This window comes from Myotis lucifugus, unplaced genomic scaffold, assembly GCF_000147115.1.
Source record: "Myotis lucifugus unplaced genomic scaffold, Myoluc2.0 scaffold_4, whole genome shotgun sequence".
Classification (NCBI taxonomy): domain Eukaryota; kingdom Metazoa; phylum Chordata; class Mammalia; order Chiroptera; family Vespertilionidae; genus Myotis; species Myotis lucifugus.
Genome location: NW_005871052.1, coordinates 1583933 through 1656021, shown reverse-complemented (window position 1 = coordinate 1656021; position 72089 = coordinate 1583933). Strand labels below are relative to the sequence as shown.

Here is a 72089-nt window from a genome sequence, read left to right as displayed (position 1 = left end):
AGTTAAAATATAATTTAGTTTAAACTCCTTTTTCCCCTCTGTCAATTATGAATTGACAAAGTGATTATGTATATATTCTGGGAGATTCCTTAGTATAGTGGAAAAAGTATGATAATGGAGCTAGACAAACTGGGGCTCAAGTCTCTGCCCTATAAGTCAATGACTGTGTCACTTTGGGGAATTTCTTTAAAATTTTTCAGCCTTAGGTTTTTTCATCTCCAAAAATGGAGTTAACAATACCTATTTTGCAGGGTTTTTCCTAAATATTCAAATAAGATAATATAATTTTTGTGAAATAAACTGATATTTAAAATGTACTTTTAATTGCATCAAAAAACTAAGATGGATTAATGGAGGGATACAGGGATGGATGGATGGACACATGTATGTTAAAGCAAGTATAGTAAAATACTAGTGATAAAATTGAAGTGGTAGATTCATTCATGGGTATTCACTGTAAAACTTAATTTTGCTATATGTTTGAAAATTTTCATAATAAATTGTTTGGGATAAATTAGGGAAAACACTTTGAGCATGGAAATCATTCAAAAATGGTAGCCTTTATTATTGCTTTGTCTCAGGTACATATAATAACAGAGTCTTACGATGGGAGAACTCATTCTGTATGGTCAAAAATGAGTTTATAAAAAAATGCAGTGAAGGCCTGGGGGTGGGCATTGTGGGAGCAGGATAGAGGGAGTCAATGGGGAACAAAGGGAGGACATCTGTAATACTTTCAACAATAAAGATATACATTTACAAAAGTGATTTATGACTAATTAAACAAGTGTTTTATACTAACTATGTGTTTTTACTTATTTAACTTGCCAGAGAACAAAGGACTTCATCAGGATTCGAACCTCAGCATAATTATGCGTTTGCTTTTGATACGCCTATGAAACTTTCTCAACCTAATCAAGGCCAGGTAAACACAAAACTCACTTGTCAGGTAAACAAAATTTACAAAAGACACCAAAAAGAGAATTGCATTGCAGAAACAAAAAGAAGCTTGGGAGATTGAAGAAGTATTCAGAAATAATAAAATGAAGTGTTATCAGAAGATTGAATTGCACAAATAAGGGATAGTTGATGACGGGTTATTTATCAGTAGAATGCAGGCAAGGTCTGGAGCAAATTACAATGGGAGTGCTCTCTACTTCTTCTTTCCATCATTTGTTTCCAGGTAAAACCAAGTAAAACACATATCAGTGGCGATCTTAGGGAAATTTAAAACATATAACAAAGGGGAAAGGAAATAACTAAAAAGGGGCAGCAAGCCAGAAAGATATGGATAAAAGGACAAGAATCTGAGCTGTGTGGCTTCTTTTTATACTAGGAGAAAATCTCTTTTTTATCTAAAATGTTATTAGTAGCACAGATACTCTAAAACAGATTTGTGGGGGCTTTTTTCAAATCATTGTACTTCAGGAACAGCTCTACATACAAAGAAAGTTCTGGATGTCATAATTGACCACAAGTATCAGAAGCAGCAGTAAAGCTTTTATTGTTTTAAATCAAACAAATCACTAATAAGATACCACAAAATCATTGTTATGGTATATTAACCCTAAAATATACCCAATTATGATCTTTATATTTTAAGGAAGATATACATTGAATTTAAACAATTTGAGTCTCAGTATAATTCTACATATGTTCCTGTATGATACCTTCTCAATAATATTAAGGCCAATTAAAACTGAAACTTGTGAAAAGGTTAAGAAAAAAAGTTGATAAAGGGTTGATGAATTAAGGCTAGTGATGAGATATTTTCTACTCAATGTCAGAACAGTTAAATATTGGTACTTAATTACACTATGAAAGGAAAATTTATATGTATGTGTATTATATATAACATTTTTTAAACAGATGATTAAGATCTTGTGGATAAATATACTATTGTAAATAACAATAGTTGTGCAGTGCACGAATTCATACACATTGAAAGGGAATTAATTAGAAGAAATATTTTAATATTGCTATTTGCCTTTTCTCTATAATAGAAGTGTCAACCAAATTCACAATTGACAATGACAGATGGAAACACACACGTGTGATTGGCGCCAAAGAGAGCTTTATATGTATTGCGCATGTGCAAGTCATCTTAACCTTTTATATATATAGAATAAACTTGCTTAATTAGACTTGCTTTCTGACTTAGCTAAACTTTTTGCAGCCCAGTGAAGCACCCCAACTTCTCTATCAGGTAATTGTCAGCAACACAGCAGTAAATATCAACACAAAGCACATTATTATTTTAGATCATGCAGGGAGAACAAAGGTTAAGATATTTAACTGCAGCAATGTTTGACTATATTCTGCACAGGGAGAAAACCTGAAGTCATTTTCAAGGTGCACCATTTCTTACTTTTCAGTTGGGTCAAGTTTCTAAGCTTTCTAAATCTCCATTTTCTGGCTAATGAAAAGAAAATAGGATTCCACCAAGTCTCCTATCTACCTACTCTAGGACTTCTGTGAGGATCAAATGACATGGGGCATGGGAAAACACTTCACAGACATTTGGGTACAGTGTAAAGTGTTTCCACCTGTGTTCTTGGGCTGCAGAAACTCAAAGGAGGCTAGTTGCTAGGGAGAGGAAGCGGGCAATGCTACGTGATGTCATTACCCGGATGGACACTTAGCATATTAGCCATGGATATTGCATTAAGACTCAGAGATGACAGTGTAAAAAAATATACTATATATATTTAGTATATTTTTTTACACTGTCATCTCTGAGTCTTAATGAAATATCCATTCCCCAGCCTTTTCCACAATGTGGAAAAAGAATAGGATACGTCATTGCATCTAATGTAGGAAACAGCATACTGATTTTTTTCATTTTAGTGGCATTCGAATTATTGGGATCTGGTTTACAATGAATCAGCAGGTCCTTTCAAAAGCAGGTTCTCTATCTTTGTTTCTGAGTATGATGGCAACTTCGATTACATGGGGATAATTATATCTGCCCAGATCACTATTACGATCATATTTAATTGCCATCTTTACTTCTGTGGGAGCAATAACTTTTGTTGCTGCTTCAGATTGGGCTTCCTTTTCTTTTTTTAAAATTTTATTGTATTTATTGATTAAGGTATTACATATGTGTCCTTATCCTCCCATTGCCCCCCCACTCATGCCCTCACTCCCCTGGTATCTGTGTCCACTGGTTAGGCTTATATGCATGCAAAAGAGACCTTTGGTTGATCTCTCCCTCTTACTCCCACCCTCCCCTACCTTCCCTCTGAGGTTTGATGGTTGGATCAATACTTCTCTGTCTGGATCAGTTTTTGCTCATCAGTTTATGTAGTTCATTATATTCCACAAATGAGTGAGATCATGTGATATTTATTTCTCTGACTGGCTTATTTTGCTTAGCATAATGCTTTCCATTCTGTTGCAAATGGTAAGAATTCCTTCTTTTTTACAACAGTGTAGTATTCCATTGTGTAGATGTTCCACAGTTTATTTGTTTGTTTATTCATTTATTTATTTAAATATTTTTAAAATATATTTTTATTTATTTCAAAGAGGAAAAGAGAGGGAGAGAAAGAGAGAAACATCAGTGATGAGAGAGAATCATTGACCAGCTGCTTTCTGCACACCCCACATTGGGGATTGAGCCCACCCGGGCATGTGACCTGACAGAAAATAGAACTGTGATCTCCTGGTTCATAGGTTGACACGAAACCACTGAGCAACACAGCTGGGTGCAAGATTTTTTTTTCCTTTATTGATTAAGGTATTACATATGTGGCCTTATCCCCCCATTGCCTCCCACCCCCAACTCATGTCCACACCCTCCTGATGTCTGTGTCCATTGGTTAGGCTTATATGCATGCATTCAAGTCCTTTGGTTGATCTCTCCCCCTTACCCCCACCCTCCCCTACCTTCCTTCTGAGGTTTGACGGTCTGATCAATGATTCTCTGTCTCTGCATCTGTTTTTGTTCATCAGTTTATGTTGTTCATTATATTCCATAAATGAGTGAGATCATGTGATATTTATCTTTCTCTGACTGGCTTATTTCACTTAGCATAATGCTCTCCAGTTCCATCCATGCTGTTGCAAATGGTAATAATTCCTTCATTTTTACAGCAGTGCAGTATTCCATTGTGTAGATGTATCACAGTTTTTTTTAATCCACTCATCTGCTGATGGGCACTTAGGCTGTTTTCAAATTTTAGCTATGGTGAATTGTGCTGCTATGAACATAGGGATGCATATAATCTTTGTGATTTCTGTTTCTGGTTTCTTGGGATATATTCCTAGAAGTGGGATCACTGGGTCAAATGAGAGTTACATTCTCAACTTTTTGAAGAAAGTTCATACTGTTCTCCACAGTGGCTGGACCAGTCTGCATTCCCACCAGCAGTGCATGACGGTTCCTTTTTCTCCGCATCCTCACCAGCACTTGTCATTTGTTGATTTCTTAATGATAGCCATTCTGACTGGTGTGACATGGTACCGCATTTTCATTTTGATTTGCACCTCTTAGATGATTAGTGACTTTGAGCATGTTTTCATATGTCTCTTGGCCTTCTTTATGTCCTCTTTTGAAAAGTGTCTATTTAGGTCCTTTGCCCATTTTTTTGATTGGATTATCTTCCTTTTGTTAAGTTGTATGAGTACCCTGTAAATGTGGGAGATTAAACCCTTAAAAGAGATAACATTGGCAAATATGTTCTCCCATGCAGTGGGCTTTCTTGTTGTTTTTGTTGATTTTTTTTTCTGTGCAGAAGCTTTTTATTTTGATGTAGTCCCATTTGTTTATTTTCTCTTTAGTTTTCATTGCCCTAGGACAGGGGTGGGCAACCTTTTTGTGAGTGCATGCCAAAACCAGCAAAATCTCTGACTCAAAATTTTTTTGTGTGCCAACCCTAATCTTTTGAGAACATGTTACGCCTACTTGATATCTCTTAAGGTGTACGTATGTGAAGAACCTTGAAGAAATAAGAAAATTCATTCGAGCAACAAAAACACAGTATATAATGATGAAAAATACATTTATTTTTTTAATGTATACATGTACACTGATAGTCTGACAGAAAACTATGACTCCGTTTGATATTATCAGTAGGACTTTTGCTGCTGCATCACTGATGACAGATTTTACATCAGGTTTATATTTCATGACCTTCAGAGATATGGACGAGCTACTACTTTCATCCATCAGGCTACTCCTATTACGAGACTTAACAAAATTCATCACTGAGAACAAAGATCCACAAGCATATGTGGATGAAAACATGAAGAGTAACGCTGTTGCAAAGTTTTTTAAACAGAAAAAATTTTCTGGAATGGCATTCCAAGTCCTCAATAGTTTGTTTTCGACACTTCTCTCTGGTACTCCTGTCTCTAATCACTTTTTCTCAATGTTTTCCAAGTCAACTCTAAAGTCAATAAATTTCTGCTACCAAATTGAGCTACTCTGAAATTCAATCAACTGCATTTCAAAGTCAGCCATGTCTATCCATGAAAACATTTGTAAGTTTAGTTCCTCCAGTTTCATGCTGTCTGGAAACCTCATGAATTTTACTGTCTCTTCCAGTTCTCTGAATTTCACAAATCTTGAGAACTGCTCAATAGTCGACTCGATGATGTTTAAAAACAGCTTTTGAAGGCTTTGACAGTCTTTTCTGTTATCTTTTGGGAGGTCTTTGATGTGCCTCTTGAGGTTTGGGAAATATCTAAATCTCTCACCATCCACATCCCTCTTAAAGACTTCCAATTTCTTTTCAAAAGCCTTTATGTAACCAAACATAACATCAAGTGTCTTGCCAGTTCCTTGTAATTTAACATTTAGGTCATTCAAATGTTCACAAAAATTGTAAATGGAAGATTGTAAGAGAGGGTTTCACGTGCCAGGAAAAGTTACTGGCATGCCATGTTTGGCACACATGCCAGGGGTTGCCCACCCCTGCCCTAGGAGCTGTAGTGGTAAAGATATTGCTATGGCATATGTCTGAGAATTTGCTGCCTATGGCTTCTTCTGAGATTTTTATGGTTTCCCATCTTATGTTTAAGTCCTTTATCCATTTTTAGTTTATTTTTGTGTATGGTGTAAGTTTGTGGTCTAGTTTCATTTTTTTGCAAGTGTCTGTCCAGTTTTACCAACACCATTTATTGAAGAGACTTGTCTTCATTGCATGCTCTTGCCTCCTTTGTCAAATATTAATTGAGCATAATGGCTTCGGTCGATTTCTGGGATCTCTGTTCTGTTACACTGGTCTATATGTCTATAATTGTGCCAGTACCATGAAGTTTTGAGGAGAGTGGCTTTGTAGTATAGCTTGATATCTGGTATTGTGATCCCTCCAACATTATCGTTCTTTCTCAAGATTGCTGCAGCTATCTGGGGTCTTTTTTTCCATATGAGTATTTGGAGAGTTTGTTCTAGGTCTGTGAAATATGCCGTTGGTATTTTAAGGGGGATTGCATTGAATTTATAGATTGCTTTGGGTTGTATGGACATTTTAATGAGGTTGATTATACCAATCCATGAACATGGTATATTCTTCCATTTCTTCATGTCTTCCTCTATCTCTTTTTTCAGCATCCTGAAATTTTCTGAGTACAGGTCCTTTGTCTCCTTGGTTAAGTTTATTCCTAGATATCTTAATTTTTTGTTGCAATGGTAAATGGGATTGCTTTTTAAATTTCTCTTTCTGTGAGTTCTTTATTGGTGTATAGAAAAGCCATAGACTTCTGGGTGTTAATTTTCTATCCTGCTACATTGCCTAATTCATTTTATTACGTCTAGTAGTTTTTGATGGAGTCTTTGGGGTTTTCTATGTACAGTATCATGTCATTTGCAAATAAGGACAGTTTTACTTCTTCATTTCCAATTTGGATGCCTTTTCTTTCTTCTTCTTGACTGATCACAATGTTTTGTACTTCCAGTACTATGTCAAACAGGAGTGGTGAGAGGGGGCATCCCTGTCTTGTTCCTGTTCTTAGTGGAAATGATTTTAGTCTTTGCCCATTGAGTATGATCTTGGCTGTGGGTTTGTCATATATGGCTTTTATTATATTCAGTTATGATTCTTCTATCCCCACTTTGCTGAGAGATTTTTATCAAGAAAAAACTTGTTGGATTTTATCAAATGCTTTTTCTGCATTAATGGATATGATTATACTAGAGGCCCGGTGCATGGAATTCATGCACTGGGGGGAGGGTGTCTCTCAGCCCAGCCTGCACCCTCTCCAATCTGGGATCCCTGTCACAATATGGGACTGCTGGCTCCCAAATGTTTGCCTGCCTGCCTGGTTGCCCCAACCGCTTCTGCCTGCCAGCCTGATCACCCCCAAACTGCCTTACCCTGCTGGCCCCTCCCCTGCAGGCCTGGTCGCCCCCAACTGCCCTCCCCTGCAGGCCCAGTCACCCCCAAGTGCCCTCCCCTGCTGGACTGGTTGCCCCTAACTGTCCTCCCCTGCCGGCCTGTTCACCCGTAATTGCGCTCCTCTGCAGGCCGGGTCCCACCCCCTCAACTTCCCTCCCCTGTCGGCCTGGTCTCCCCTAACTACACTCTCCTCCCAGCCTGGTTGCCCCTAACTCAGCGGTTCTCAACCTATGAGTCACAACCCCTTTGGCGGTCGAACGACCCTTTCACAGGGGTCGCCTAAGACCATCCTGCATATCAGATATTTACATTACGATTCATAACAGTAGCAACATTACAGTTATGAAGTAGCAACGAAAATACTTTTATGGTTGGGTCACAACATGAGGAACTGTATTTAAAGGGCCAGAAGGTTGAGAACCACTGCCCTAACTGCTCTCCCCTAACTGGTCACCCCTAACTGCCCTCCTCTGCTGGACTGGTTGTTCCTAACTGCCTCTCCTGCTGGCCTGGACATCCCTAACTGCCCTCTCCTGCTGACCTGATGCTCACAACTTCCCTCCCCTGCCGACCATCTTGTGGTGGCCATCTTTTGACAACATAGGGGCGGTCATCTTGTGCGAGGGTGTGATGGTCAATTTGCATATTACCTCTTTTTTATATAGGACAGTTTTATCTCTCAGTTTGTTTATGTGGTGTATCATATTTATTGATTTGCAAATATTTTACCAACCTTGCATCCCCGAATAAAATCCATTTGGTCATGGTGTATGATCTTTCTAACGTAATGCTGGATTTGATTTGCTAAAATTTTGTTGAGGATTTTGGTGTCTATGTTCATGAGGAATATTGACCTGTAATTTTCTTTCTTTGTATTGTCTTTATCTGGTTTTGTGATTAGGATAATACTGGTTTCATAGAATAAACTTGGAAGTGATTCTTCCTCTTGAATATTTTGGAATAGTCTGAGAATAGATTTTATTTCTTCTTTGAATGTTTGATAAAACTCCCCTGTGAAGCCGTCTGGTCCAGGGCTTTTGTTTGTTATTTCCTCCATAGCTATCGGCCTATTCAGATTTTTAAGTTCCTTCTGGTTGAGTTTTGGAAGGTTGTATTTTTCTAGGAATATGTCCATTTCTTCTAAGTTGACCACATTTTGGAGTAGAGTTGCTCATAGTATTTTTTAACGATGCTTCGTATTTCTGTGGGGTCTGTTGTTATTTCACCTCTTTCACTTCTTATTTTGTTTATTTGCATCTTCTCTCTTCACTTTATGGTGAGCCTGGCTAAAGGTTCATCAATCTTGTTTATCCTTTCAAAGAACCAGTTCTTGGTTTCATTGATCTTTTTTATTGTTGTTTTGGTCTCTATGTCATTTATTTCTGCTCTGATCTTTATTATTTCCTTCCTTCTGCTCAAACTGGGCTTTTCTTGTTGCTCTCTTTCCACTTCTTCAAGTTGAAGAGTTAGATGGTTTATTACCAGTTTTTTTGTGTTGTTTTTTTTTTTGAGGTAGGCCTGTAATGCTATGAACTTCCCTCTCAGGATTGCTTCCATTGTGTCCAAAGATTTTGGATTATTTTGTTTTCATTGTCGTTTGTTTCCAGGATGTTTTTAATTTCTTCTTTGATCTCTTTGGTAACCCACTCATTGTTTAATAGTATGCTATTCAGCCTTGAAGTGTTTAAATTTTTGTGATTGTATTTACTGTAATTGATTTCTAATTTTATGGCATTGTGATCTGAGAAGATGCTTGATATGATTTCAATCTTCTTGAATTAGGAAAGACTTTGCCTGTGTCCCAATATGTGGTTTATCTTTGAAAATTTCCCATGTGTGCTTAAGAATGTATATTCTGTAGTTTTGGGGTGGAATGTTCTAAAGATGTCAATTAAGTCCATCTGATCTAGTGAGTCATTTAAGATTGATGTTTATTTTCTATATTTTTGTCTAGAGGATTTATCCAGTGATGTTAATGGGGTATTAAAGTCTCCTACTATGATTGTGTTGCTGTCAATATCTCTCCTGATATCATCCATAAGTTTTTTTATGTATTTGGGTGCTCCTGCATTGGGTGCATAAATGTTTACCAGGTTATATACTCTTGTTGTATTGATTCTTTTAGAATTATTAAGTGGCCTTTCTTGTCTCTTGTTATGGTCTTCACTTTGAGGTCTATTTTGTCAGATATAAGTATTGATACCCCAGCTTTTTTTAATTTCCATTTGCCTGGTAGATATTTTTCCATCCCTTCACTTTCAGTCTGTGTGAGTCTCTTGTTCTGAGGTGGATCTCCTGTAGACAGCATATATATGGGTCATGTTTTCTTATCCATTCAGTCCCTCTATATCTTTTGATTGGAGCATTTAATCCATTTACATTTAATGTTATTATTGATAGGTATTTGGTTGTAGCCATTTCTGTACTTTATGCCTGTGTTCCTTCCTCCTTTTATATTTCTTCTTTTTACAGCATTCCCTTTAGCATTTCTTGCATTGCTGGCTTGGTAGTGATAAATTCCATTAACCTTTTTTTGTCTGTGAAGCTCCTGATTTCCCCTTCAATTTTTATTGATAGTGTTGTGGATAGAGTATTCATGGGCTCAGTCCTTTGCTTTGCATCACTTTCTATACTTCCTTCCATTTTTTAGCTTGATGTGTTTCTGTTGAGAAATCATTTGATAATATGATGGGGGATCCTTTGTAGGTAACTCCCTGTATCTCTCTTGCAGCCTTTAATATTTTCTCTTTGTCATTAACATTTGCTGTTGTAATTATGACGTGTGTTGGTGTGGGTCTTTTGGGATTCCTCTTGCTTGGGATTCTCTGTACTTGTGTAACTTTTTTCTTCCCCATATCAGGGAAGTTTTCTGTCATTATTTCTTCATATAGATTTTCTAATCCTTGCCACTCTTCGTGTCCTTCTGGCAGCCTTATTATACATATGTTACTTCATTTTGTGTTGTGCCAAAGCTCCCTTAGGCTCTCTTCCTGCTTTTTAATTTTTTTCTCCAGCTGCTGTTCAGATTGGGCTTGTTTCTCTACCTTATCTTCTAACTCACTTATTTGGTCCGCTGCTTCTTCTATTCTACTGTTGTATCTTTCCATTGTGTTTTTTATTGTAGCTATATCACTTTTGATTTCTTCCTGATTTTTGCATAGGTTGTTGATTTTCTCATCCATCTGATGTATGAACTGTACGACCATTACTCTGAATTCTTGTTCTGTATTGCATGCCTCCATTTCACTTATTTCCTTTCTTGGTGAAAGATAAAGAGGTTTTTCTTTCCTCTGGGGATTATTTCATTGTCTCCCCATTCTATCACATGAAGGTTCAAACGCTGAGTTGCGGGGGCCTGGGCCGTGTGCAGTGGGAGCTTTACACCACCTGAGTGTCACTGCAGAGCTCTGTAACCAAGACATGTGGCTGCCGTGGGTTGTTGAGAGCCACGCTCACTCAGGATCAGAGTCACCAGCGCTCAGTGCAGCCTTGTGCACGCACCTAGAATCAGGAACCCCACCTGCACCACTCTGATAAAGAGACCCCGCTGGCATGTCCCGAAAATCAGAGCCCCCTAGCACTTGCCAGGATTCAGAGTCCCCCTGTGCCTGCACTAAGAATTGAGTATCAGAGTCTCTGTGCTTGGTGTGGCCTCATGCTGAGAATCCTGGTCCCTGTGTGTGCATGCGCCAAGAGTTGGAGTCACTGGCTCTTAGTGTGCGTGCACTGGAATCAGGGATCCCAGGCACGCATGGTGAGAAACAGAGTCAAATCACAGGTGCTCAGTGCTGCCTCTCACGGAGAGAATCAGGGTCTCTGGTCTGCTTGGGGGGCCAGGTTGCACGGCTGCCCTGTGTTGGCAGGAGGTCCACTCCTGTGCTGCAAAAAACAGACATCCATGTGCGCTTGCCCACAATCAAAGTCAGGTGGCACTGCCAACCTGTGTGGGTGTGGGATCTAGTCACAAGATTGCGTGCTGTGGGAATCAGCCTCCCAGTGTGCACTTGCCCAGGCTCAGATTCAGGTAGCGCAGCTGCCCTGTGTGGGTGTGGGGTCTGATCACGAGAGTGCACTCTGCGGGAATCAGATTCCCAGTGTCTAGGCTCAAATTCAGGCAGTGGAGCCAGAGCTGCCCTGTGTGGGCAGGAGGCCTGCTTGTGTGGAGTGGGACCAGCAGTTCCTATGGCGCTGCAGCGAGCTTGTGGGAAGGGGGGTGGGATCTGTGACTCACAGAAACCTGCGGCCAGGATGTCTGGATTCTTGGTGTCTGTGGATCTGAAGCTGTGGTCTCAGGTCTTTGTCCACAGTGGTTGTAGGGTCCCGGTTTGCGTCTGAGATCAGATTGAGTGGTGGTGAGGCTAGGATCCTACTCTCTAGCAGTTCTGTTTTTTAAGATGGCATGGTTTCTGTGCCCGCACTGGTTGCCCCTGGATTGTCCACAGTGGCTGTGGGGTTTTGCCATCTAAGACTGCCCGTTTGGCAGGCCCTTGGAAGACCTGCAGGATCTAACTGTCCGTAGCTCTCACACACACACACACACACACACACACACACACACACACACACCACACACGTCCACACACTCCTCTATCGCTCCCTCACTTTCTCACACACTCTCCCTTTCTACCTTCTTGCCGGTCGCCATCTTTCTCCATTCCTGACTGTCTTATTTAGAGCTTCTATAGTCATGTATTAAGCAAAATAAATATGTGAATCAATAATAAAAAACTAAGTAGTTACAATTAAAATTTCAATCTCTGCCTTATGTTAAACCACCATTATTATATTGCTCACACCATATAGTACCTTAGAAAATGTTAAACATAAAAACATGGTTTTACAGAATTATTAGCTGGTTTGGGGGCAGTAAGATTAGATTAGTTTTATACATCTATAAGATGAACATTTATATTGAAAATAAAAGCCCAGAGAAAGAACACTATGTTTTGACTAAACTTCTAAGCTTCCTTAATTTTTACTCCTATTTTATTGCAATTTTATTAAATATTATCATGTCCCCCAATTTTTAAATTTATTTTGTTGAAAGTATTACAGATGTCCCCCATTTACCCCCACTTTGGCCCCCTGCCCCCAACCTTAAGTCTTCACCACACTATTGTCTGTGTCCATGGACTATGTATATCCTATATAATAAAGAGGCAATATGCAAATTGACCAGCACTCCAAAACACAAGATGGCCACCTCCATGTGGTCAAAGATGGCTGCCCCCATGTGGACACAAGATGGCCAGAAGGGGAGGGCAGTTTGGGGTGATCAGGCCTGCAGGGGAGGGCATTTAGGGGTGACCGGGCTGGCAGGGGAGGGCAGTTGGGGTAACCAGGCCTGCAGAGGAGGGCAGTTGGGGGCGACCAGGCCTGCAGGGAATGGCTGTTGGGGGCAACTAGGCCTGCTGGGGAGGGCAGTTAGGGGTGATCAGGCTGGCAGGGGAGGGCAGTTAGTGGTGACTGGGCCAGCAGGAGAGCAATTAGGCGTCGATCAGGCTGGCAGGGGAGTTGTTAGGGGGGTGATCAGGCTGGCAGGCAGAAGCAGTTAAGGGCAATCAGGCAGGCAGGCAGGCGAGTGGTTGGGAGCCAACAGTCCTGGATTGTGAGAGGGATCGGGCCTAAACTGGCAGTCAGACATCCTCCAAGGGGTCCCAGATTGGAGAGGGTGCAGGCTGGGCTGAGGGACACCCCCCCTCCATGCACAAATTTCGTGTACCGGGACTCTAGTATGCGTGTGTTATTTGGTTTCCCCAAATTTCTGGAATTATTTAAAAAATGTTTTCCTATACAATAAAATATCCATGCCTTAAGAAGTCACTGGATGACATATTCCATTTTTATCAGTAGATGGCAGTGATTAGCCTTTACATTGTTCATGATCCAGATATGGAGTGGGAGAGCCTCCTCTGTATAAATTCAAACACGGGAAAAAAATATAGCAATATACTGTAATAAAAGTTATTTAAATGTGGGGAAAAAACACAGAAACCCTGTAGTTAAGGACTCAGTTAATTTTTTCAGAAGACTGTACCACCACTATAAATTTATGATGATTCTGATAAAATTTTAACTGGTTTGTGTCACTGTAATGACATTTAAAAGAAGAACCAATCACATAAATAATAAGAAAATAGAAAACTGGAGATGCTGAAGGATCAAACTATCGTTTTCTAAAATATACATAAGTTATTGAAATGCATTTTCCAAAATATTAATTACACTTTTCATCAGTTTGGAGACTACAGGTGCTTTTTTCTCTCTTCCTTCAATTTTTTCATGTTTTTCAAAATTCCAGATTAAAAATTATTTGCTTTTTTTCAAATATACAAAATAAATGATAAAGTGGGAAATAACTTCAAAACCAGAAGAAATTAAAAGAATCGTAAGAGACAACTTTGCTCAACTCTATAAGATATATTTTAAAAGATGAATTAAATCATTTTCAGGGAATATATAACTATTTACAGAAAATATAGTGAATTTAAACAGACTGATTTCCATGGAACTCATAGAGAAAGCCCCCCAGCCACAAAAACACACACACAAAGCCCTAGGCCCATCAGTTTCACTGAGTAATTCCAATGATATTTAAACTATTTCAGAACATTAAAAAAAACTACCAAAATTTTAATGGATATCAAAATCTGAAAAAGATAGCATTTAAAAATAAAATCACAAGAGAGTGGTGTAAAAATGCTGAAGGAGAGTAAGAGGTACAAACTTTCAGCTATAAAATAAATAACTCATGGGATGTAATCTATAGCATAGGGCATATAGTCAATAATATCATAATAACTTTGTACAGTGACAAATGGTTACTAGACTTATCACTATAATTGCTTCCGAAGGAATATAAATTTTAATTAACTATGCTGTACACTTAAAACTCATATACTATTGTATGTCAAGTATGCTTTAAATAAAAAACATTCTTTTTTTAAAATATATTTTATTGATTTTTTTACAGAGAGGAAGGGAGAGGGATAGAGAGTTAGAGACATCGATGAGAGAGAAACATCTATAAGCTGCCTCCTGCACACCCCCTACTGGGGATGTGCCTGCAACCAAGGTACATGCCCTTGACTGGAATCGAACCTGGGACCCTTCAGTCCACAGGCCAACGCTCTTTCCACTGAGCCAAACCAGCCAGGGAAAAACATCAATTCTTTATGCAAAAGAAAAATACAAAGCCATAGACAAATTACTTTTATGAATATATATATATATACTAAAATCCTTGAAAAAAATCATAACAAACAGTGTCTAGTGACACATTAAAATATAACCCTTCATGATAGGAATTATTCCAGGAATGCAAGGGTATCTATCTATATTAATAATAGACAAATATATAAATTGACTATCCCTCTGTGATGCCCACAGCCAATCAGGAGTGAGTATGCAAATTAACCCGACAAAGATGGCAAGCCTGTGGGCAGCGCACACGTGCGCAGGTGCCAAGTGGCCAGGGGCAGGGCGGGACGCTTGCATTGTCACCATGGTGACGATGCAGGCATTTTGCCCCACCCCGGTAGCTCTGGGGCTCTCTATGCAGTGCAGGAAGGCAAAAGGCAGCTCTGGGCCAGAGCAAAGGTGGAAAGGCGGCTCTGGCCAAAGCAAAGGCAGTGCTGGCAGCCGGGGGACAGAAGGCCTATTCTTGCACAAATCTTCGTGCATCGGGCCTCTAGTATATATGTAAAAGGCTAAGTGACCGTCCAACTGTCCGACTGGTAGCTATGATGTGCACTGACCACCAGGGGGCAGACACTCAATGCAGGAGCTGCCAAGCTGTGGTGATGTGGCAGCATTGGTTCTCAGGTGACGCACCCTGGAACCAGTGAGGAGGGAACTCAGTTCCAGGGTGTGTCACCCAAGAACCACCCTCTCACAATCCAGGACCCCTCGGGGGATGTAGGAGAGCCAGTTTTGGCCTGATCCCTGCAGGCCAGTCCAAGGGACCCCACCTGCCGGAGGGACCCCACTCACTCCACAGATGCCCTTTGAGACACAGTGCCACCCCAGGTGTAGCAGACCATGGGAGGTTCGCTCCAGGGAGTGTCTGTCCCATCTTGCCCAGTCCTGCCCCTTCTAATTAATTTTCTTTCAATGTGCACGAATCCATGCACTTGGACACTAGTACAATATAATTAATCATATTAATATATATTAAGGAAAAGTGTGATCATCTCCATACATTTTTAAAAGGAAATTGACAAAAATTACTAACCATTTATGGAAAAAACACTCAATAAAAATAGAAATAGATGGATAATTCCTTGACATAATAAAATATATCTCTCCCAAACCAAAAGTCATCATTAGTAATAAGAAACATAGAATTAATCCCTCTGAAATAAGGAACAAGACAAGGATGCCTACTATATCCTTTATTATTTAACAGTATTTGAGGTACCAGCCAACATAATTAGAAAGAAAGAAATTAGACTTATAAAAATTAAAAAGGAGTTAAAACTGTTATTATTTATGTATAGTAAAATCATGTATACAGAAAAAAAGAATTTTGCAGAGATTCAGTAGCTTCCATTTGTACAAATAAAAAGTTTAGAGGAAATCAATCTATTTACAATAGCAATAAAAGTATAAAATATATATAAATAATTAAACCATATAACTACTAGGAGAAAATATTAGATAAAGTCACTAATCATCCCAGAGATGCAAATCAAAACAACAATGAAGTATCATCTCACACCTGTCAGAATGGCTCTCATCAACAAATCAACAAATGACAAGTACTGGAGAGGATGCAGAGAAAAGGGAACACTCCTGCACTGCTGGTGGGAATTCAGACTGGTGCAGCATTGTGGAAAATAGTATGGCGTTTCCTCAAAAATTTAAAAATGGAACTCCCATTTGACCCAGTAATATGACTTCTAGGAATATATCCCAAGAAAAGAGAAACACCAATCAGAAAGGATATATGCACCCCTATGTTCATAGCAGCACAATTCACCATAGCTAAGATCTGGAAACAGCCTAAGTGCCCATCAGTAGATGAATGGATTAGAAAACTGTGGTACATCTACACGATGGAATATTATGCTGCTGTAAAAAAGAAGGAACTCTTACCATTTGCAACAGCATGGATGGAACTGGAGAGCATTATGCTAAGTGAAATAAGCCAGTCAATGAAAAAAAATACCACATGATCTCACTCATTCATGGATAATAAAGACCATTATAAACTGATGAACAAAAATAGATACAGAGGCAGAGCAGCATCGAACAGACTGTCAAACTACAGCGGGAAGGCTGGGGAGGGTTGGGGGGCAAAAGGGGGGGCGGTAAGAGATCAACCGAAGGACTTGTATGCATGCATATAAGCATAACCAATGGACATAAGACACTGGGGGGTAGGGGAGGCCAGGGGAATGTCAAGGGGGGTGGGGAAAGGAGACATATGTAATACTCTTTGTAATACTTTAAGCAATAAAACAAAATTAAAAAAAAGAATATCATAAATAGTAGAAAAACTTAAAAAGGTGTATGGAATATTTCAAATAAGATACTCAGACATTTTCTATATTATCAGATAATGCTTTAGACAATTTTAGCTTTGTATATAGGTTTTATAAAACTTATTTCTGGTAATCACAATTTGACATTAATCTTACAAATATACATGTACCACTTTATAATGGAAATTTCAAATGAGCACCAAGATAAATGAGGCTATGTACAAATTGCAACTTTTAATATGCTATTTAAGAGCAAACTAACCAATTTTTAAACTGTTTCTTTTTTAAAATAAATTTTTTATTCCATAAAAAAAGAAAAGAAAATATTAGAGAAATCCTTTATAACACTGGAATGAGGAAGTTCTAACTATAACTGAAAATACTGGAGACATAAAAAGTGACTAACAAAATTTTGCTACATTAAAAACAATACCAAACCAAAACTTGTACATAGTCAAATCACCATGAGCAAAGACAATGAGAAAGCTAGGTAAAAAATATTTGCAACTCATATTGTACTAATCAGAGTCTGAGTATGAAACAGATGGTTTATTCAAAGAGAGTTTAATAAAGGGACTGTTTAGAAATGTGTGGACAGGGTAAATAAGGGAACCACATAGATAATGTGATAGCTCAGAGCTAGTAAAATCAGGGTTCTTATAAACCCTACACTTGAAGGAGTGAGCAGAAGGAGTGGTTACTGAAACCTGAAAGGAAAGTGTTGCTTGGAGAAGACTACATTGGACAAGGAATGTAGTCATCCCAAGGCAATGTGGTAGGGAGGGGTTGGGAGGAATAAATGCTTCAATTTCACCCCCGCCCCCACCCTTTATCTTCTAATGAATCTTCCAATTGATCAAACACCTTATAGGCCAACAAAGCCCATTGATATGATCTGGATAAGCAATCTGGGGCAGAAAAAAGGGAAAGGAAAGATGGGGAGTAGATCTAAAAAAGCAAACAAAAGCTATCCAGCATAAATATAACAAAAGGTTAATTTTCCTTAGTATGTGAATACCTCATAATCATGAAGTAATTGACAACTTAAAAAAAATGGACAAATTAGATAAACGGACAGTTCACTGGAAAGAAAATTCAAATGGCTCTTAAACATATGAAAAGGTGTTTACCATCCCTCAACATTATGAGGGAAATGTGACTATAATTACTGAAATACCATTTTTGACTATCATTTTAGTAAATATCCAAAAGCTTGATAATGTATTCTATTAGAAAAGCTGTGAGTAAAATGGCTGGTGGAAAGGCATTTTGGTAATTACGAATGCATACATCATTTGACCCAACAATATCACTCTGAGAGTATATCCCAGAGATAAATTCCTAGAGGTACAAACTAGTATACTTACAATTTTATTACTGCAGGATCAATTGCAATGGGATAGAATGGGGAACAATAAAAATGCTTATCAAGAGAGGCTTGTTAAATAATCTATAGTACATCCATACAATGAAATACTATGGAACTTTACAAAAAAAATAAGTTATTTCTGTATTGATATAAAAAGCTCTCCAAGATATGTTCAGAAAAAAAAGAGTGTGCATAACATATTTCCTTTTGTGTAAGAAAGGGGAGGAGGTGAGAATACATGTACAGACAGTCCTCGGCTTACGTCAGACTCGATGTATGTCCTTTCGTGGTTACATTGCCATTTCCCATTTACACTTTATATATAAAAAAAAGTTCCGTCATTTTGATGTATGTACATATGTTTTTTTATTATTTTATGTTTTTTATTACTTATTTACCACAAATAAAGGTCAGGAATTGTTATCTATCTTTTTATTTATTTATCTATTTATTTTATTTTATTGTTTAAAGTATTACAAATAGTAGTACATATGTCTCCTTTTTTCCCCATTGACCTTCCCCCGGCCTCCACTATCCCCCGGCACATGCCCTCACCCCACTCCCCCAGTGCCTTGTGTCCATTGCTTATGCTTATAGGCTTGCATACAAGTCCTTCGGTTGATCTCTTACCCTCTCCCATAACATTCCACAGCCTTCCCACTGTAATCTGACAGTATTTTCGATGTTTCTTTACCTCTGTGTCTCTTTTTGTTCATCAGGTTATAATGTTCTCTATTATCCATAAATGAGTGATATCATGTGGTATTTTTCTTTCACTGCCTGCCTTATTTAACTTAGCATAATGCTCTCTAGTTCCATCCATGCTGCTACAAATGGTAAGAATTCCTTCCTTTTTGCCGCAGCATAGTATTCCATTGTGTAGATGTACCATAGTTTTCTAATCCACTCATCTGCTGATGGGCACTTAGGCTGTTTCCAAATCATACCTATTGTAAATTATGCTGCTATGAACATAGGAGTGCATATATCCTTTCTGATTGGTGTTTCTCTTTTCTTGGGATATATTCCTAGAAGTCATATTACTGGGTCAAATGGCAGTTCCATTTTTAAATTTTTGAGGAAACGCCATAATGTTTTCCACAGTGGCTGCACCAGTCTGCATTCCCACCAGCAATACACAAGAGTTCCTTTTTCTCTGCATCCTCTCCATTACTTGTCATTTGTTGATTTGTTGATGATAGCCATTCTGATAGGAGTGAGGTGGTACCTCATTGTTGTTTTGATTTGCATCTCTCAGATGATTAGTGACTTTGAGTATGTTTTCATGTGTCTCTTGTTTTTCTGAATGTACTCTTTCGAAAAGTGTCTATTTAGGTCCTTTGCCCATTTTTTTATTGGATTGTTTATCTTCCTTTTGTTAAGTTGTATGAGTTCCCTGTAAATGTTGAAAATTAAACCGTTATCGGTGATAACATAGGCAAATATGTTCTCCCATGCAGTTGGCTTTCTTGTTGTTTTTTTAATGGTTTCTTTTGCTGTGAAGAAGCTTTTTATTTTGATGTAGTCCGATTTTTTTTATTTTCTCCCCAGTCTCTCTTGCCCTAGGATCTGTGTCTGTAAAGATATTTCTATGACATATGTCTGCAATTTTGTTGCCTATGGAGTCTTGTAGGATTTTTATGGTTTCCCGTCTTACATTCAAGTCCCTTATCCATTTTGAGTTTGTTTTTGTGTATGGTGTAAGTTGGTAATTTGTTTCATTTTTTTTGTATCTATGTCACCAAATTTCCCAGCACCATTTATTAAAGAGGCTGTTTTGACTCCATTGTATGCTCTTGCCTCCTTTGTCAAATATTAATTGAGTATAATAGCTTGTATCAATTTCTGGGTCCTCTATACTGTTCCATTGGTCTTGGTCTATATGTCTGTTCTGTGCCAGTACCAGGTAGTTTTTAGAACCATGGCTTGTTAATATAGTTTGATGTCTGGTATTGTAATCCCTCTAACTTTGTTCCTCTTTCTCAGAATTGCTGTGGCTATTCGGGGTCTTTTTTTATTCCAGATGAATATTTGGAGAGTTTGTTCTAGATCTTTGAAATATGCCATTGGTATTTTAATAGGTATTGCATTGAATCTACTTCAGGTAGTATGGACATTTTAATGATGTTGAGTCTACCAATCCATGAACATGGTATGTTCTCTCATTTGTTTATGCCTTCCTCTATCTCTTTTTTCAATATCCTGTAGTTTTCTGAATACAGGTCTTTTACGTCTTTGGTTAAGTTTATTCCTAGGTATCTTAATTTTTTGGTGCAATGGTAAATGAGATTGTTTTTTTCATTTCTCTTTCTGTGAGTTCATTATCCTATATAATAAAAGAGAACCATGCAAATTAGCCGTCCCTCTGCTACGCTCAATCCATGCCCACCAGCCAGTTGGCGTGATATGCAAATTAACCTGACAAATATGGTGGTCTTGTGGGTAGCACGCATGTGCAGAGGCACCGAGCTTCTGGGGGCAGGCATCCCGCACCACCCGCCCCGGTCGATCTGGGCCGGTGGGCAGCAAGCACAGGGGCAGAGCGGCCAGGGTTGGGCGGGGAAGGATGCCTCGTTTCTGCCCAGCCCTGGCCACTCCAGGCCGGTGCACAGCGTGTGGAGGCAAGGAGCAGCCGGGGCAGGGTGGGACGCCTGGCTTCTGCCCTGCCCCAGTCACTCCGGGCAGGTGAGCAATGCATGCTGGCGTCCAGCCCCGCCCAGGCCACTCTGGACCTGTCGCCAGCCTGTGGAGAGCCTCTAGGCGAGGGCCGCCTATACTCCCCACATGGCTGCAGTGGCAGCCATGAGTGCACCAAGCAGAGCCTGCGGGCTGAGCTGAAGTAGTGCCTGCAGGCCATCAGCACAGAGGAGTGGCTGCACAAGTCCCGCCTCCTGGCCCAGAAGGTGTGGGATCGCAGGGACAGCCACCATGGTGGGCCAGATTGAGGTCCTCCTGGCCATGCCACAGGGGTTTGCGGATCTGCGAAGCCACAGGCCTCTGGTGCGCATATCCTCTCCTCCCTCCCTTGCATGCAACATCCCCCAGCACGCTGTCACCCTCGTGCGCCTGCAAAAGTCACAGACCAAGGTGCGCACAAGTCCCCCCGACCCCTCAGCAGCACTTCCATCAACCCCAGCATGCCTAAGTCCCCTACAGGATGTGCACATGTCCCCTCCGACATGCTCACATCCTTTAGACAGTGTCTGAATGTTCTGTGTGCTTAGGGTGGGCGCCTGTGAGATGACAGTGAGAGGGCGGAGTGGTGACGCCCTGTTCCCACAGAGGCCAGTGCAGCGACGAGATCACCTCTGTGGGGCTAATGCAGGTGCTGAGGTGGGAGCAGGTGCAGACAAACATACCTGGTGGGGGTGGGTGGCCCTCACTAAGGTGTCTTTGGTCAGCATTCAAGATCAATAACCCAGAGGTGGCAAGGAGTTCTGTCCTCTCAGTAAAACAGTGGGATAGTCAGGGTGACTGCAGAGGAGGAATGTGCACTTTGGTTCTGGCACCCATGAGTAAAGGCTGCCCTGACTGAGCCTCGCTTGCGTGGGGCCTAGCGCACTCCTGCCGGGCAGCAGGTGACAGGATGTGCTTTTCCAAGTTAATGAGAGAAAACATTGATTCTCCCGCTACCCACGAAGGTGGAAAATGAATTGAGGTGACATGCAGGGAATGAGCGAGCTTCCCTGTCTGGGGGTTCCAAATCCACTGTTAGTTCCTTTCACCACTGACTAGAGATATACAGGGTGTCTCCCCAAAATGTATACACACTTTGAATACCTACTTATTCCAATGGTTTTAAACATGAGAAGAAAGAAACAACAATGGAGCTGTCATTTCTTAAAAGTGTGGGCACAAACAGGCAGTCGGACATTCCCCAAGGGGTCCCGGATTGGAGAAGGTGCAGGCCACACTGAGGGGCCCCTTTTCCCCCGCCACCCCAGTGCACGAATTTCATGCACCGGGCTACTAGTTGGTGTATAAAAAGTCATAGATTTCTGGGTGTTAATTTTGTATCCTGCTACATTGCCAAATTCATTTATTAGGTCTGGTAATTTTTTCATGGAGTCTTTAGGGTTTTCTAGGTATAGTAACGTCATCTGCAAATAAGGACAATTTTACTTCTTTTCCAATTTAGATGCCTTTTATTTCTTCTTCTTGTCTGATCACTATGGCTAGTACTTCTAGTACTATGTTAAACGGGAGTGGTGAAAGTGGGCATCCCTTTCTTGTTCCGTTTTAGGGGAAATGGTTTTAGTTTTTGACCACTCAGTATGATGTTGGCTGTAGGTTTGTCATATAGGGCTTTTATTATGTTGAGGTATGATCCCTCTATTCCACTTTGCTGAGAGTTTTTATGAAGAAAGGGTGTTGGATTTTGTCAAATGCTTTTTCTGCATCAATTGATATGACTATGTGATTTTTGTCTCTCAGTTTGTTTATGTGATGTATCACATTAATTGATTTGTGGATATTGTACCATCCTTGAATCTCTGGAATAAATCCCACTTCGTAATGGTGTGTGATCTTTCTAATTGCTGAAGAGATTTGCTGAATCCGATTTGCGAGAATTGTGTTGAGGTTTTTAGCATCTGTGTTCATCAAGGATATTGGCCTGTAGTTCTCTTTTTTTGTGGTGTCTTCATCTGGGATTAGGGTAATGCTGGCTTCATAGAAAGAGCTTGGAAGTGTGCCTTCCTCCTGAATTTTCAGGAATACTCTGAGGAGGATAGGTTTTAGTTCTTCTTTGAATGCTTGGTAGAACTCCCCTGTAAAGTCGTCCGGACCAGGGCTTTTGTTTCCTGGAAGATTTTTGATCGCTGTTTCAATTTCTTCAGTAATGATCGGCCTATTCAGGTTTTTTTATTCTTCTTGGTTGAGTTTTTGGGGCTGTTATTTTTCTAAGAATATGTCCATTTTGTCTAGGTTGTTCTTTTTGTTGGAATAGAGTTGTTCATACTGTTTCTTCATAATCATTTGTATTTCTGAGGGATTGGTTGTTATTTCACCTCTTTCATTTCTGATTTTGTTTATTTGGGTCCTCTCTCTTTGCTTCATGGTGAGCCTGGCTAGAAGTTCATCAATCTTGTTTATCCTTTCAAAGAACCAGCTCTTGGTTTCATTAATCTTTTGTATTGTGTTTTTGGTCTCTATGTCATTTATCTCTACCCTGATCTTTATTATTTCCTTACTTCTGCTTACCCTGGGCTTTTCTTGTTGCTCTCTTTCTAACTCTTTGAGTTGTAGGGTTAGGTAATTTATTACCATTGTTTCTTATTGTTTTTTTGTGGTAGATTGTAGAGCTATGAACTTCCCTCTCAAGACTGCTTTCACTGTGTTCCATAGATTTTGGATTGTTGCATTTCATTGTCATTTGTTGCCAGGATGCTTTTTATTTCTTCTTTGATCTCCCGGGTAACTCACTCATTGTTTAATAGCATGCTATTTAGCCTCCAGGTGTTTGATTTTTGTATTGTTTTTATTGTAGTTGATTTCTAGTTTTATGCCATTGTGATTTGAGAAGATGATTGATATGATTTCTATCTTCTTGAATTTGAAGAAACTTTGCCTGTGACCCAATATATGGTCTATCTTTGCAAATGACCTATGTGCACTTTAGAAGAATGTATATACTCTGCTTTTGGGGTGAAATGTTGTGAAGATGTCAATTAAGTCCATCTGATCTGGTGAGTCATTTAGGATTGCTGTTTCTTTGCTGATTTTTTGTTTAGAGGATTTGTCCAATGGTGATAGTGGGGTATTAAAGTCCCCTACTATGATTGCATTGCTATCAATCTCTCCCTTGATATCCTCCAGAAGTTTTTTTATGTATTTGGATGTTCCTGTATTGGGTGTGTATATGTTTACCAGAGCTATTTCTTCTTGTTGGATTGCTCCCTTAATATTATGAAGTGGCCTTCCTTATCTCTTGTTATGTCTTTCACTTTGAGATCTAATTTGTCTGATATAAGTATTGCTACCCCAGCTTTTTTTTAATTTCCATTCACATGAAAAACCTTTTTCCATCCCTTCACCATCAGTCTGTGTGAGTCCTTTGTTCTGAGGTGGGTCTCATGCAGACAGTAGATATATGGGTCATGTTTTCTTATTCACTCAGCTACCCCATGTCTTGTGATTGGAGCATTTAATCCAGTTAAATTTAAAGTTATTATTGATATGTATGTGTTTGTCGCCATTTTTATTCTTTATGCCTGTGTTCCTTCTTCGCTTCCTACTTCTTCTTTTTACAGCAGACCCTTTAGCATTTCTTGCATTGCTGGTTTGGTGGTAATAAACTCCCTTAGTCCTTTTTTGTCTGTGAAACTCCTGATTTCACCTTCAATTTTGATTGATAGCCTTGCTGGGTAAAGTATTCTTAGATTCAGACCCTTCCTTTTCATGACTCTATATATTTCATTCCATTCCCTTCCAGCCCGATGTGTTTCTGTTGGGAAATAAGTCGCTAGTCTTATGGAGGATCCTTTGTAGGTAACTTTCTGTCTCTCTGGCCGCTTTTAAGATTCTTACTTTGTTGTTGGTGTTTGCCAGTTTAATTATAATGTGCCTTGGCATCAGTCTTTTGGGGTTCATTTTGTTTGGGACTCTGTGAGCTTCTTGGATTTGTGTGAGTTTTCTCTTCCCAATATCAGGGAAGTTTTCTGTCATTATCTCTTCAAACAGGTTTTCTATTCCTTGCTCAATTTTTTCTCCTTCTAGAACCCCTATTATGCGGATGTGGTTTCATTTTGTGTTGTCCCAAAGTTCCCTTAGGCTCTCCTCCCTTTTTTTAAAGTTTTTTTGTAGATGCTGCTCTACTTGGGTATTTTTTCCTACCTTGTCTTCTAGCTCACTGATGTGGTCCTCTGCTTCTTCTAGTCTACTTTTGATGCTTTCTATTGAGTTCTTTTTAGCAGTGATGTCATTTTTCAATTTTTCTTGGTTCTCCTTCATTTCCTCTTGGTTCTTATACATATTGTTGAATTTGTCTTCCCTTCTTTACAGCGATCTTATGACCATTTCTCTGAATTATTTCTCTGACATATTGCTTGCCTCCATTTCGTTTAGTTCCTTTTCCGGTGATGCCTTCTTTTCTTTCCTATGTGGGCTGTTTCTTTGTCTCCTCATGATCTCTTTTCCGGTTTTCTGGTTATGTAGCTCTCTCTCTCTCGTGTTGATTTAAAGGCACAAAATACCACACAACAAGGCACAATGCACAAGGCACTGAACACAATTAGTATTCACAATACTAATAACCCCAAATAAAGGTGACCACTGGAGAAAAGAGAATTAGGCAATAAGAAAAGGGGGGGGAGTAGTGCAAAAGTGATATTGAGAAAAGAAAAAAAGTAAGAGAGAAAAGAAAAAGAATAAAAAGACAGGGGGAACTATTTATATGGGAAGAAAACTCCAATAGAACAACCACCAATCCCCAAAAATGCAAATAACAAACACCCAGAGATAGATGCAAGCTATAAACAACTAATAACAAGTAAGAGGAAAAACAGAAGCAAAAAACAAACAAAAACAAAACAAAAAAGAGAAACAATCTCACAAACAAGCAAAAAGAGAAACAATCTCACAAACAAGCACAAAAAACCCCAATCTAACCAACAATCAAGCAAGCAACAAAAATAAGACAGAGAGAAAGCAAGGCAAAACAAAACAAATTAAAACAAAAAAACACAAAAAAATGGAAAGAGAGAAAAAATTTTGGATAGTAAAGAAAGAGAAGAGAGAGGTGTGTATGGACTTAGAGCAAAGGATTGGAAATTAGATATATAAGTAGGATGAATTCTTAACAGGGGTTAAAAAGAAGGAATAGGAAAAATCTAAAGCAGGAATATGGTAAGAGAAACAGGACAACAAAAGGGGAAAAGTGAGGAAGAGAGTGTTGGCATAAAGGTAAAGTTGAGATAGAGTAAAATGATGCTAAAGGAAAAATGAAAATAGAATGTAGAACACTAATCCCAAAATAAAATAAAATAAAATAAAATAAAATAAAATAAAGAGGAAATAAAATGACACTTTTTTTAAAAAGTAAAATAGTAGTAGTAATAATACTGATTAAAAATAAAAATATAATAATTAAAAAGGTAAAATCATGTGAGGAAAAAAGAAAAAAATAGTTTCTTAAGTAAAAGATGAAAAAATAAAAATGTGCAGTAGTGAAGGTCATTCACTTCCTCTACTGTTCTGTTTGTCATGCCTGTTTTCTGTCAGGTAGTCAGGACAGTATTGAAGTTCCCTGTGTTCCACTGCTCTTCTGTAAGCCACAGTCCTGATTTTCATGCAGGCATTATTTCTTTGTTTCTTAGACTCCTTTATTTGTTTACATAAGTGTCATTTTGTGATTCATCCCCTGGGTGGCAGTGTTTCTGGATTGACCTCTGGGGCTATAAGTCCTCTCTAGCCAATATTTATATTTTGTTTTCCATGTTGCACTTAATACTGGTTTGGGAGAAGAGACTGCCCCAAGGCTGGTTCTCTGATTGTCATTCCCCGCTCTGATCCCCAGGTTCCACAAAAACAACTTTCCCCTGCAGTCTCTTAGTGTCCCCAAATGGGTGATCCTATATACTGGGCTTAGTAATCAAAAGCAAGGATTTAAAGAGAAAAAATGAGCCAAAGTGCACAAACTCACGACTTTTACCCTCCAGCACTGTGTACAACTCTGTGAACATCTCTGTGCACGTCTTTTTTCCCCTGACACTAAGCAGCTGGCACACTGGTAAAATTCTGGCTGCTTTTTAGTGCCCAGTCCAGCTATGGGTTGATTTTTAGAGTTCCCTTCTGCCAGCAGTCCTGTGGACCCCCTTCCACATTCACGGATCATGCTAGCCCCAACGGCCACGGATTTTGTGGGGCACAGACTTCCCCCAAACCTCTAGATCCCATTCTGTGCATTTGTCTCTCCAGCCTGGATCGCAGACCTCACCTTTCCCTAGGCGAAATCTGACCTTTCCGTGAAAAGGTGCAGAGGTCATCCAAGTCTACATATTCATGCTGCTTGATTTCAGGTGTTCCTGGGTTTGAAGCTGGTCCCTGGGTGTTGTGGTTTTAGAGTCCTGGGATTTTATAGGCTTCCGATAACAGCCACTCTCCCCTTCAAGATGGCGCGGTCTCCACGGCAGAGCCGGTCGTTCCAGGAGAGATTCTAGCAGCAGTGGAGGCTGCCCGGTCAGGGGAGCTTGGTCCAGCAGTCCCCAATAGTCCCTTGGAGTTTAGCTGTCCCTCACCCACAAATATACACTCTCCATATGTCCACACACTCTCCTTTCATTCTCTCACTCACACACTATCTTGCAGTCTGCCTTCCTGTCAGCAGTCATCTTCCTTTCCCCCTGTTATCTTTCTTTTAATTTTTTTTTTTACTGTTTCACTTCATTACTGCTGTGTATGTGCTCCATGTGAGTGACGTAGGTGCTTATGTAGGTGGGTTCCGACTTATGGCAAAAATCGTTGTGCCGTAGGAACGGATCTCTGATGTAACCCGAGGACCTCCTATGTATTCATATATATAAATGCCTAAGTGACTGTTATGATGTGCACTGACCACCAGGGGACAGACACTCAATGCAGGAGCTGCCCCCTGGTGGTCAGTGCACTCCCACAGCCAACCTTCTGTGGCCGACCAACCTCCCGGTTTCCTCCCCCCTCTCCCCTCTCCCCCTGTCAGCCAACCTCCTGCAGTCCCACCCCCTGGCCGGCCGGGTGGTCAGTGCGCTCCCACAGCCAACCTCCTGTGGCCATCCAACCTCCCAGGGTCCCTCCCCCTGGCCAGCCAGCCCTGATTGGCTCCAATCCCCATCCCCAATCAGCCCAATTGGGACTGCACAAGACAAGCCCCAATTGGCCCGATAGCAGGCCAGGACAAGGGACCCCACCCATGCACGAATTCGTGAACTGGGCCTCTAGTTTGATTATATTTATAGAAACTCTGGATGAATACACAAGCAACTATAAAACTGATTACTGCTTAGAGGGTTAGGGGGTTGGAACTGAGTGGTTGGGGGCAGAAGTGTGAAGAAATTATTTGTTTAAAGTATTACTCAAATATTCTTAAAGAGTACTTTGTTTTAAAATGCAATAAATAAAACCATGCTTTAAAAAGACAATCTGGCAGACACCACCTTAACCATGTGATCAATGTTAACATTATGGGTAATAAGACATATCGACATTATTTACCCTTTGATATGATGCACTAGAAGGGCATATCACTTCTATGGTTTTCTTGCCAAAAATAAGTAGCCTCAATCTAATCATGAGAAAACATGAGACACAATTATTTAAAGGGACATTCTACGTAATAACTGAACAGAATTCTTCGTAAGTATTAACATCAAGAAAAACAAAGAAAGAATGAGGGTCTATCACAGATTGAAAGACATTGAGAGATGAAATGTAATTGTATTGTGGGATTCTGGATTGGATCCTAGACTAGAAAAATGTCATTAGTGGCAAAACTATTGAAAATGTGCCATTGTTATTTTCCTGCTTTTGATAATGTACCACAATTATGTAAGATGTAAACATTAGAGGCAGCTGAGTTAAGGCGATGTGGGAACTCACTGTAGGATTTTTGCAACTTGTCTGTAAGTTAAAATTATTTCAAAATAAATAGTTAATTTAAAATAATTACTGGTCAAAAACCTCTTTGGTTTCTAGTTCTGCTGTGACATGTCAGAATATATGATATCCAAGGATATGAGAAATATCCATGAAACAATGGCCATGTCAAGTTTAAGTTCCTTTGCTATATATTTGTAGGGAGATGTTTCTTCTTTCATAACACATCTGACATTGCAACTATATACTCATTTGAGTGGTTATTTTAATTTTTTTTACTGTTTACACTATTGCAGATATCCTCTACTTTCCCACCTTTGCCTACCTCCATCCAGCCCCTGTCACCCCTCCCTTGGCCCTTACCACACTATTTTCTGTATCCATGGGCTATGCGTTCTTTAGCTAATCCCTTTACTTTCCTTTATCCAGTCCCATGTAAACCCTCCTCTCTGACATTTGTCAGTCTGTTCCATGTACCCATGCCTTTGGTTCTGTTTCATGTGTAAGTTTATTTTGTACATTAAATTCCACATATTAGTGAGATCATATGGTATTTGCTATATCTGACTGGCTTATTTCACTTAACATAATCTCCAGGTCCATTCATGCTGTCCCAAAGGGTAAGATCTTCATTTTTACAGCCGCTTAGTATTCCATTGTGTAGATGTACCACAGCTTCTTTATCCACTCATCTACTGATGGGCACTTGTGCTGTTTCCAGATCTTGGCTATTGTAAATTGTGCTGCTATGAACATAGGGGTACATATATTCTTTCTGATTGGTGTTTTGGGATTCTCATAATACATACCTAGAAGTGGGAATCACTGGGTCAAAAAGCAGTTTCATTTTTAAACTTTTGAGGAAACTCAATAATGTTTTCCATAGTGGCTGCACCAGTCTGTATTCTCACCAGCAGTGTACTAGGGTTCCCTTTTCTCCACATCCTCACCAGCACTTGTTGTTTGTTGATTTATTGATAGTAGCCATTTTGACAGGTGTGAAGTGATACTTCGTTGTAGTTTTAGTTTGCATCTCCCTGATGATTAGTAACGTTGGGCATTTTTCATATGTCTATTGGTCATCTATATGTCTTCTTTAGAGTAATGTCTATTTCAGGTCCTTTGCCCATTTTTTAAGTGGATTGTGTGTCTTCCTGGCATTGAGTTTTGCAAGCCAAAATCAGTTGATGTTCCTGCCTGGTCCTAACAACCCGACTGAAGCACAGCAGGGTGGAACCCAAGTAGTTCTTGGGTGGGGTCTCCATAGCCCATAAGCTGCACCTGCCCTAGGTCTCAAAGTATGAATGTCCCTGCTTGCAGCTGCTCTCCCTTCCCCCAAAGAACTGGGTTCTGCTTGGTTATCTAGGATTTTTCCAGGGTAGTTTAAACATACATTGGGGATGTTTCCCATAGCTTGTTCTCCTTCCCAGAGCTGTGCTGGCTGAGCTCATTGGGAAGCTTAGTTCTAGATCCCCATAATGCAGCTCAAGGGCTAAGGACACGCCTGTTTCTGGGTCCAAAGCCCATCCTGGAGAAATGGTCTCAGTGCCTCAGCTCTACCTGGCTCCCTGGCACCACCTTGCTTTCATGGCAAGTAGGATGGGGTAAAAATACATACATACATACATACATACATACATACATACATACATACATAAAATCAAAATCAGCCCTGCTTGTCACTCCAATCTTTCAGTGTGTCTGGCCACTGTTGGATGAGACCTCTGCCCAGGTTCTGACATGGCAAATATCTGAGTCCTACACTCCACCAGACCTGGCCATACAGGTGCAGATTTTAACTCCAGAGCTGATCCCCTTTGCCTCAGGTCACAATAGGATGGGGAAGACCCAGCTGTTCTTCAGATGGGGAGAGGGTTGATGCCCATTCACTCAAGTTGCGCAAGCCTGATACTCTTTACCTAGTCACACTGTCCATCTCCCTTCTGGCTCTCTGCCCAAAGTTCTTCCAGAGAATAAAGAGCTCCTCAGATTCACTGCTAGGTGTACCAATCAGACACCTCTGCTGGCCCCAATCTATGGCGCATGGTCCCTCCCATAGGTACAGACCTTCCCAGGCTGGTGTTTTAACAAGGATGCTGTCCTTTGCCTAGGCTGGTTCTGTCTGAGACTCCCAGTTGGACCGAATCCACACTGATTGCCACTGCCTGTTGTTATGCAGGCTCCCCTTCCCTTCTCTGTTGCTCTGGATTGGGGATCCCTGTGTGAGGCCAAGACCCCATGGTTCCAGGGGGTGGGCCACACTTTACATCCACCTCCCCCATGCCTGCCTTGGAGGTACAGAAGGTACAGAAGCTCGCTCACCCTCTCTGCATCTCCTCCTGTCTTTTCTCCCCCTTTCCTGCCTACAATACTTCAGATCAGCTACACTTAAACTGCTTTTTCAAGCTGAATGCTCCACAGTTTAGCTGCAAATCTGGCGCGGTTTTGGGAGTAAACAGACAGAGCCTCCAGGTACTCTGCAGCCATCTTGGAGCCATTGAGGTCTTTCCACTATCAGGTTCACCTTAGAAATGATTAATGGTTCTCCATGCTCCAGGCCACCTTTCAAATTAAAACCCCAGGGAGCTCCTCCCTGCAAGAATGCTTTCAGATAAATGCCTTTCCTGTGTATTCTTTTATTGTTGTTGTTAACTCTCACCCAAGGATATGTTTTCTATTCATTTTTTTTTTCAGAGAGAGTGGAAGGGAGGGTGGAAAACACAGAAAGAGAAACATTGATGTGAGAGAGACACATCAATTTGTTGCCTCCTGAAAGTGCCCCTGACTGGGGCCAAGGATCAAGCCTGCAACTGCAGTATGCACCCTTGAGTAGGATCAAACCTGCAGCCCTTAGTCCATTTGGCTCTAACCACTCAGCAAAATTGGCCAGGGCCTTCCTGTGCATTCTTTTAAAAAAAATATATTTGTATTGATTTCAGTGAGGAAAGGAGAGGGAGAGAGAGATAGAAACATCAATGAGAGAGAATCATTGATTGACTGCCTCTTGCACACCCCCTATTGGGGATTGAGCCCACAACCCAGGCATGTGCCTTTGACTGGAATCGAACCTGGGAACCTTCAGTTTGCAGGCCAACGCTCTATCCACTGAGCAAACCAGCTAGGGCTTCCTGTGTATTCTTGATGTCAGAATGGTATTCTTAATTTCTGACTGGTTATTATTCAGGGATTCTATGTCTTTTTTCATGCTGATGTTGTTACCACTATGTTCCTTGTAGTTCTCATTAAGTTATTTGTAGTTCTCACTAATTTCCTTGAGCATTATTATAACCATTACTTTGATTTCTATATCTGGTAAATTGTTTGCCTTCATTTCATTTAGCTATTTTTTCTGGAAATTCCTCCTTTTCTTTCATTTGGGGGTTGTTCTTTGTCTCCCCATTTTAGCTGTCTCTTTGTGCTTGTTTACATAAATTATAGATCTGCTATGATTCCCAGTATCCATGGGGTGGCCTTATGTAGAAGGTGTCTTATGTGTCCCAGCATTTCAGTCTTCTTCATCTCCCAATCTGGGTGTGTCCCTTGTGTGGGTTATGTGGCTATCCTGTTATAACTGAGTCTTCATTGTTGTTGTTCCATTCATGGGTGGGCTCTCCCCTCAGGCTAGGAGGCTCAACCCCTACCACAGCATGTGAGCTGTTGTACAGGTGTTGACAGAACAAAACAAAATAAAAAACATAAAAAAGAACCCAACAATAGCAACTAAAACAACCACAAAAAAGAAAAAAAGGATTAGGAAAGAGAAAAAAGAACAAGAATAAGAAAAGAAAAAGAATATGAGAAGAAAAAAAGGGGGAAGAAAAAATAATATAAAAGAAAAACAGGGAGAGGAAAAATAAGAATAAAGAATAGAAAAAGGAAAATGCTATAAAAGAAAAGAAGAAAGAAAAATTATTAAAAGGAAAAAATAAGAGAAAGAAGAAAATATAAGGGAAAAGAAGCAAAAATTTAAAATAGAGTAAGAAAAGGAAAAAGAAAAATCAGAAACATAAAAAAGAGAAAAAATAATAAAATGATAACAAATTTTTTAAAATGATGGAAAAGAAAAAAACACACAAAATCAAAGTGGAGAAAAAACACAAAATTGAGATCTCCTGGCAGAGTTTAGTGCCTGCTGAGAGCTCCCTTTGGATCCTGCTCATACATTGACTGATGCTGACTTTTGTATGCCGGTTCCAGGCCTCCTGGGAGGTACTTTGGTGTTAGCTAATGTCAGAATCTGTCTATGTTTGGCTCTTGGCAACCTTTTTGAATCTTCAAGTGATCTATAGTTTGTGGCTGCCACAACTGGGCTTGGCTTGGCTGGGCATGGGAGGGGCCACGTTGTGCTCCAAGACTGGCTTGTTAGCAACATGAGGCCCAGGGGCAGATTAGTAAATGTTCCAAAGCACCTTGGGGTCAGCTTCCACCTGCCTCCACTTGCCAACCAGATGTCAGACTTAGTCACTGAAAAGGTTGTTTGTTAAAAGGCTTTTGGTGGAATAGGGAGGATGGAACCTGTGAGTCTCCCATGAAGAGGTGGTGCTGTTCAGACTTCAGGAAAGATGGTGGTTGTTCCACTGTCCCAGAGCCATCTATCAAGGTCTATCCCAGAATATTTTACTGTCCTCAGCATGGTGGAGCCCTTCACAGGCAGTCCAGTGGGGTATGCGGGAAGCCAGGAGTTTCTATCAGCTGTCCTATTAGGGGAAAGCACCAGTCAGATTCCTAGTAAAGCAGGGGGAATGGCCCCATCCCAAGATGCTGTGGTATTGGGTAGGGGGATGACTGAATATAGGTATCCTAGCAGCCACTCCCCCAAGTCTTTCTCCAATGCCTCCCATCCCAGAATCTCCTCAGGCTATCCTAGTCTGCACTGCCATACCTCCACCGAAGCCCAGGGTGAGTGGCTGCAAATGAAAATCCTATGATCTGGTCCTTTAAAAAAAGTGGCTTTGTCTCTCTCTGGCAGATAGAAACCCCACTGCCTTTCATCACTGGATACCATATAGCAGTTCTTCCTAGCTCTGGCATTCTGGTCTGGGGAGCTCAGCCTGGGTTCCAGGGCTTACTTCTCTCAGGGGGAATACCCCCTCCTCCAACTGAGAAATCTGTCTGCACCCTCAACCTGCCTGCCATGGGAGCAGTCCCTCTTGGGACTGAATTCTTTCTACCAGTCTCACGGTGATTTCTGCCCTTCCTTGTTTAAAAGGCTCGTTTTCAGCTAGTCTTCAGTTAGTAGTTCAGGGTGAATGTTCCCCAATTTAGTTTTATTTCCAGGTTAGTTCTGGGAGGAGGTATAAGAAAGGCCCACCTACTCCGCCACCATCTTAAAAAAACCTGGGTGGTTATTTTTTTAATGTCTGCTTCCCCACTAGATTCTACATTTAACAGGAGCAGGGAAATGTATGCATATATTGTACATGACAGGTGACTTAAAGCATGTGTAGGGAATTTAAGTGGAAGAAGGGCTATGTTTATTTTGCATGGTTTAAAAAGGAAGAACCAAAAAAAGTTGATGATTATCAGAGGCAAATTTCAGCTCAGTGTAATACATTTATTTTCTAACAGTTGGAGCAAATAATGAAATAGTGAGGGGATACACTCCTTAAAACTGGAAGTATTCCACAAGTGGCTAGGATGAGATGGGAGTGACATTTTTAGGTGGGAGAGCAGACTAGATAACAGCTAAGATTCTATGATAATGAACTTTAAGATTCTGTATCCTTTTTGGCATATTCTACTTTATATTTGCTTCATCTTCCTTCATATTTGAAGAAACAAAGGAGCTCTTGTTTTTTGATATCTTTCCACTCTGTGTCATATATTAAATGCCAAGGTTATTCTTTGAAGCCGGTTTCTAACAAATAACAGCTCATTGAAACTTATCTGCTGAGTTCTACCCACTCATCCAGCCTTGGGAGATCTCCATGCAGATTGTCCTTGTAAGAGTGGCAGTTCATTTTCAGAAAGACCAATATCAAATGTTAGACTGAAAGAAATTTTAGAGATATCTGTTCAGTAACAGACACTTTCTCTAACTGCACAGTGATCTAAATTGTAAAAGGTCTTTAGTGTGGAAACTTGTCAAAGTTTTTTTGAAAGTCTAAATAAGTTATAACCATTTCAACTCCCTTACTCCAAATGGTCAAAAACCCCACTTTATTTCATCAGTCATAATTGTCCTTCCCACAAAGTATGATAGCTTTTGCCTAGTAGGTTATGTTTTTTTCTTAAGCATTTGTTGATACTGCTCTTTGTTAATCAGCCACTGCAGTCACAATGGAGGAATGAGAATTATCGGCCTATAGTTCTCAGGATTCTATCTTTATGGCTTGGAGTTAGCATTGTGGTCATTGATAACAAAATGTAACATAGTCATCTATTCCACAATTTCAACTTCAAACAGTCCAGGGGATGCTCTCCAGTACTTGTGATTCTTCTACAAGGTACTCTGGGATATGAGTAAGAAAATGGAGTAGAAAAGAACTAACACATATTGAATACTTACCATATACCAAGCATTTTCTTAATCATAGCAAGATATCTACCCCTGGCTGGTGTGGCTCAGTTGGTTTAGCATCATCCCACAGGCCAAGAGGTTGCCGATTTGCCCTGACCAGTTTGGCTCAGTGGATAGAGTGTCGGCCTGTGGACTGAAGAGTCCCAGGTTCGATTCCAGTCAAGGGCATGTACCTTGGTTGCGGGCACATCCCCAGTATGGGGTGTGCAGGAGGCAGCTGATTGATGTTTCTCTCTCATCGATGTTTCTAACTCTCTATCCCTCTCCCTTCCTCTCTGTAAAAAATCAATAAAATATATATATTTTTTTATATATAATATTAATTATTTTTAAAAAAAGAGGTTGCTGATTCAATTCCCAGTCATGGCACATGCCCAGGTTGCAGGCTCAATCCCCAGTCGGGGAGGGGGTGCCTGTGGGAGCCAATCAATGTTCTGCTCTCACATTGATGTTTCTCCCTCTCCCTTTCTCTCTCCTATAAAAAATCAATAAAATATTTTTTTAACTTTAAAAATGATATCTATAACACAGGATATCTATTTTAATTTTCATGACTTCCCTGCATGTCTTATTACTCCATTTTCTAAAATGAGAAAATCAAGGATAAGATAGGTTTAGTGGCCACAGAACTAAGCGACAGAACCAGGATTCAAAGCCAGGTCTATGAAGTCTAAGTTCAATCTTCTTTTCACTAAACCACAGTTGCCTCCTGACTAATTTTTAAAAATAGTAATTATAACTAACATAGGTTAGCATTTATGTTCCAGGAAGTATACTAAATATTTACATACAGTACTATTTAATCTTCACAACAACCCTATGAATTTTACAGAAAAGAAACTATAAAACACAGGTTCAATAACTTTAAGTTACCATGGTCAAATGTTTTAGGGAGGTCAAGGATGATTTGACAAGTCAGCACTTCTACCACCCTCGTTTTTCTTTAAGCATGATAATTGACTGGCTTGAGGCTTCTTCACATTTCAATTTCAAAATATATCTTGAGTATTCATAAAACACTATACTAGGTTTGGGGAAAGTTGGCACATTGCAAAGATCCATAAAACCAGATATTTTCTGTCTTAATGAACAGAAAATGATTGCCTCAAAATTTTGGAGGCTACAAGTCCAAGAGTAAAGTATTGACAGGGTTGGTTTCTTCTGAGGCCTCTCTCCTTGGCTTATAGATGGTCTTCTTCCAGTATCTTCACGGGGTATTTCCTGTGTGTGTGTGTGTGTGTGTGTGTGTGTGTGTGTGTGTGTATCTGTGTAAAACTTTCCTTTTCTTTTAAAAATGTATTTTGTGTTTTTCAATTACAGTTTACATTCAATATTATTTTGTATTAGTTTCAGGTGTACAGCATAGTAAAACCAGATTTTTGTCTTCAAACATTTTTGCTAAACTAGAAACACCAATCAGAAAGGATATATGCACCCCTATGTTCATAGCAGCACAATTTTACCATAGCTAAGATTTGGAAACAGCCTAAGTGCCCATCAGAAGATGAGTGGATTAAAAAACTGTGGTACATTGGCACAAGAACAGACATATAGACCAGTGGAATAGAATAGAGAGTCCAGAAATTAGCCCGAACCAATATGCATGGAGCTGGAGAGCAATATGCTAAGTGAAATAAGCCAGTCAGAGAAAGATAAATATCACATGATCTCACGCATTTGTGGATTATAATGAACAACATAAACTGATGAACAAAAACAGATCCAGAGACAGAGAAGCATCAATCAGATGCTCAAACCTCAGAGAGAAGGTAGGGGATGGTGGGGGGAGGGGGAGAGATCAACCAAATGACTTGTATGCATGCATATAAGCATAACATTTGTCAACTATTAACTTACTATAAAGGCATGGGTTTATTTCTGGGCTCTCTATTCTGTTCCATTAATCCATATGTCTGTTTTTATGCCAGTAAAAACAAGAATGCTGTTTTTTTGTTTTGTTTTATTTGTTTGGCAGAACTATATTAGAAACTTTATTGTGTCTTGTGTTTAGGCTTCTAATTACCAATAATACTAGCTGCTATTCTGAACATTTATTTTAAACAGCTTAATTTAATTTATTTATGCAAAATACTGTGGGATATTATACTAAAATATCAACATTAATATCTTTTTTGGAGGTTGTGTAGGCAGCCTGCTGGAGGGCACTTCTACAGGTCTGATACCTCTAGGAAAAAGACTTGGGGGTTTAGAAGGTTTTATTTCCCATATTTTTTCTTTCTGAGTAGACTAACAACATGAAATCTTGCATATAAGATCTTAAATACAGAAACAGAAAAACCACACAGTAAATGAAATACTCATAAAAGGGTGGACTGGGACATGAGCCTTAGAATCTTATCTCACACTGACCCAGCACAGCAAATGGGTTCTGAGTGTCACAAAGCCCAAACATCAGAGACAGAGGATTACCTGTGGGTTTTTTTCTATGTATTAGGTAGAGCTGCTATGTATCCTGGAATTGGTAGAGTGGCCTTGTGTAGTAGGTGTCCTGTAGGGCCCAGTGGCTCAGCCTGAACCGGGCATTCTATGTGTGCCCCTGTGTGGGCTGTGTGCACTGTCTTGTTGTAGTTGAGCCTTGATTGCTGTTGGTGTCACTGGGTGGAATTGACCTCCAGGCCAATTGGCTATGGGGACCTGCTGTGACTACAGCAGAAGAGCTGCTGTGCAGGGGACACCCCTGTGGAGCAGGACTTGCTTCAGTGGGGTTTTGGTGCTGAGTCTGTCCCTTGAATATGTCTCTCATGGATGAGTAGGGTTGTAATCTGGCGTGGTCTAAACCTGTCCACCGGGTGCACTGGCTTTGTGGCCTCCTGGAAGGTGAAAAGTCAGCCACTGCCTGTGCCCTGCCTGGGGCCATCCGGCAGAAGCTACAGAGTGATCTGCAGATGGCTTCTATTTGTATTGGACTCAGAGATGCCCAGGAGAGGCTAAGCTGTGAACCTTGGCAAGCTTCAGCTAGTGCTGGGCCTGGTGCCACTTATCAAGAGATACGGGGCACACTAAGTCCAGCTGCTGTTTGCTTGAATGATTTTAGGAAAGTCTGAATCTTGAGCCAGAAAAGGCCATTCATATGAAAAAGCCTCTGCAAATAGCTTGGGTGGGGCTGTAAATTGGGGTCACAGGGAATCACCAGGTTGGAAGGAACAGTGTGAACCAGGTTGATGGAGACTCAGACACGGAGCCTGCCAGCCAGCTCTGTGGTAGGGGGTCTTAGCATAGGAACAATGACCCCTGTGAGAATCCCTGTCTGGGATAAAGCTGCCCTAGGGTTCTTTCCCCAATGTCAGGCAATCCAGTTCCTTCCCATATGTCACTGGTTACCCCCCACCGCCACTAAGCCTTTTCCCCAGTGCTAGCGCTCAGAAGGGGTGAATCCTAGTAAGACCGTGTGCCAGCCCTTTGAGAGGAACTGTCTGGGTCTCCAGCAGCCTCCATGTCACTTAGCCACTAACCCCATCGGCTTTTATAGCCCGGAGTTATGGGGCTTCTCTTCCCATCGCTAGAACCCTGGACTGAGGGGTCTGGTCTGGGGCTTGGACCCTTTGTTCCTCACGGGAAGCCTCCTCAGCCAAGATATCCCTCCCAATTAAAAACACGCCACACTTGGGTGTCAGACCAGACCATTCTGCACCTCCACCCCTCCTATAAGTCTCAATGTGCTTTCATCTTTAAATCTGTGGTTGTAGGACTTCCATTCAGCCAGATTTCAGGCAGTTCTGAATGATGTTTTTTCTGTATTTTAGTTTTGATGTGGTTATTGGAGGATGTGAATACTTGTGTTTGCCTATGCCACCATCTCATCTTGGTTCCTCCTCCCAAATAGTCTTTTTGTTGTTGTTGTTCACTTGCACCCACAACGTCTCTTACACATTGTTTCTATAGTGTATACTACATTGAATCATTAGGATATACACCTATATTCTTTACACCTAGTGCTAAGCAGAATGCCTAGGACCTAGTAAGCCTTCAACAATTACAGTACATGTTAGATGATTTGTGTATATTTGAAGATGTTATTTGGTAAATTAATTATAAACCAAATACCACAAATAAAACACATATGCATGTGTTTTTAAGTCATGGGCAACAGTTTTAATATTAATTATTTGACCTCCACTCTACTCTTAATACTTTTACTCTTTAAAAAGTGGGAAAATCAAACTAAAGATAATAAAAAAATTTTAGTTAAAGACAAGCAATGGTGTAGCTTTAGTGGGACTTGTGTATTTTTGAAAGATATGCAAGCATCAGGAGACTCATAGTACTCAAACTCACAGTTGGGTGGGGAGAAAAAAAGAGACAAAACAATGTTATCAATGTGTAATCAAGAAGTATTCACAAGATGCTATATGATATCATATGTGCCTAACCCAGACATTGTTAAGGAAGGCTTCCCAGAAATGAGTAGGATTTATTGAGGCAAAGAAACAGAATAGATAATCCAGGTGCAAGAGTCTATGAAAAGGCATGGAAGTGAGTGAAAATATGGCTTATTTTAATAACTGCATATGATATATGCAAGTTTCAATATATTTAGAACACAGAGGACACTGGGGTAAAAAAGCATGGTCCAGTTCAAAGATTATCTAACTCATGGTAAGGAATTTCATCCTGAAGATTTTGACAGTGGATGAGGAATTGGGGAGAATAATTGAAGAATTTTAAGTAGAAGAGTGTCATGACCAGATTTGCATTTTAGAAATATCACTGGCTATTGTGTGCACAATGGATGTGAGTGAAAGAAATAGTTGAAAGGATTGCAGACAGAGACAACAATCATAATCAAGGCAAAAGCTGATCATGGTCTGAAATGATTTAGTACTAATGGAGGTGAAAAGTATTTTGTAAACAAAATCAATAGGTCTGATAAGATGTGAGTTAAGGGAGAGTCTAGAATACAGTCTTAGATTTCTGATTTGGGTAACTGGGTGTTTAGGTTAATGTTTGGGTACTGGGTATATCATTCACTAAGACAAGGCAATAAAAGAGAACATATTTGGAGACAAAAGTTTTGCCCCTGTTAACTATCACAAACTTGTGGGTCATGAGGGTGGAGACATACAGTATAGAGTTTAATATATAGGTCTGCAGCTTAGGAGAAAGGCCTTGGATGTAAATATTTATTTGGGACACATCACCATGGAGATGCTAGTTAAAACCATCAGAATAAATGACTTCCAAATTTTTTATTTTAACGGAAGTTATTTTTCTGAGCTCTAGACATTTTAAGTAGACTAGTGGAAGACAGAGGCAGATAGTAGGATATTGAGAAGAGAGTGAGTAGTAAAGAAGTGGAGGCAGTGTGGTCCACACTTTTAAAAAGATCCAGTGTGAAGAACTCAAGAAATAATGTTATTCCTGAGAAAATTTAGGGTCAGATAACTGAAGGTAGGATGTGGGACTTAGAAGGAAGGACATATTTCTCATTGAAACTGGAGGAAAGTAGGTAAGATTGCGTCCAAAAATAATTTTGTCTGTGGGGCCTCAGAAAATTAAGGGCATCTTCAGAATCGCATTTTACAAAGATCACTATGACCGCATATGAATATTGGATGAGAAGTAAATTATTTTATAAATATGTGAATTCCTCAATACTGGAGAAAGAAACTATAGGGGTTGAGCTCTTAAAGGGGGGAGCATAGCATACCCAACACATTCCTACAAGCCCACACTAGCCAAAAGATTGGATATAGCCTCAAGTTACATTGAGCCTGTGGTTGAAATTGAGTGGGATACAATAATAATATACACAAATCAATTGTATATCTCTACATGGATATAAAAAATCCCAGTATTAAATTATGAAAATAATTACAATTATAATATCATCAAAGTGAATATAATACTTAACAATAAATTTAATAAAAGAAGTGTACAAAATTACAAATTACAAAACATTGCTGAAACAAAGTAAATAAGACCTTAATAAATAGAAAGCCATCCCATGTTCATGAATTGAAAGACTAATATTATTAAGATGGCAATACTCCTCAAATTGATATATAAGTTCAATGTAAGCGCTATCAAATGTCCAACTGCCTTTCTGGAAGAAAGGGACATTGTGACTCTAAAATATGACATAAAACATGAAGATGCAAGGGAATGAGAATAGTCAAAACAATCTTGAAAAAGAAGAATAAAGAATACTCACATTGCTCAATAATCCTACCATAATCACAATGATGAGGTGCTGACATAGGATAGACATATACATCAATGGAATAGAATTAAGTATTTTGAAATAAACCATCACATTACAGTCAATTGATTTTCAATAGGGCACCAATACAATTCAATGAGGGAAATAATAGTCTTCTAAAAAAAACTGTGCTGGGACAACGGTATGTTCATGTGCAAAAGAATGAAATTGGACACCTATCTGACACCATCTATAATAATAAAAGCATAATATGCTAATTAGACCAGATGTCCTTCTGGAAGACCTTCGGGATGAAGCTGTGGCAGCTGAGGCAGAGGCGGCCCCTGAGGCGGGCGGGGGCTAAGGCAGCCACTGCGGCGGTGGGGCCAAGCCCCTTGCACAGAGTTTGTGCATCCGGCCTCTAGTATACAATAATTATCTCAGAATGGATCAAAGGCTTAAATGTAAGAGCTAAAACCATACAACTTTTCAAAGAAGAAAACAGATATAGATCTTCATGACTTTGGTTTAAGCAATAGTTTATTAGATATGACACCAAAAGCACAAATGATGAAAGAAAAAATAGTTAAATTGGAAATCATCAAAATATATGCTTTGTGCTTCAAAGGACACAATCAGGAAAGTACAAAGCCAGCCCTAAATTTTTTGGTAAGTTATATCTATACTAATAAAACCATAATATGCTAATTATACCAGACAGCTGGACGGCCTTCTGGACGTCCTTCTAGATCAGGGGTGGGCAAACTTTTTGACTCGAGGGCCACAATGGGTTCTTAAACTGGACCGGAGGGCCGGAACAAAAGCATGGATGGAGTGTTTGTGTGAACTAATATAAATTCAAAGTAAACATCATTACATAAAAGGGTACAGTTTTTTTTTTTTGTTTTGTTTTGTTTTTTTAGTTTTATTCATTTCAAACGTGACGGATCTGGCCCGCGGGCCGTAGTTTGCCCACAGCTGTTCTAGATGCAGCTGCAGTGGCAGAGGCAGAGGCAGAGATGGTTAGGGGCGATCAGGCAGGCAGGTAAACAGTTAGGGGCGATCAGGCAGGTAGGCAGGCAGTTGGGGCGATCAGACAAGCAGGCAAGTGGTTAGGGGCATCAGCCAGGCATGCAGAGTGGTTAGGGGCAATCAGGCAGGCAGGCAAAGGCAGTTAGGGGCAATCAGGCAGGTAGGTAAGCAGTTAGGGGCGATCAGGCAGGCAGGTGAGTGGTTAGGGGTGATCAGGCAGGCAGAGGGGTTAGGGGTGATCAGGCAGGCAGGCAGGTGAACAGTCCTGGATTGTGAGAGGGTGCAGGCCGGGCTTAGGGACACCCTCCGTGCACAAATTTCGTGCACTGGGCCTCTACTGTCTAATAAAGGACTTGTATCTAGAATAAATAAAGAGCTCCTACAACTAAAAAATAAAACATAAATAAATTACAATTTTGTCAAATAGATTTCTCTAAAAAAATATATAAATGGGAGAGTTGGGTGGAGCCTGAGAGACGCCCAAGGGGGAGCAATCCCAGTGCCCCACGCATGGCCTACCTTGAATGGCCCTGAGTGAGGCTCAGCCTGGAGCCCAGGGACTCTCTAGGCTTCCAGGTGCAGTTGGTCAGCACCAGAGCTGGACTGAGGCGCTGGTATTTAAGAGATATGGCATCTGAAACTCACAATGTTAAAAAACAGAAATTTTATAATAATATTGAGAATCATTCCATTGATCATCCCAGAAAAAGGATCTCTAATTTCACTAATAAGAACAGGAAGGAGGTTAAGAAATTTCCAAAACAGTTGGCTGCTTACATAAATAGAACAGTTGGACACGTTGTGAAAAGCCCAGATAAACTACGTAAGCTGATCTACCACAGAAAGAAAGTCCATTACCTTTTCCAAATTCTTGTTTTAAAAGGAAACAGCCCCCTAGAAGTGGGGGCTGTGACATGGCAAATAAAGAAAATGAACTGGCTTGTGCAGGCCACCCGCCTGAAAAATTGCACCATGATAGTCAAATATATTTGCATAACTCCAGTGATTCTGGTTCTTCACAGACAGAAAGTGGGTTTGGTTGATCTCTCTAGCCAATGGACACAGACATCAGGGGGGTGAGGGCATGAGTGGGGGTTTGGGGGGCAATGGGATGATAAGGACACATATGAAATACCTTAATCAATAAATTAAAAAACAAAAAAAAGTGGTGTTTTTTTTTCTGAGGTTTCTTTGGATCATGAAACATGGCGCAAATTTTGTTCAGCAGGAATTTGAGATTGAATGTAGCTTTAACTTTCTGGAAAAAGAGAAGTATAAGTGAACTTATAACTTATTTGGTGAAGATAGAAGACCTTGGAGTGGTGGTGGATTGCCTTCCTGTGCTTACCAATAGTTTATAGGGAGAAAAACAATACATCTCACTAGGCTGCTGCGTACACTTGTTGCCTCTTGTAAAGTCACTACTTAAAAGCAAATTTGAAGAATATATAATAGTTGTTTTAAACTGGCTTCAAGCAGTCACCAAAAGGTTGAAGTTAGAACTATCATCCAAAACAGAAATTATAAATGATGAAAATATTCAGATTTTAAGTGGATTGTGGGAACAAGAAAACCATCTCACTTTGGTTCCAGGATATATTGATAATATAGCTAAGGATGTAGATGCTTATTTATTACAGTTGCATTGAAATACTTCATCTACCAAAGAGCATTTGGTTATTCAAAACATCCCTGGATTATATGATTTCCAAACATGCCTCATTGGAGAACTGTGAACTGTGAAAGAAATCAAAACCTTTTTCTTTTAAAGCCACATATGAAACCACTAACGAAACCCTAACAATCTACTTCACATTGAAGTGGAAAAATATCCAAAAGGAGCAGCTTCAACTTTAATAAGGTGAAAGTGCACTATGAAGATTGTTCACCTTTGCTGCATTTGGGATTCATATGGTTAGTTGCAACATTGTTGAAGAACTACTGGATCTTAATGCAACCCTTCATAAGAATATACTTTATACTATGTGAAAAAATAAGACAAAATTTATTACAAGGATAAGCAAAGACCAATCATCATTACTTTTTTAAGATTGTGCTTTATAAGAAAACACTCAAATGTGTGCAGCTATTTTCTTATGTTGAAAGGCTTTGAAAGTTTAAAACATTGGCAAAAAGTCAATACTAAAAGTTTTTTCCACACTGAGATACTGTGTAAACAAAATGCCTTAATTATTAATAAGCCAATGTATATGATACCAAGATCTGTTCTTAGAAAGAAGTAAAACCAACCATGCTTCTGGCATGAAAATTATGGAATTAAATCAGGGTTTTCCATTCATGTAGAATGTTGTTGCCAAAACTTATTCCACACCATCTTTGAAACTTGAGAATATAGCCGAAACTGATTTGGCTCAGTGGATAGAGGGTCGGCCTGTGGACTGAAGGGTCCCAGGTTCGATTCTGGTCAAGGGCATGTACCTGGGTTGCGGGCACATCCCCAGTAGGAGATATGCAGGAGGCAACTGATCGATGTTTCTGACTATCTCTCTCCCTTCCTCTCTGTAAAAAATCAATAAAATATATTTTAAAAACAAACAACAACAAAAAAACAAACTTGAGAATATTTTTACTATCTCTGATTTTTTTTTGCCAGAATCATCATATCATGTATGTATGTGTTATTTCTATATAAAAGAAAGAGGTGAATATGTATTTGTATGAGTGTTTAGCCAGAAATGTTCATATAGTTGGCTAATGTATATTCATTTTATATATATATATATCTAATATTTTCAGTTCTATATCTTTTAAGCTTCATTTGAGTAAATTTACTATATATTCCCATTTTTTTGATTTTTAAAAATCTGGTTTTGTAAGAATTCTAATTTTTTTCACTACAGTATGATTTAAATAATTACATACAATGCTTTAGGATTTTTAAAAAAGATATATAAATGGCAATAAGCACATGAAAAGATGCTCAAAATCATTAGCCATCAGAGAAATGCAAAATAAGATTCTGTTTCACACCCACTAGGATTGCTACATCAAAAGACAGACAATAATAAGTGTAATCAAAGATGCTGAAAAATTGGAACCCACTTAACACAGATGGCAGGAATGTAAAAAGGTCAAATATTATTTGAAATTCTACTTTTAGCTATTTATCCAAGTAAATTGAAAACATTTGTCCAATCAAATCTTGTACATGAATGTTTATAGCAGCATTATTCAAAATAGCTAAAAAGTAGAAATAACTCAAAAATGTCCATCAATGAATAAATGGGCCAATAAAACATGATTTATCCATAGAATGGAATATTAGTTATAAAAAAATAATTAAAGACTGATACATGCTACAACATGGATTGTCCGTTAAAACAATGTGCTAAGTGATAAAAGCCAGTCACAACAGATTACATATTGTATGATTTCATTTATATGAAATATTTAGAATAGGCAAAACCATTCAGTCAGAAAGTAGATTAATGGTGCTCTAGGGCAGGTATAGGAGGGAGAGCATTTGGGGGAAATGATGAATAAGTGTTAGTGGGTACAGAGCTTCTTTTGAGGGTGGTGAAAATGTTCTAAAATTATAGTGATTGTGGCACAATGCTGTGAATATACTAAAAAGCATTCAGTTGTACACTTTAAGTGAATGGATTTTATGGTATGTAAATTATAATTCAATTAAACATTTTAAAAAGAAAGTGAATAAGTGTAAGTGACCAAGAGTCTTTTACTATAGTGTTGCACTTTTAAATTATTAAAATATTTAATGCATGTATGCCAACTTAAGCCTTTCATTGTTCTTTGGATATGGAGATTAAACTATTTGCTTATCTGTTGTGCCTTCCCCCAAACTATAATATCAGCACTTACCTCTATGCTCAAATGTATGACATATAAAATGTGCTTGATAAAAAGATATGGTATAACTAATTGAAGAAGCTATATTGCTATATTAAATATTTTCTTTAAAATAGACCCAATGAAAAAAATATGCCTTGCAAAGCACTGGGCTCAGCACTTCATATCCATTATCCCATTTAATGCTCATAGCAGAAACCTCTAAGGCAAATATTATTATTATTATCCCCATTTTTATTTTTTTTATTTTTTTTTATTTTTTTCAATTAGCAATAATCGTGCCTCGGATAAACCTCATTGGCTACGATACTGCCACTGCGCAAAGCTGTTTTTTTATTATCCCCATTTTTAAATGAGGAAAGTGAGTCTCCAATAATACAGAGCTCATGATCAAACTGTGCGAGTAGCTGTATCTACCCAATAAGAGCACATGGATAATAAAAAGAAATAATGATAGAAACTTGCCCTAGATCCTCAGGCTCAACGCACTAAGTTTTGTGCTCACTTTCTTATCAGTGCTTCATGTAGGAAATTATTTAAAACTAGAGGCCCGATGCACAAAATTCATGCAAGAGTAGGCCTTTGCAGCACCGGCTGCCTCAGCCCTCACAGCCGTGGCTTCATCTGGAAGGTTGTCCAGAAGGTCATCCAGATGGTAGTTCCTCTGTTTGGCCATTTGGTAAATTTGCATATTATACTTTTATTATTATAGATAAAAGTTGATACACAAATAGTAATTATATTTACTACCTAAAAGTGAGGACATGTGATTTGAAAAAGTTTTTAATCTATGAATTTATCTTATTTATTTTTAATCTGTGTATTACTTGCATAGGCATAGCATTCTATATAGGTAATATATTTAGCAAATTTCCATTTTTGAAAAAATTTCCCTTTTTATTGAATTTATTTGAGTGACATTAGTTAATAAAATTATATAGGTTTCAGGCGTACAATAATATAATACATTCATCTGTATATTGTATTGTGTATTCACCACCTCAAGTCAAATCTCTTATCATCACCATTTGTTCCCCCTATACCCTCTACTACCTCCCCCACCCCCCTTTCCCTCTGGTAGTCACCATACTGTTGTCTGTGTCTATGAGGGTGGTTTTTTTCATAGTCCCTTCACCTTTTGGGGGGCTTACTTTTATTTTATTTTATTTTATTTTATTTTATTTTATTTTATTTTATTATCATTGACAGAATTGCAGATGTCCCTATTTCCCCCTCTCTTTGTCCCCTCCATCCAGCTGCTGCCCCACCCAAGCCCTCCCCACCATATTGCCTGTGTCCATGGGTTATACATATATGCATATATGTTCTTTGGTTAATCTCTTCCCACCCCCACCCCCTTCTTCCTTTGAGATCTGTCAGTCTATTCCATGCATCCATGCCTCTGGATCTATTTTGTTCATCAGTTTATTTTGTTCATTATATATCACATATAAGTGAGATCATGTGATATTTGTTTTTCTCCAACTGGCTTATTTTGCTTAGCATACTAGTAATAATCTCCAGGTCCATTTATGCTGTCACAAAGGGTAAGATCTCCTTCATTTTTACAGCCACATAGTATTCCATTGTGTAGATGTACCACAACTTTTTTATACACTCATCTACTGATGGGTACTTGGGCTGTTTCTAGATCTTCACTATTGTAAATAACGCTGCTAAGAACATAGGGGTACCTATATTCTTTCTGATTGGTATTTAGGGATTCTTGGGATATATTCTCAGAAGCGGGATCACTGGGTCTAATGGCAGTTCAATTTTAATTTTTGAGGAAACTCCATATTGTTTTCCATAGAGGCTGCACCAATCTGCATTCCCACTAGCAGTGTACTAGGGTTCTCTTTTCTCCTCATGCTTGCCAACACTTTTACTTGTTGGTTTATTGATGATAGTCACTCTGGAACCCCTATACACTGTTTTTAAAAATATATTTTATTGATTTTTTACAGAGAGGAAGGGAGAGAGATAGAGAGTCAGAAACATCGATGAGAGGGAAACATCGATCAGCTGCCTCCTGCACATCTCCCACTGGGGATGTGCCCGCAACCCAGGTACATGCCCTTGACCGGAATCGAACCTGGGACCTTTCAGTCAGCAGGCCGACGCTCTATCCACCGAGCCAAATCGGTTTCGGCCCCTATACATTTTTTACCCCAACCCTCCTCTCCTCTGATAGCTGTCAGTCTACTCTCTATCTGTGAGTTTATTTCTAGTTTATTTTTTAGCTTATTTTGTTCTTAGATTCCACGTATGAGTGAAAAGAAGTCAGTGTTTTCCCTAGAAAAGTTTAAAACATATGGTTTCTCTATTAGGTGTAGTGCCAATGGAGGAAACTATGATTAACATGAGTCAGATTCTCCCAGGATTTAAATTACTCAACAGTTGTAAAATGTGTATCGTTGCCAGATACATTCACTTCCTGGTTTACAGTACCTCAGGGTACTGTTTCATGGTATTTACTAGAACCCCAGGGAGGTGACTGCATTTTAATATTTCAATACAACTTCCAACACACTCACACAAATGCATGTGTATGCATATATTTTATATAAAGAAAAATACTCCTCAAATCTTTAAAATACTTACTTTCATTAGACTTCTGCGCTTTTGGCTAGAGGTAATTTAAACATAGCCTAGAAAGTATTAATTAACATGAACTTTTAAAGGAAATTAAGGCTCTATTATGCTACTGTTAAAAGCAGATTTTAAATATTGTATTGTGTATTAATAAATACTTGATTGCTTTAAAGTTGTGCTCTCAAATGAGTTGTTTCAATCCTTTTATATATATTAATGGATGAGGGGTTTTTCAGTTATAAGTGTTAAACTTTTCTCTGAATTTTGCAGGCCAGTCTAGCATAAATTAAACAACGCTGACAAAGTTAAAATTCTCTTCACAACTGATCCAAAAGGACTCAAAGGGGGTCTAGAGTAACTATTTTTGGTGAAAAAGGCTATTATTTGGGATGTAGGGGGGGTGGAAACAGTCCCTTTATGATCATTGGACAGGGGGCTGAAGACTATTGATCTCTTTCTGTTCCATTTCTTTGACTCATTTATTCCTTGGATAGGTGATTACTATTTGCCAGATCTTAAATACCCAATGCTTAATTATCTTTAGTCTTAATTAAAAGTGACACAAGGGTAAATGTGGATATCTTAAATCTCTATAAAAATCAGATTTTCTTTCAGAATATATTTTCTTTAACCAACTTTTGATTAAATCTGCTAATGGAAACATAACCAATGAGTTTGAGTATCAAATTTTATTTCTCATTCTTATCTTCCGTACGGGGGCACAAAGGTACCAAAAGATAGGCAGTCAGAAGGATATAGAAGTAAAGCATTTGGATAATCGGTAGACTGGTTCTGATTGAGAACCCATTATGCCTTATTTATTGTTCACATTATTCCTCTTCTGGTCTTGGATTTCTTTCAAGATAGATATATCAAGAGGCCATTAAAGAATAGGGTCACAGTAAATGAATTTCAGACTCCATATAAAAAGGAACCAGTGTTATTCTCTTGGGTCCTTAGCATAAAGTGCACCCAGTCGTGTTCATTGGATATCATTTTTCATTTATTCACCACAAAATTATCGAATTCCTACTATGTGATTAGAACTCTTCTATACTCTGGGGATACACTGGTATCTGAGATTAGGTTCTGTCCTCATGGGGCTTAAATTAGAGAAGGGAGAGGAGGCAGACAACAAATAAACAAGAAAAGATCATTTCAGATTGTCATAAATTCTCTAACTACAATAAGCATGGTACTGTAATATTGACTTGGGGTAGGCAACACTAGATGGGAATGTTAGTGAAGATTTTTTAAAGAGGTGATATTAGAGATGAGACTAAAAGCTGAGAAAAATCCTTTTGATATAGAAATTGGAAGCCACATTGATTCTGTTTCTGAAAAACATGGGGAGGCTCAGCTTTGGGTCCAACAATGGTGATTTCAAGGTAGGGTGACCAGGATAGTCCCACTTTCTGTTGGTTTTTCCAATGTAAACATTAATGGTTTCCCCTGTTACATTCGTAAGTGTTCTGGTTTGCACAATAAATTATATGGTCACTATACTTCAAGGGTCTAAAATGTCCACTAATTCTAGAGAAAAGTCTCTTCAGAAGCTAGCTGCTATTTTTTCTGGACTGCCATGTGCTCATAACAGAGTGCCACACTACTATCACCACTACTGCTAGGGCATGATCTTAAACAAACAAACAAACAAAAACTCGCAATGTTAGTCTGGTCCTGCCTTCTTCTCTATAATTTCCTATTCCTAAATTCTGCCTGAAACACTTTTCTACAACTACCTAATGGAAATCAAGGACTAAGTATAGATTAATGACTTTAAATTAGGCTAAAACTGGAAAAATGAAAGGTAAAAAACAGCCTAAGTGCCCATCAGCAGATGAGTGGATTAAAAAACTTTGGCACATCTACACAATGGAATACTGCACGGCTGTAAAAAGGAAGGAACTCCTACCATTTGCAACAGCACTGATGGACCTGGAGAGCATTATGCTAAGTGAAATAAGTCAGTTGGAGAAAAATAAATATATCACATGATCTCACTCATTTGTGGAATATAATGAACAACATAAACTGATGAACAAAAACAGATCCAGAGACAGAGAAACATTGATCAGACCGTCAAACCTCAGAGGAAAGGCAGGGGAGGGTGGGGGTAAGGGGGAGAGATCAACCAAAGGACTTGTATGCATGCATATGAGCATAACCATGGACACAGCCAATGGACACAGACACTCGGGGGGGGGGTGAGGGAATGAGGGGGGGGTTGGGGGGCAATGGGGGGATAAGAACACATGTGATACCTTAATCAATAAAGAAAATAAATTTTTAAGGAGGTAAAATACATATCTTCCTATCTTCTACATGCTGAGACCCTTCTCCCAACTTCTTATAAGACCCTTCTCCCCAATATTGCAATAGTGCTGAAGCTAGATAATCTGCTTTATGGCCTCCAAATCCAAATTATAGGTAGGCCTCTTTCCATCATATCAGGTATACTACTTTCTTGCATGCTAGAAAAAAAGTTTAGAGCCCTTTAAGACCTGATGTACAGAATGGTCAGGAACCCTTGATTCTGTCTTCTATGACATCAGGGAGCAAAGGTCAGAGGAACTGGCCATAGATACAAGGGAAGGTGTCTGAAAAAGCTTACTAAAATAACATTTTCAGGAGCAATGGTTTTCTTCCTATGCTTTCTTTTGATTTTCATTTTTATTTTCAAGAAGATTAAGAAAACAAAGCAGAAAAAGAAAGCCCAAAGACAAAGGAGAGATAACTAAATGAGGACCAAGGTCTGTGTCATTCTTTCTGTCTACATTAGTTTGTCTTTTTAGATGATACATAATCTTTATCTGATCTTTAACATTATTACCAATCCAAAATTAACTGCCCCCCAGGGGTAGTTGTAGACATGAGCTGAAACTTTACGATGTAATGATGTATATTTCACAGGCTACTTAATTTTTAAAATCAAAGTACAAAGGATCCTTTTACAGTCTTTTTCAAATTTCCACATGTCAAAATATCTCTAGCAAAGTAGCTATGTAAAATGTCCTTGATTTCAATATAATTCCATCAAAATGGCCATGTCACAATGTTATATACCCACCTATAACTAGTGTGGCTATAAGAATAAGCTCTGGGTAAATAAGATCTGGTCTGGAGCCACTGCTATATGCCTCATGTCTGTGTCAACATGCGAATTTCTTGCTTCAATGCCCATTTACTGCAATTTACTTTTTGCATATATACTTACTCAAGGTATGAACTTTAAGTACCAAGTCTTTATTAAATTATTCATATGTATTAGCTTCACTCCAAGAGTCTATGCAGTATGCCATGGCTGTTTGATGATGCCGGTCTCTATATTCACCCTGTGTATTTTGTGTATGAGTTACTTTTGTGGACTGTATTTTCTCTGGGGATAAGTGTTTTACACACAGTGACAATAGGAAGTGGAATTTATATTTAATCCTTTTGGCTGGAAGGGTCACTTCATGCTTAGAATGGCAGCTGAACTGGATTAAAAAACTGTGGTACATCTATACAACGGAATACTACACTGCTGTAAAAAGGAAGGAACTCCTACCATTTGCAACAGCATTGATGGACCTGGAGAGCATTATACTAAGCGAAATAAGTCAGTTGCATTTCATCTTCAGTAAGCCATTATCCATTGCAGGGAGGTATATAGAGGATGATGATATATATATATATATATATATATATATATATATATATATATATATATAGAGAGAGAGAGAGAGAGAGAGAGAGAGAGAGAGAGAGAGAGAGAGAGACATACATAGATAGATGATAGAAATAGAGAGATTTGCTCAGGTGTAATTATAATAAAAAACATTTGCCTTTTAGCAATACCTTTGTCATTTTTTGGGGGATTAGGCCTGGAGCTACCTTGACATTTAGATATTTAATATACAGAATCAATGTGGGCTGTGGTATTTCTAATTTTCCTTACAATCATGGCTAACCATTTCATTTTTTTCTTAAAAACATCTGTGTGCAGAATCCCAGGACCCTATCCTTTCAGAATGTCCATCCTACTAGTCCTGCATCTCCACAACCACAATTCTCTGAAAGAAATTACAAGTAAGTTATCACTTTAAATGGAAGATGAAAGCTTATAAATACTTAAAGAAAAAGAAAATAGGATCTTACTTAGAAAGAATTTTAGTAGAGAATATTATGTATTTATTTTTTAATAGGAATTTGGATTGCAGAGAGGAAGGGGCACAGTAAGAGATAAAAATGTTTTGAACTAATAATATATACTTGTGTTTATCCCAGAGAAGATAACTCTTTAACACATTTCCTGAGAAAAATCAGCACTGACCAAAATTAATCTGTAAAATTTTTAAATTGTGCTTATTTCATTTATCTAAGTATCATAGTAATTTCTCGGATATTCTGCAAAGGAACATAGCAACTATTCCCTAACAAAACCCCCTAATTTTAGTGAGAAATAGAATAAAAAAGACTGGTTTTCTTTGTATTATGAGGATTTCATTATTTTCTTATATCTACTATATCAATCTAATGTGACTTCTGGATGTTTGTATGCCATTCACAGTGGTTCTCAACCTTCCTAATGCCGCGACCCTTTAATACAGTTCCTCATGTTGTGGTGACCCCCAACCATAAAATTATTTTTGTTGCTACTTCATAACTGTAATTTTGCTACTGTTATGAATCATAATGTAAATATCTGATATGCAGAATGTATTTCCAGGGGTCGCGGCCCACAGGTTGAGAAACGCTGCATAGAATATAGTGATAACGATTTATTTCATCACAACTCAACACTGTGTGAGTTTTTTGTAATACTTTAAACAATAAAAAAGGAAAAAAAGTATTATTGGGCAAGGGAAACAAAAGAAAAACTAAACAAATGGGACTACATCAAACTAAAAAGTTTTTGCACAATAAAGGAGACCATCAACAAAATGAAAAGCGAACCCACTGAATGAGAAAACATATTTTCTGGTGCATCTTAGAAGAGGTTAATATCCAAAATTTATAAGTATGCTAAAATATTTCATGTTTATTTTTTTAAAATAGCTTTATGTTTCGCAAACCCAACGAGGATAATCCTTATAGCCGTCCATCTTATAACTGGAATGGCTCTCTGGAAACAGCTAAACCTGAAGCAAATTATGGAAACAAGTATTCTTCAGCCATGCAAATGAAGCCACTCTATGTATGTATTATGCATTTCAAGTTCTATATATATATGGTTATCATTTCCATAATTTAAGATAACGCAATGATGAGACCTTGTATAGAAAAATGATATAACAGAATCAATTGTGGTACAGATATGGAAATTTAAGTTTATAAGACTCACTATCAATATTTCATATATATATATATATATATATATATATATATATATATATATATATTTGACTTCAGAGAGGAGACAGAGATGGAAACATCAATGACGAGAGAGAATCACTGATTGATTGCCTCCTGCATGCCCCCAAACGGGGATAGAGCATGCAACCCGGGCATGTGCCCTTGACCAGAATCGATCCTGGGAACCTTCAGTCCACAGGTCAATGCTCTATCCACTGAGCCAAACTGGCTAGGGCACTATCAATACTTCATTGTGTAAAGAGATTAAGAAATATGAGTCAATGGTATAGTATATATAATATTTTATGGGTATTATTATACTTTGTGTATAAAATGTTACTATATATAAAATGTTATATGCAGTGTTCATGGATTGGTAGAATCAACATCATTAAAATGTCCCTACTACCCAAAGCAATCTACAGATTCAATGCAATCCACATTAAAATACCAAAATAAATTTCACAGACCTAGAATAAACTCTCCAAAAATTCATATGAAATAAAAAACAAGACCTGGGATAGCCACAGCAATCCTGAGAAAGAAGAACAAAGTTGGAGGGATCACAATACCAGATATCAAGCTATATTACAAAGCCACGGTTCTCAAATCTGCCTGGTACTTGCACAAGAACGAAAATATAGACCAATGGAACAGAACAGAGAACCCAGAAATCGACCCAAACCATTATACTCAAGTAATATTTGACAAAGGAGGCAAGAGCATATAATGGAGACAAGACAGTCTCTTCAATAAATGGTGCTGGGAAATTTGGTCAGATACATGCAAAAAATGAACTAGATCACCAACTTACACCACTCACAAAAGCAAACTCAAAATGGTTAAAGGACTTAAATGTAAGACTGGAAACCATAAAAATCCTACAAGACTCCATAGGCAGCAAGATAGCAGATATATGTTGTAGCAATATATTTACTGGTACAGCTCCTAGGGCAATGAAAACTAAGGAGAAAATAAACAAACGGGACTACATAAAAATAAAAAGCTTCTGCACAGCAAAAGAAACCATCACTAAAACAACAAGAAAGCCCACTGCATGGGAGAACATATTTGCCAATGCTATTTCAGATAAGGGTTTAATCTCCAAATTTATAGAGAACTCATACAACTTAACAAAAAGAAGATAAATGATCCAATCAAAAATGGGCAAAGCACCTAATAGACACTTTTCGAAAGAGGACATACAGAAGGCTGAGAGACATATGAAAACATGCTCAAAGTCACTAACCATCCAAGAGATGCAAATCAAAACAACAATGACGTACCACTTCACACCTATCAGAATGGCTATCATCAACAAATCAACAAATGACAAGTGCTGGTGAAGATGTGGAGAAAAAGGAACCCTCATGCATTGCTGGTGGGAATGCAGACTGTTGCAGCCACTCTGGAAAACAGTATGGAGTTTCCTAAAAAAGTTAAAAATGGAACTCCCTTTTGACCCAGTAATCCCACTTCCAGGACTATATCCCAAGAAACCAGAAACACCAATCAGAAAGGATATATGCACCCCTATGTTCATAGCAGCACAATTTACAATAGCTAAGGTTTGGAAACAGCCTAAGTGCCCATCAGCAGATGAGTGGATCAAAAAACTGTGGTCCATCTACACAATAGAATACTATGCTGCTGTAAAAAAGAAGGCATTTTTACCATTTGCAACAGCATGGATGGAATTAGAGAGCATTAAGCTAAGTAAAATAAGTCAGTCAGAGAAAGGTAAATATCACATGATCTCACTCATATGTGAGATATAATGATCAACATAAACTGATGAACAAAAATAGATCCAGAGACAAAGGGCATGGGATGGGGGGGGAGTGAGCGATCAACCAAAGGACATGTATGCATGCATATTAGCATAACCAACGGACAAAGACACTGGGGCAGTGGGGGCTTGCCCTCAGGGGTGGGAGTGGCAGGGGGGGTCAATTGGGGAAAAGGAGACATATGTAATACTTTAAACAATAATGTTATATGCAAAGTATATATTACTCATATGGACTAGTATATATAATATTCCATTACTATATCTAATCTAATGAAAGAGAAACATGCAAATTGACCGCACCTCCGCTACACCCCAAGCCATGCCAACCAGCCAATCAGAGTGACTATATTCAAATTAACCCAGCCAAGATGGCGGCGGGCACCCACCGAGCTGGAGGAAGCAGGAGGCTTGGTTGCCCCGGCGATGGAGGAAGCCAAGCTTCCCACCTGCCCTGGTCAGCTATGGCCTCCACTCAACGCAACAAAGTTTCAATTATAGAAGATAAATAAATCCCAGATACCTGCTTCCAGCCAGCCTCCACTGGGAGATTGGGTGGCTGGAGGCTGTGGCCAGCCTGCAAACAGCTGTCAGCCCCTCACCCAGGATGGCCACACACTCATGGGGTGAGGGTCCCCACTGGGGGGTTTGGCCAGCCTGCAAACAGCCATCAGCCCCTTACCAAGACTGGCCAGGCACCCCAGCAGGACCCCCCACCCTGAAGTGGGTGTGGCCAGCCTGAAAACAGCCCTCAGCCCATCACCCAGGCTGGCCAGGCACCCCAGCATGGACTCCCACCCTGAAGGGACTGTGGCCAGCCTGAAAACAGCCATCTACCCCTCACCCAGACTGGCCAGGCACTCCATGGGGACCCCCATCCTGAATGGGCTGTGGCCAGCCTGAAAATAGCCATCAGCCCCCCACCCAGGCTGGCCAGGCACCCTAGTGGGATCCCCACCCTGATCCGGGACACCCTTCAGGGCAAACCAGCCCACCGCCACCCGTGCACCATGCCTCTATCCTATATAATAAAAATGTAATATGCAAATTGACCCTAACAGCAGAACAACTAGGAATGACGGGTCACTATGATACACACTGACCACCAGGGGGCAGACACTCAATGCAGGAGATGCCCCCTAGTGGTCAGTGTGCTCCCACAAGGGGAGCTCTGCTCAGCCACAAGCCAGGCTGCCGGCTGCCAGTACAGTGGTGATGGTGGGAGCTTCTCCCACCTCCTGAGCAGCGCTAAGGATGTCCGACTACAGCTTAGGCCTGCTCCCTGCTGGCATGTGGACATCCCCCGAGGGCTCCTAGGCTGCCAGAGGGATGTCTGACTGCCAGCTTAGGCCCGATTCCCTGGGGAGGGGGCCTAAGCCAGCAGGTGGTCATCCCCTGAGGGGTCCCATACTGCGAGAGGGCATAGGCCAAGTTGAGGGACCCCCCAAAGTGAACAAATTTTTGTGCACCAGGTCTCTAGTATATTTATATCTTACTAAAATTTGTAATCTTTAGAAAGGAGATTAGAGATCAAAGTAAGAGTGGTTAAATTTCATGAGACTAACTCAGAGGTCCAACTGGTTTTGTTAATATAATCATTACATTGTCATAATTTAACAAAGAAAATTCTGTTTTGTGTTTTAGCATACTTAAATAACATATTAAATAGTACATTGCTCGAGCTAATGCCAAACACTATCTAATGGCGGATCTCTAGGTACAAGACATATTAACAATTAACATAAAGTGTAAACTATCTTTCTTTATACAAGAGTTTAAAAATAGCAATCAGAAAAACAGGGAAGTGAATTATTACTTAAAAGTTATCTTTACAAATTTTGTTGACAAATTCAATAAATTACAGAAAAATAGAATAAATACCTAGTGTTTGGTGATATTTTGAGTTTTTGTTTTTTTGTTGTTTTTTTTAGCATGAGGGCCTTTTTTAATTGAGTTGACCACATGAAAAAATATCTTTCCCCAAGAAGTCCACTATGGGGAGATTGATATCACCAAGAGGGCAACATAGGACATTCCTGACTTCACCTCCCCTCACTAGAAAAACAACTAACAACCATTCATGAACAAGACACTAACTGACAAAATCCAAAGACTCAGGGGGAGGCTGAAACATCCCCTTGCACTACAGAAACCAAGAGAGACTGCATTAGATGGTTAAGAGAAGTGGCTACACAGTGACTGCATTGGTCTACCACAGGTTCTTCCTGTGAGAAAAGAGATCCCAGCACTCTGACCAGAGAATTCACTGGAATGCGTATTTTCTTGTTTTGGGTCCACAAAGGGGGAGTTTTGCTGGCCTTAGAGCCTTGTTTTCCCACACCCAGTCAAGGGGCTGAGTCATAGATCCCCCACTAAAGAGAGTGTCTCCTGGCCTCATCTGGTCAGATGATCTGGAGAGAGCACTTGGAAGTTGTGTAGCAAATAGTACTCAAGCTGATAGCTAGGCAGACCCAGGTACACATCATGGTCCTTTCCAAAGGTGCCCAGACCCAGCAGAGGGAGCCACAAACTGTGGATTGCTGATAGCTCCAAACAGGTTACTCAGGGCCAGTCACAAACATAATTTGAGATTGTCCTGCACTAGAAATTGAGAGTTATAGCATATTTACCTAACACATAGAAACAAACCCAAACAGACAGCCAAAATGGGGAGAGTAAAAAACAGGCTCCAGATAAAATAGCAAGAGAATTCTCCAGAAGAAGAGCTAAATGAAATGGAGATAAGAAATTTGATAGAGTTCAGAATAATGATGGCAAGGATGCTCAAGAGCATGAGAAAAGATATAGTAACTATGAAAAAACCCAGTTGGAAATAAAGAATGACATAGCACTAATATTCCTAAAATTATATGAAATCACAAAAGACCTCTAATAGCTCAAGAAATCCTGAGAAAGAATGTGAGAGGCATTACACTTCCTAGTTTACATACACATTGTAAGTAATACATAGCAGATTAGGCAAAGCTGAGGATTGGATCACTGAATTAGAGAAAAGGGTAGAAAAAAATCACTCCATTAGAGAACCAAAAAGAAAAAAAACTTAAAAACAGGAGGAGAGACATTTGGGAGCTGTGGTACAATAAGAAACATAACAATATTCACATCATAGGAGTGCAAGCAGTTGAAGAAAGTGATCAAGGGATAGAGGACATGTTTGAAGAAATAATGGCAGAAAACTTCCCTAACCTGGTGAAGGAAAATGTCCCACAAGTTCAGGAAGCTCAGAGAGTCCCAAGCAAGAAGAACTAAATAGGCCCATGCCCAGACACATCATAATTAAAATGCCAAAAACTAAAGACAGAGAAAATCTTAAATGCAGCAAGAAAAAAGTAGTTTGTTACCTAAAAGGAAGCTCCCATAACACTGTCAGTTGATTTTTCATCAGAAACTCTAGAGGCCATGAAATACTCATAGTAATGAAAAGCAAGGCTGAAACCAAGATTACTACTAGTATATCCAGCAAGGCTATCATTCAAAATAGATGGTAAAATAAAGAGCTTCCAAGGCAATGAAAGGCTAAAGAGGATTATCACCACCAAACCATCACTGCAAGAATGCTAAAGGGACTGGTGTAATGAGGAGAGAGAGAGAGAGAGAGAGAGAGAGAGAGACAGACATAGGCATAGAGAATTAAAATGGCATTAAACAAATACCTATAAATAATAACCTTAAATGTAAATGGATTAAATGCTCCAATCAAAAGACATAGAGTAGCTGAATGGATGTGAAAACATAACCCAATAATATGCTGTCTACAAGAGACCCACCTAAGAACAAAAGACTCACACAGGATGAGAGTGAAGGAATGGAAAAAAACAATTTCCATGCAAATGGAAACCAAAAAAGAGCTGGTGTAGCAATACTCATATCTGACAAAATAGACTTTAAAATGAACGCCATCACAAGAGACAGTAAAGGTCACTACATTATACTAAAGGGATCAATCCAACAAGAGGATATAACCTGGGTAAACATATATGCACTCAATATAGGAGCACCTAAATATATATTTTAAAAATTTCTGGAGGACTTTACGGGAGAGATCTACAGCAAGACAGTCATAGTAGGGCATTTGAACACCCTGCTGAATTCACTAGGTAGATCTTCCAGACAAAAATTAACAAGAAAACAGTGACTAAAGGACACACTGTATCAGAAGGATTTCATTGACATTTATTGAAAATTTCACCCAAAAACTGCAGAATATACATTCTTCTCAACTGCACATGGGTCATTCTCAAAGATAGAACAAATGTTGGGGGGAAAAAAACAAGTCTCTTCACATTCAAGAAGATTGAAATCATATCAAGCATCTTCTCAGATAACAATGGAATGAAATTAGAAACCAACTACAGTAAAAACACTCAAAAAATTCAAACATGTGGAGGCTAAATAGCATGTTATCAAACAATGAATGCTTTACCAATGAGATCAATAAAGAAATAAAAAATACCTTCCTGGACACAAATGAAAATGAACACACAATAACCCTAAATTTATGGGGCACAGCAAAAGCAGTCCTGAGAGGGAAGTTCATAGCACTACAGGCCTACTTCGAAAAAAAAAAAACACAGAAAAATTAATAAATTATTTAAACTTACAACTTAAAGAATTAGAAAGAGAAAAACAAGAAAAGCCCAGAGTAATCAGAAGAAAGGCAGTAATAAATATGGGAGCAGAAATTAATGACATAGAGACTGAAAAAATAATACAAAAGATCAATGAAAACAGGAGCTGGATCCTTGAAAGGATAAATAAGATGGATGAACCTTTAGCCACACTCATTAAGAAATAAAGTAAGAGGACCCAAATAAACAAAATCAGAAATGAAAGAGATGGCATAACAACTGACCCCAAAGAAATATAAATGATTGTAAAAAAATACTATGAACAACTATATGCCACCAAGCTGGACAAACTGGACAAAATGGACATATTCCTAGAAAAAGACACTCTTCCAAAACTGAATCAGGAAGAATTGGAAATTTGAATAGGTCAATAACAAGTGATGAAATAGAAGCAGTAATTAAAAAAAATAACTCCCAACAAATAAAAGCACTGGTTTGGACAGCTTCACAAAGGAGTTGTGCCAAGCATTCAGTGAAGCATAGACACCTATCCTCTTCAATTTCAAAAAATCCAAGAAAAAGGAATACTTCCAACATCTTTTTATGAGGCCAGCATTGGACTAATTCCAAAACCAGATGAAGACACTACAAAGAAAGAGAATTACAGGCAAATGACCTTTATGAACATAAATGCTAAAATCCTCAACAAAATATTAGCATATTGGATTTAGCAATATATTTAAAAGATCACAAACCATGACCAAGTGGATTTTACTCCAGGGATGCAAGGTTGTTACAATATTCACAAATCAATATATGTGAATCAAATATTAAAGGACAAAAATCACATGATCATATCAATAGATGCGGAAAAAGCATTTGACACATCAAACATACATTTTTTATAAAACTCCCAGCAAAATGAAAATAGAGGGATTATACCTCAACATAATAAAAAGCAATATATGACAAGCCTATAGCCAATACCATATGCAATGAGCAAATCTAAAACCATCTGCACTAAGAATAGGAAAAAGACAGAGATGTCCTCTTTCACCACTCTTATTCAACATAGTCTGGAAGTCATAGCCACAGAGATCTGACAAGAAGAAAACGAAAAGCCTCCAAATTGGAAAGGAGGAACTCTCATTCGCAGTTGACATGATATTATACATAGTTATATTACAAGTTATACTATAAAGCACTCTAATCAAAACAGCCTGCCCTAACTGGTTTGGCTCAGTGGAGAGAGCGTCAGCCTGAGGACTGAAGGGTCCCGGGTTCCATTCCAGTCAAGGGCATATACTTTGGTTGCGGGCACATCCCCAGTAGGGGGTGTGCAGGAGGCAGCTGATCGATGTTTCTCTCTCACCAATGTTTCTATCTCTCTATCCTTCTCCCTTCCTCTCTGTAAAAAAATCAATAAAACATATTTTTTAAAAAACAGCCTGATACTCACACAAGAACAAGCATAGAGATCAATGGAATAGAACAGAGACCCCAGAAATCTGCCTGAGCCATTGTGCTTAATTAATATTTGACAAAGGAGGCAAGAGCATACAATGGAGTCAAGACAGTCTCTTCAATAAATGGTGTTGAGAAAATTGGACAGATACATGCAAAAAAATGAAACTGGACCACCAACTTACACCATATACAAGAATAAACTCAAAAAAGATTTAAATGTAAGTTGTGAAACCATAAAAAACAGAAAATATAGGTAGTAAAATCTCAGTCATCTCTCATAGCAATATATTTGCAGATACATCTCCTAGGGCAAGGGAAACTAAGAAAAGAATAAACAGATGGGACTACATCAAAATAAATACTTCTGCACATCAAAAGAAACCATCAACAAAATGAAAAGGGAGCCCACTGTATGGGAGAATATATTTGCCAATAATACTACTGATAAAAGGTTAATATCCGAAGTTTATAAGTAACTCATACAAAACTTAACAAAAGGAAGACAAACAATCCAACTAAAAAATTGGCAAAGGTTCTAAATAAACACTTCTCCAAAGTGGACATTCAAATGGCCAAAAAACATATGAAAAAAATGCTCAAAATCACTGATCATCAGAGAGATGCAAATTAAATTGACAGTGAGGTACCTATCACCTCACCCCTGTCAGAATGGCTACCACCAGTAAATCAGCAAATGACAAGTGCTGATGAGGATGTGAGAAAAGTTAACCATAGTACAATGCAGAGTGGTGCAGCCATTATGGAAATCAGTATGGATTGTCTTAAAAAAATTAAATGTTACTGCCATTTGACCCAGTGATCCCATTTCTCAGAATATATCCTATGAAACACCAATCAGAAAGGTATGAATCCCTCTGTTCATAGCAGCATAATTTACAATAGCTAAAATCTGAAAACAGTCCAAGTACCCATCAGTTGATTTGCTGAAATAAAACGTTTTATTTTAAATCATTAACATTTATAATGGTGATTAAACAGATATTATATGCTCATTTTTATAATACATAAGCATATCTAAAAAAGAACATAAATTGTATTAACCAATTTCACCCCAATATATTTAATAACATCTTAAATGCCATTTAATAACATTTGATATTTTTAACTTCTTGCAGAATTTTTCCAGACAAGGACTTCCAAAGTCAAACTATATTGAAATCGAGAGACCAATTGGATAATCAAGTTCTGAAGAGCACTAAATGCCTTACAGAATAGATGGTGTGCAGATGAAACCCAACTATTAAAAGTTTCCTGCCTTCAATTATTATCTTTTATACCTTTAGCTTTTCTTTTCTCATCCCTCTGTGACCACAGAGTAAAACTTTCATTTCCAATACCCAACTTCATTAACTCAGCAGGGGATGAAAATACTTGTTATCTTCAAAATTCAGCATAACACTTGGTTCCTGATTTATTACATGTCTTACCTAATAATAGACAAACATGCAAATTGACCATCCCTCTGACACACCCACTAGCCAATCGGATGATTATGCAAATTAACCCAACAAAGATGGCGGTTAATTTGCATACATAGGCGCCAGCTGCAATCAGAGCCTGCAATCGGAGCTGAGGGGTCACCTGCCCAGGTCTAACGCATCTCAGCCAGAGGTGTTAGGCCTGGGCAGGGGCAGAGCCGGTGATGGCGGGGAGCAGGGGTGGAGCCAGCAATCCGGGGAGCAGGGGAGGAGCCTGCGATCCTGGGAGCTGAAGGTCCCCTGCCCAGGCCTAATGACTTGGCCACAGGCATTAGGCCTGGGCAGGGGCGGAGTCAGTGATTGCAGGGAGAAGGAGCAGAGCCAGCAATCACAGGTGTTAGGCCTGGGCAGGAGCAGAGCCGGCGATCACAGGGAGCTAGGGGTCCCCTGCCCAGGCCTAACGCCTTGGTCAGAGGCGTTAAGCCTGGGCAGGGGTGGAGCCGGCGATGGGGGGAGAAGTGGGGGAGCTGGCGATGGTGGGAGCTGGGGGTCCCCTGCCCAGGCTAATGACTCGGCCAGAGGTGTTAGGCCTGGACTGGAGCGGAGGCGGGGAGCAGGGGCGGAGCCAGCAATCACAGGGAGCTGGGGGTCCCCTGCCCAGGCCTAACAACTCGGCCACAGGCATTAGGCCTGGGGAGGGGTGGAGTCTGTGATTGCAGGGAGCGAGGCAGAGCCAGCAATCACAGGCGTTAGACCTGGGCCAGCAATTGGTGTGAACTACAGAGGAAACACCTTTTCTGACTTCTCATTGGCTAAGCTCCCTGTATGCCACTGGTAATATTCTTAGTAACTTGGGTAATAAGAATCCAATAAGGTGATCTAGGGTTTTTCATCACAATTCTGGAGAAAAAAAGGAAGGTCCACTGCTGGAGGGCTAAGAAATGTCATATCCTGTCCTAGCTGGTTTGGCTCAGTGGATAATGCTTTGGCCTGCCCACCGCAGGGTCTGGGTTCAATTCTGACTAAGGGCATGTACCTAGGTTGCAGGCTCCTCCATGGCTGGGGCCCAGGTCAGGGCTCATGCAGGAGGCAACCAATCTAAGTGTTCCTCTCACTTTGATGTTTCTCTCTGTCTTTCCCTTTCTCTTCCACAGTCTCTAAAAATCAATGGAAACATATCCTCAGGTGAGGATAAAAAAAAAAGAAAGAAATGTCATATCCTATGAAAGACACATCTTGAAAATGCCTAAAGAAAGTTGTCATTTTTTCATGGTGAAGGGACTGGAGTCCGTGTTGATGAAAACACCTTGGTGGCTGCGGTGACTAGCAGTGGCTGCAGCAGCAGGGTGATGGGGCTGGTGCCTTCCCCTGATCAGCCCGGTCGCCTCCCACAAAGGGAGGTCAGACTGTGGCTTAGGCCTGCTCCCCAAGGGGAGCAGGGAGCGGGCCTAAGCCATCAGTAGGACATCCCCTGAGGGCTCCCAGTATGTGAGAGGGGCTGAGGGACCCCCCCCCCCCAGTGCACAAATTTTTGTGCACTGGGCTTCTAGTATATTTATAAAGTGCTCAGTGAAATATACAGATGATTAGTTGCAAATTGCTTATAGAATATATTGAATACTTTTGATCTACTGTATAAATATAATGAATTGCACCAAAGCATCAGCATTACTGTATAAATGTATTATTTATACTCCCTCAAGTATAAATAATACATTTTACTTGAAAAATGCAATTTGATTATAAACTAATTCCTTAAAATAAACTAAGAATTGCTCAATTATTTCTGTACATTGAGTGGGGCAGTGGAATTATCCCAAAATTTGGTTGCTCCTTCCCTTCTTTCTTTTCTTCCCTTATTTCTTCTTCTCTTCTTTTATTCCTTAGGGTGGTGAAGGACTAGGGTAGGGCAGCAACCTGGTGGAGGTGGATGATGGGTTCAAAAAGGGGGGACATCTGAAATTCTCTTAATAAAGATTATTAAAAGTACTCATTTCACACCAACTGTGTGACAAGCACTAGTTAGTTACTAAGGTACAAAGATGAATCTTAGATAGTTCCTGGAGCTCAGACTGGTAGAAAAGACAGACAAAAATCACTTATCATTTTTCATTGTGACCAATACAATGATAAAAATGTATACAAGTAGGAAATTTCAAAGAACAATTAACCAAGCCTAGGGAGAAGTGTGATGATAATAGTGGAGAAAGAAAGCCATAAAAAATGAGGTGATACCTAAGCTATCATAAAAGGTAAGTGGGAGTTAGCTTTATGAAGAGAGATTGGGGAGAATTTTTGAGACAAAGCAAAAGGCACAGTACAGTGGGCCTTGACTTACGAGTTTAATTCGTTCCGAGACCGAGCTCGTTAAGGAGCTCGTTAACTCAAATTACTCTGTCAACTCAAAGCAAAAAATCCGCGGAGAGACAGCTGGTATCTCAAAAAACTCGTTAGTCGGGACACTCGTAAGTCAAGGCCCCACTGTACTGAAAACAACATAGAGTATGAAGATCTTCAAGGAGTGTTAAAGTGAGGCTGAGGAGGTAGTCAAAGACTATGTCATGGAAGATCTCAAATGCCTTATTTAAACTAAATTTTAGTGGTTATATAAATATATTGAAGGGTTATAGTTAATACTCTCAACAATAATAAATTTTAAAAATAAAATCAATAAAATAATTTTTTTTAAAAAGTAAAAAATAAAACCCCTCTATGGAGGTCATGAGAATGTGATCCAGAGCCTTCTAACCAAAGACCCAAGCTATTGTGCTCTGAAATTAATCCCTGCATTTGCCTGGAAGATATACCTTCCCCCATGCTGCTCTTAGCATATGCCAGAGAGAAAGAAAGTAATGTAAGTTCATTTCTGAGTTACGGAACTCCCCTAATGGCTGACTTTGGCTTGAAGACTCCCTAATGGCTTTGCTGAACCTTCCTTAGATTGCACAGCAGTCCAGGACACTTCCAAATTTTCTTCCCTTTCTCCTTCACTCAGTGTCAGACTTTCCCAGACTTTTGGAGATCCCTCCCCATTTTCTCTCAACAGGTGTTTCCCCTAAAAAAAAAAACTTTGCATATTATACCATTTGATGTTTGCTTCTGGGAGGACCTAGTTAAACATAACCCTTGATAACATATCCCCCTACAACTTTCCTTTCCTTCACAGTCAAGCTTCTGGAATGAGTTGTCTACTCCCTGTCATAATTTATTTCTCTTTCCTTCATCCCTCAATTCACACAAATTTAGCTTGAATATCTACTACACATATTACCTTATCCAAACTATTCTTATTAGGGTCATTGATTACCTCTGTGTCACAAAATCTAATATATAATTTCTAGTCTTTATTTTACCTCTCATCAACATTCATCACCAATGACCCTCCTTGAAACATTCTCTTCCTTTGGTTTTGTGAGACTATGCTCTCTTTGTTTTATGCCTAACTCTTTACTGTTTAGCATCCTCTTTTGTTGGCTTCTCCCTGTACTTAATTCACTAATAATTGGACTTAGGCCTTTTTTCTCTTTACCCTCTTCATTCCCCAAAAGCAATTTAATTTGTCTCTATTATTTTAATTATCATCTGCAATATCCCTCAATTCTATATTTGCAGTCTACATCTTTTTGACCCACCCATGTGGACATTTGCCTATTGGATATCTTGGACATCTCCACTTGAATATCTCAAAAGCACTAAAACCTTAATATTTTAAAAAGTAAGCTTATCTCTCTAGTTGCTTGCATTGCATTCCTTTGGCTACTATAACAAGTTATCAGGAATTTAGTTGGTTTATAACACAAATTTATTCTCTTGCAATTCTATAGGTCAGAATTGCTAAAAGCAAGGTATGGATATGGCTGCATTCCTTCTGCTCTAGGGGAGAATCCATAGCTTTTTCCACCTTCTAGAGGCTGCCACATCTCTTGGCTCATGGCCCCCATCAATGCCAGCAATAGTGGATTGAATCCTCATATTACACCATTCCAAACTCTTCTGCCTCCCTCTTCTTTCAGGCATTACATTGGGAAAAGCAAGTATCATATGTGGAATTTAAAGAGCAATGTAAATGACAAAGCAGAAAGAGACTCATAGATACAGACTAATGGTTGCCAGAGGATTGGGGGGTTAGGAAACTGGGTGAAAAAGGTGAAGCAATTAAGAAGTATAACTTGGTAGTTATAAACAAGTCATGGGGATGTAAAGTACAGCATAGGAAATATAGCCAATAATATTGCAATAACTATGGATGGAGCATATGGGTACTGGAAATATTAGGGGGATCACTTTCTGTACACAAAGTGATCCCCCTAATATTGTCTACATGATTGTCTAGCCACTATGCTGTACACATGAAACTAATACAAAATAATATTGGATATAAACTTTAATCGAAAAAATTTTTAAAAAGGAATACATTGGGTCCACCCAGATAAATCCAAGATAATTTCTGTATGTTGAAGTCTGCTGATTAGCAACCTTAATTCTATCTGAAACCTGAATTCCCCTTTACCCTTTAAGGTAATATTCAAAGGTTCCAGGGATTATGACCTGGGTGGATTTGGGAGTGGGGCATTATTATGACTATTGCATTGTTCAGGACAGAAACTTAAGAGTCATCATTTAACTCTTAATCTCTTTATCACACTGTGCCTCTTAGAATTACATATGCAAGCAAGTAGGAGAAAACATGACTCCAGTAGCTTCAAGTGATGGTTCCCTTATCCATACTAAAAGGGTAACATGCTAATTAGACGGGACGTCATCCAGACTTCATTTTGAATGTCCTTCCTGACAAAGCTGGGGCCCAGGTGAAGCCGCCTGTGGTCCCGGGTGCCTGCCCGGGCGAAGCTGCCCAGGGTTCCGGGTGCCTGCCCGGGGGGGAGCCCGGGTCCCGATTGCCTGTGGCTGGCCAGAGGAGGGAAGACTGGGTCCCGGGTGCGGTGGATGAGGTAGAGGTGGTTAGGGGCGATCAGGCAGGCAGGCGAGTGGTTAGGGGCAACCAGGCAGGCAGGCAGCGGTGGTTAGGGGTGATCAGGCAAGCAAGCAGTTAGGGGCGATCAGGCAGGCAAGCAGAGGCGGTTAGGGGCAATCAGGCAGGCAGAGAAGTTAGGGGCAATCAGGCAGGCGAGCGGTTAGGAGCCAGCGGTCCCAGATTGTGAGAGGGATGTCCAACTGTCAGTTTAGGCCTGATCCTGCAGGAATCAGGCCTAAACCAGCAGTCAGACATCCCCTGAAGGGTCCTGGATTGGAGAGGGTGCAGGCTGGGCTGAGGGACACCACCCCCCACCAGTGTATGAATTCCATGCACCAGGCCTCTAGTCTCATATAACATGAAGTCTTGAGCTAGTCAGTCTGGTGCTGATGCAGATACTAAAAAATATCTACTTTTTAAATTTTGTGAATACATTTATTAAATCTGGAAACAGTGACAGGAATAAGGGCTTTGGATAGAAGAAGCAACAGGAGAGAGACTAGGTGGGGCTGCTTTGGCTCTCTAGAAATGTTACGGGGGGAAAAGTGAGCCAATGCAGGGCTGCTGGTGGCCTTGGGGACAGGTTCATGGGGTTATCCCTGGATGAGGAGCCACTGCCCATTGCTCCCCTGGTTCCATGTCTCAAGGCATCCCTTGACTAGGAAATGCAGTTCTGTGGGGGAAGAAGAAGGGCAAGGGAAAGGTGCAAGTAAGTGTGCTCCAGGGATGGAGAGAGCATGCTGGGTCCTTCGTCTTGAGTGTTTTTAAAGGCTGGGAGTTTAGGGGAAGTCTTTGGGAAGAATATCAATAGAATATTGATCAGCTTTTCAAAGTGTGTATGTTCAGGGTCCTGGTCTCTATTGATTGGTCAGTGCCAGGGTAGGGGTTCAATAGTCATATGTGGACTCCAATGAACCAAATAAACTTATGATCAAAAATAGACCCAGAGTCATAGAAGCATGAAGAGACGGCTAAACCTCAGAGGGAAGGCAGGTTAGGGTGGGTGGGAAGAACTTGTATGCGTATATGCATGACCCGTGGACACAGACAATGGGGTGGTGAGGGCCTGCGGGTGGGAGTAAGAGGATGGGAGCAGGCTGGAAGAGGTTAATGCAGGGAAAAAAGAACCTATGTAAAATTTCAACAACAAAGATTTCTAAAAAAAAAAGAGTAATTATTTAAAAAAAATTTTTATAAAAAGCTTCCCTAAGCTAGTGAAGGAAAAAGCCACACAAGTTCAGGAAGCACAGAGGGTAACAATCAAGGTGAACCCAAAGAGATCTACTCCAAGACACATCATAATTAAAATGGCAAATGTTAAGGACAAAGAGATAATCTTAAGGACTGTAAGAGAGACAGTCAGTGACCTACAAGGGAGCTCGCATGAGGCTGTCAGCTGAATAACTATAGGCCAGAAGAGAATGGAATAAAGTATTCAAAGTAATGAAAAGCAAGGATCTGTAACCAAGACTACTCTATCCAGAAAGGCTACCATTCAAAATAGGTGGTGAAATAAAGAGCTTCCCAGACAAAAAAGGTAATGGAGTTTATTACCACCAAACCAGCATTGCAAGAAATGTTAAAGGGGCACCTATAATAATAAGAATATATATAGAGAGAAACATAGGCATAAAGAATAAACATGGCAATAAATAAGTACCTATCAATAATAACTTTAAATGTAAATTTATTAAATGCTCCAATCAAAAGACATAGAGTAGCTGAATGGATATGAAATGATGACCCAAATATATGCTGTCTACAAGAGAACCACCTGAGGACAAATGACTCACACAAGATTAAAGTAAAGGAATGGAAAAAAAGAAAGTGAAGGGATAGAAAAAAATGGAAATGGAAACCCCCAAAAATCAATCAATCAATCAATCAATCAATAAATGCAGGCATAGCAATTTTTATGTCTGACAAAATAGATTTCAAAATGAAGGCCATAAAAAGAGACAATAAAGATCACTACATAAACTAAAGGGGTTGATCCATCAAGAAGATATAACTCTGATAAACATTTATGCACTCAATATAGGAGACTTTAACACCCCACTGACATCATTGGATAGAACTTCCAGACCAAAAAAAAAAATCAACAAGAGAATAGAGACCTAAAGTGACACACAAGATCAGATGGATTTAACTGACATTAAAAAAAACATTCCACCCAAAAGCTGCAGCACATACATTTTTCTTAAGTGCGCGTGGGGCATTCTTAAAGATAGACCACATGTTAGGACACAAAATAAGTCTCTACAAATTAAAGAGGATTGAAATCATATCAAGCATCTTCTCAAATCACAATGGCATGAAATTAGAAATCAACTATAGTAAAAAGAACCAAAAACAATCAAACACATGGAGGCTAAATAGCATGATATTAAATGGGTTACCAATGAGATCAAGGAAGAAATAAAAAACCTCCTGGAAACAAATAAAATGAGAACGCAACACAAAATCTATGGGACACAGCAAAAGCAGTTCTAAGATGAAAGTTCAGAATTACAGGCCTACCTAAAAACAACAACACAAGAAAAAGCTCTAATAAACTATCTAACCCTACAACATAAAAAATTAGAAAGAGAACAAGAAAAGTCTAGCATAAGTAGAGGGAAAGAAATAATAAATATCTGAGCAGAAATAAATGACATAGAGACTAAAAATGCAATACAAAAGATTAATGTATCCAAAGGCTGATTCTTTAAAAAGCCAAACAATATTGATAAACCATTAGCCAGACTCATCAAAAAAACAAAGAGAGAGGGCACAAATAAATAAAATCAGAAATGAAAGAGGTGAGGTAACAATTGACTCCACAGAAATACAAAGAATTGTAAAAAAAATACTATTCACTATTTTATGCCAATAAAGTGGACAACCTGGATGAAATGGACAAATTATTAGAAAAATACACTCTTCCAAAACTGAATCATGAAGAGGGAGAAAACCTGAATAGGTCAATAACAACTGATGAAATTGAATCAGTAAGCAAAAAACTCCCACCAAACAAAAGTCCTGGTCCAGACGGCTTCACATGGGAGTTTTACCAAACATTGAAAGAAAAACTAACACTTATCCTACTCAAACTGTACTAAGAAATCCAAAAGAAAGGATCACTTTCAAGTTCTTTTTTTAATTAAATCTTTATTGTTCAGATTATTACAGTTGTTCCTCTTTTTCCTCCCATAGCTCCCCTCCATCCGGTTCCCACCCCACCATCTGCCCTTACCGCTCCCCCCACTGTCCTCATACATAGGTGTACGATTTTTGTTCAGTCTCTTCCCGCACCCCCCACACCTCTCCCCCCGAGAATAGTCAGTCCACTCCCTTTCTATGCCCCTGATTCTATTATATTCACCAGTTCATTCTGTTCATCAGATTATTTATTCACTTGATTTTTAGATTCACTTGTTGATAGATGTGTATTTGTTGTTCATAATTTGTATCTTTACCTTTTTCTTCTTCTTCCTCTTCTTAAAGGATACCTTTCAGCATTTCATATAATGCTGGTTTGGTGGTGATGAACTCCTTTAGCTTTTTCTTATCTGTGAAGCTCTTTATCTGACCTTCAATTCTGAATGATAGC

The 72089-nt window shown here is 39.3% G+C and overlaps 1 non-coding gene and 1 pseudogene across 1 annotated transcript; one reads left to right on the top strand and one right to left on the bottom strand.

The window, feature by feature from the left end:
* Positions 1–43105: 43105 nt before the first annotated feature.
* LOC102437132 lies at positions 43106–44128 on the top strand (annotated as a pseudogene).
* A 2374-nt stretch (positions 44129–46502) lies between these two features.
* On the bottom strand, positions 46503–46636 carry LOC111823040. The gene has a single exon (XR_002826028.1). It is a non-coding gene; the product is annotated as a U4 spliceosomal RNA (small nuclear RNA).
* Between the last annotated feature and the right edge of the window lie 25453 nt (positions 46637–72089).